General features: G+C 36.5%; 1 protein-coding gene across 3 annotated transcripts; it reads right to left on the bottom strand.

The window, feature by feature from the left end:
- Nucleotides 1-5,284: 5,284 nt before the first annotated feature.
- On the bottom strand, nt 5,285-29,979 carry LOC125157880 (DDB1- and CUL4-associated factor 12-like protein 2). 3 transcript variants are annotated; one of them, XM_047844960.1, is made up of 3 exons: nt 29,879-29,979; nt 29,553-29,707; nt 26,599-29,385 (listed from the first exon to the last, which is right to left on the bottom strand). In XM_047844960.1, exon 3 carries the CDS (start codon nt 29,013-29,015, stop codon nt 27,642-27,644), a length of 1,374 nt encoding a protein of 457 aa, XP_047700916.1. In that variant the 5' UTR covers nt 29,016-29,385; nt 29,553-29,707; nt 29,879-29,979; the 3' UTR covers nt 26,599-27,641. The 3 variants fall into 3 exon arrangements, 2 of the variants coding, with proteins under 2 accessions (XP_047700916.1, XP_047700915.1); XR_007149084.1 differs by lacking the exon at nt 26,599-29,385 and adding an exon at nt 5,285-5,382 and having other exon boundaries at nt 29,553-29,971; XM_047844959.1 differs by having other exon boundaries at nt 29,553-29,971.
- Nucleotides 29,980-72,089: the final 42,110 nt, after the last annotated feature.

The raw sequence follows: 72,089 nt of genomic DNA on the forward strand, positions 1-72,089 counted from the left end.
TGTTTGATGCCCCCTGTTCTGTGGTTTGGGACATTTAATTTGTTTATATCCTTTATATCACTGTGCTATGCAGAATTCTAAGAAAGACTTCAAGACTTCCATTCTCTGGTGTATATGTCCTGTATAATCCTCCTACCTTGAGTGGAGATAGGGCCTGTGAATATAATTGTATATCACTCCCATTATTAGGCACTAGTATTAGCTAAATTTGAGCTAATCAAAAATGATATCCTGGGTGGCCTGATCTAATCAGGAGAGCCTTTAAAAGGGACTGAGTCTTTCCTGAGGTCAGAGAGTTTTGAAGTGTAAGAGTGTGAGAAGGCCTATAGAAGATGACATATCTCAAAAAACCTAGAGTGGCCTCTAGTAACTAAAAGAGTAGCTGAAAGAGAGCTGAGGGTAGCTGGCTGGTAGCCAGCCTAGAAAACATCTCAATTCTGCAGCTGCAATGAGTTTACTTTTTCTAGCAACCTAAATGATCTTTAAAAAAAGATCCTGAGCTCCAGATTAAAACACAGTTAAACCAACACTTTGATTTCAGCCTGGTGAATCCCTGATCAGAGGACTCAGCTAAGTTATGATTGGACATCTGACTTACAGAACTGAGATGTAAGAAATGGATATGTAATAAGTTGTGAAGTTTGTGGTAATTTGTTACATAGCAATAGAAAACAAATACAAACGTGTAACCCACTGATTAATAATCGCTTATTTTTGTTTAATAATTATGTAGTTTTAATAATTGCTTAGTAATAGTTGCTATGAATTTCTTGAGGACAGGGACTATATTTTATTTTCCTTATTATGCTCATCCCCATAAGAATCTGTACTAAATGAATATTTATTAAACAAATGAATGACAGTCCCTAATTTCCTCTTGTTGCTTAGGGCCCCAAGATACAGCTAACCACATGGGTCCAATTACCCTAGATAATGTCCCACATCCTGAATATCTCCATCCTACTTTTTCCCCAATCTAGATTTATCTACTGGCAGGTTCTGGTTATTTAAAATCCATTCTCTGCTTTTCTATCAATACCTGCTATCCTTTCTCAGTGGGGTTCTAGAGAATTAAGCACAAAAATGTTCTAAGGCATTTCTTGAATGTAATAAAATAGCTTTACTTGTGCATCTAGAACAGTTCTACTTCTCTACCATCTTTGGGAAAATTGAGAAAAAAATTCTCAAATAATTTTTTTTATGTTCTGTGTTTTATATGAGGAACCCATTCACTCTAAACATGAATGGCTTTATGTATTATCTCTCCTAGTACCAAATATTTATTAAAAATCAATGATATTTGAAGACTTTATCTTCAGTGGAATGAACATATTTAGAATCATTTCAAATACCATACACATACAAAGTTACCCATTAACTATTTTGGATTAATGTTCAGAATTCTTCAAATAATTGCACATAGTCCATTTTGAGGACCAGCATAAAGTCCAAGACCTTTACATTTAAAATTAAATATCAAATTCAACAGCCCTTTTCGCTCTGTGAATGCTGATATTTGTACACATTTTTGCACAATTTTTACTTCTTTAAGATGTACAGGTAGACATGGTATGATGTATATTTCAAAATTGTCCTCCAGAAAGATGGCATACATTTAAATCACTCAGCATGTATATAGGCTGATCATTTTCTGCATTCTAGTCAAAAACATTCATCAACTTGTTTAGAGAATGACATCATCAAGATGATGAAAGAGGTGGGTCCTAACTACAGTTCCCCTCACAAGTAGACCAACTAGCAAACTACTCATAGACAAGGTATCATTGTGAAAGTCTCAGAACTTCAGGGTGTGGCTGAAGCAACCACTTGGACGAAAGAGACCAAGAAGGATCTCATTAGAAGGGTAAGAGGAGTTGTGTCACTTTGACCACATCACCCCCCTATCAAGCCATCACAGTACCACATTGAAAAGACTCCTTGGGCCTAAGATTTTTCTAGTAGAAAACAGAGACCTCAAGGTAGACATCCAGCTTCCTCACCATTGCAACACACTTCCTGGGAGGCCCACTTGGTTTTCAACTCACAGTGATCACTGGATGAATCTGTGGAGTTGGGCCACTGGGGATCAGGTAGAGAAAGGGGAAAGGGCTTATAGCAATAAGTGCTCGGATGGTGAACCATGTTACTGCAGGTGGTGGTCCCTGAGCAGAGGTCATATCCAGTGGCTCAGCCCATCTGCAGAGCCTACTTGGTGGCCTTATCTGGCCAGGGAGCTCAGAAGGCAATTCTGCCTAATTTGGGTCTCTAGCCGACATATCATACTGTCAATAGAGCCCCTCCTATAGCCCTACTTAGGCAGGGAATAAAGTTCACATACCTACCCAACTGCACAACGTCTGATCTAACCTGCTAGGACACCTGGCCATAGATGTCTGACAGCCATGGAGCACGTTCTATGACCCACCTGAACAGGGAAACAAGTCAGCAGCCCAGCCCAACTTTTGAGCATAGCCTTCAGTTCTGCTCAACCATAAATCCTAGACAGGGAACCAGAGCAGTTACAGAACCCATCCTGTACCGTGTCTCACAAGAAATGCCCAGCCTATGGCCTTGTCCAATTTCTGAACAATCTGTGTGTGGCCTTGCTCAGGCAGGAAGCCCAGTCAGTGATCCAGCCCAATCATGGGGTATAGCCTGTGGCCTCATCCAGTCAGGGATACTGAACAGTGATCCTACTCCACTGCAGAGCATAGCCTCCAGCCTGACCGAAATGTGGAGTATAGTTGGAGGCTCCATCTGACCAGAGAAATTGGCCAACAACTTTGTCCATCAGTAGAACACAACCAGCAAGCAGCCAGATTATGGAGCCCAAAATGTGGTCCTGCTCAACTTTAGGCACAGCCTGTGGCCCTGCCTAAATGCAGAGTCCAGCCAGTGATACCATCTGGTCAGGGAATATAGCCTGAGGCTCCACCCAGCTGGGATCAACTAAGAGCTCATCCTATAGCCTTGTCCAATCACAGAGTCCGACTAGCCACAGTGCCCTGCCTCAGAACACAGTCTGTGACCCTGCTCAACCAGAGGTGATTATGAAGCCCAGCTAGTGGCCCCATCTAAATCTGGAGCCCAGCCAGCAGGGCCGCCCCACCGTGGATCCCAGCCAGCAACATCCAGACCCCCAAATTCAGAGCAGAATCATTTGCCTTGGACAACTAGAGACCCTGACAGCAAACCCTGACAACCCACAAATACCAGCTGACCAGTCCATAATCCCAAACTAAATTGACTGGTGAAGATCTTTCCCTGCTGAAGGGAATCTAGAAAATTTGGAAGAGGAGAATGATTACTCAAATATGCAGTGAAAGGATACATGCATCATGAAGAATCAGATGAACATGACACCACCAAAGTGAAGTAATAAATCTCCAATAATTGATCCTAAAGAAGTAGAGATCTATGAACTACCTAAGAATTCAGTATAATCCTCCTAAAGAAGTTCAGTGAACTGTAAGAGCACACAGACAAAATGAATTTAGGAAAACAATGCATGAACAAATTAAGAAGATCAAATTGTTTGAAAAGAAATAGAAACCATAAACAAGTGAAAATCATAGAACTAAAGAACAGAATGAATGAAGAACTCGGTAGAGAGCTTCACTAGCAGACTCCACCAAGCAGAAGAGTCAATGGACTTAAAGACAAGTCATTTGAAATTATTTAGTCAAAGGAGCAAAAGAACAAAAAACAAAAGAGGGTGAAGAAAGTCTATGGGACTTATGAGATACCATCGAAGACAACAATATGCACATTCTGGGACTCCCAGAAGGAGAAGACAGTGAGAAAGGGACAGAAAATCTATTTAAAGAAATAATGACTGAAAACTTCAAAAAATGGGGAGAGAAATTGAAATCCAGATTCATTAGGTTTAAAAGTCCCCAATTAGGTTGAACCAAAAGGGGCTACAATGAGACACATTATAATTAAGATTTCAAAAATAAATGACAAAGAGAGAACACGTCACATCTGTTAGAATGGCTATTATCAAAATGACACAAGATGGCATGTGCTGGCAAGAATGTAGAGAAATGAACTCTTGTGCACTGTTGGTGGAAATGTAAGTTAGTAAAGCTACGACAGAAAACAGTATGGAGGTTTCTCAAAAAATTAAAAATAGAACTACCATATGTCTCTAATTCCACTTCTGAGTATATATATGAAGGAAACAAAAACAGGATCTCAAAAAGATATCTGCACCTTTATTTTCATTGCAGCATTATTTATAATAGCCAAGATATGGAAACAAGTGTCCATCAATGGAGGAAAACAAAATGTGATGTGATGTGTGTGTGTGTGTGTGTGTGTGTGTGTGTGTGTGTGTAATATTATTCAGCCATTAAAAATGAAGAAAATCCTAACATTTGCAACAATATGGATGGACTTTGAGGGCATTTTGCTATCTGAAATAAGTCAGACAAAAATTCTGTATAATTTCATTTATTTTTGTAATCTACAAAAGCCAGATTCATAAAAACAGAGATTATAATGATGATTACCAGGAGCTGGAGGTGGGGAAATGGAGAGATGTTGGTCAGAGGATGAATTAATTCTGGGGATCTAATGTACAGCATGATGAATAGAGTTACTAATAACATATTACATAAGTGAAAATTGCTAAGAGAGTAGATCTTAAAAATTTCATCAGACAAAAAATAGTAACTATATGTGATGATGGATGTGTTAACTAACCTTATTGTGGTAATCGTTCACAATGTATATGTGTATCAAATCATCATGTTGTACCCCTGAAACTTAAAAAAATGTATATGTCAATTATATCTCAATAAACCTGGAAAAAATAAAAAAATTAATTAAAAAAATAAAAATAAGAAAACAAAATATTCATCAATGTGTTTGGCCCCAAAACACTAGCTTATTATTTTATTTTTACTGATTTATTAATAAGGATGGATTTTTAAAATATTTTAATTATATGTAATTTTTTCTTTTGTTTATGCCATTATATAAACTATGGTAATTTTTCTATTTTAATGTTTATCTTTTTTTAATAGTTCCTTACTTATTGATAATATTTACTGTTAAATATTTTGCTTTATTAGTTTTCCATTCTGTGCAGCAATTCACCCCAAGATTGGTGCCTTAAAACAACACACATTTATTAACTCACAGTTTCCATAGAAAGTTCCAAGGAGCCTTAGCATGACTTACCTGGGACCTCAGATAAGAATCTCATAAAGCTGCAATCCAGTTATCAGCAAATCTGCATTCCTTTCTAGAATTTGGGTGTTCGTCTCAATAGCCTCACCTGATTGTTGGCCAAATTCTGTTCTTTGCAGTTGTAGGACTGATGTTCTCAGTTCCTTGAGACTGTCCACAGTCCTCTGTGAGTGTCCACTTGGTCCTCTGCAAAGGCAATTCATATCAGAGCAGCTTATTTTCTCAAGGCCAGCAGAATTGCTTGCTCTACAGTCTGTCAAGACTGAGCTTTGTATGTTATAACTAAATCATGGAAGTGTCAAGCCATCACCTTTGCTATAGAGCATAACCTAATCAAGAGAGCGACCTAGATTTTACTGGTTAAAAACAAGTCACAGATTCTATCCTCACTTAAGGGGAGAGGATTACACAAGGGTATGACAGATTGGAATTCACCTAATGATATATTTGCCGTATTTGCATTTTCACAGATTACCATTTTCTTTCTACAATTTTGTTTATTAGTATCTCCTGATTTTGCAAAAATTTTAAGCAATCAATATATAGTGTTTTCTTTGTTGGTGTTTTATCTTTCCATTGTATTCTGAACTTTCCAATCTTGAAATGATATATTGACCATATTTTTCATTAATTGCTTTCTCATTTTATTCTTATACTGAAATATTTTTACTAAACTCTTTAATAATAATAGCTAATGTTTGCATAGCATAAGTAGAGTTAAGCACTTTTTTACTGTTTCTTAAAGATTTTCACATGAGTGTAGATTCACATGAAGTTTTAAGTAATTTAGAGACATCTCAAGTGCACTTTACCCAGTTTGTCCCAATGGTAATATCTTGTATATTTATACTATAATATCATGACTGGAATATAGACATGGATAGAGTCAATATGCAGGAGGATCCCTCATGTTACCCTTTTGAGCTACACCCACTTCTCTTGTACCTACCTCCCTTTTCCTTAACTCCTAGCAACCACTAAATTGTTCTCCATTTCTATAATTTTGTCATTTCAAAAATATTACATATATTGAATTATACGAGACAAACTTTTGGGATAGGCTTTCTCACCCAGAATAATTCTCTGTATCTATAGTTCACTTACTTTTATTGACTATTCCATGTATTACAGTTTGTTTAAACATTTCACCTGCTTAAGGACACCTGTTGTTTGTTTGTTTGTTTGTTTTTCAGTTTGGGGCTATCACTGATAAAGCTAATATAAGCATTCATGTGCATGTTTTTGTATTAACATAAGTCTTCATTTTTCTGGGATAATTGTCTAGTAGTGCAACTGCTGGACCACATGGTGGTATATGTTTCATTTTGTTAAGAAACTGGCAAATTGCTTTCTAAAGTGACTGTACCATTTTATATTTCTTTTTTTTTTAATTTTTTTTCAACGTTTATTTATTTTTGGGACAGAGAGAGACAGAGCATGAACGGGGGAGGGGCAGAGAGAGAGGGAGACACAGAATCGAAACAGGCTCCAGGCTCTGAGCCATCAGCCCAGAGCCTGATGCGGGGCTCGAACTCATGGACCGCGAGATCGTGACCTGGCTGAAGTCGGACGCTTAACCGACTGCGCCACCCAGGCGCCCCTGTACCATTTTATATTTCTACCAGCAGAGTTATCCAGTGTTTTGTGCATCCTGGTCAGCATTTAATGTTGTCATTGGTTTTTATTTTTAGCCATTATGTTAGGTGTGCCATGATAGTCACTGTGTTTTTAATTTGCATTTACCTGATGGTTAATATTTTTGGACATCCTTTCAGGTGGTTATTTAACAACTGTATATTTTCAATGAAGTGGCTTTTTCTGCCTTTGTCTATATTCTAATCAGACTGTTTACTTTTTTACCTTTGGGCTTTGAGAGTTCCTAAAGTATATTAGATATGAGTCCATGTCAGATATGTAGTTTACACATATTTTCTCCCAATGTGCTAGTATGTCTTTTAGCCTCTTAACAAAATCTTTCACAGAGCAACTGTAAAATTTTTCATGAAAACCATTTTATCAGTTTTTAAAATTTTTTTTTAATGTTTATTTATTTTTGAGACAGAGGGAGACAGAGTGTGAGTGGGGGAGGGGCAGAGAGAGAGGGAGACACAGAATCGGAAACAGGCTCTAGGCTCTGAGCTGCCAGCACACAGCCCGATGCGGGGCTCGAACCCATGAACTGTGAGATCATGCCCTGAACTGAAGTCGGACGCTTAACCGACTGAGCCACCCAGGTGCCCCAATTTATCAGTTTTTTCATTTATGGAGTATGCTTTTGGGTACCAAGTCTAATAAATCTTTGCATAGCCCTGGACTTAAAAAGAATTTATTTTCTGTGTTTGCTAAATGTTTTCTGGTTTTTCATTTTACACAAGTCCATGATCTATTTTGAGTTAACTTTTGTGTAAGGTGTGAGATTTAGGTTGAGGTTTATTTTTGTGGGGTCTATGAATGTCCAATATCTCCAGCATCATGTTGAAAAGAATATCTTTCCTCCATTGAATTGCTTTGGCACCTCTGTCAAAAATCAGATGTGCAGATTTATTTTAGGATTCTTTATCCAGTTCATTCATATATGTGTCTATCCTTCCACCAGTATCATACAGACTTTAGCACTGTATCTATATGAGTCTTGAAATCAGGAACATTGATTCCACCCACTGTACTCTTCCTTTTCAAAATAGATTTAGCTATTATAATTCTTTTAATTTTCTATATAAATTTTAGAAAAATAACAGCAGCAAAAAAAAAAACTTACTGGGATTTTGTTAGGAATTGTATTAAACCTGCATTTCAATTTGGGAAGAATTGACATTTTCATTATGTTGGACCTTACCATCATTGGGCATAATATATATCTCCATTTTATTTAGATCTATGATTTCTTTTTTTTAAATGTTTATTTATTTTTGAGAAAGAGAGACAGACAGAGTGCAAACGGGGAGGGGCAGAGAGAGAGGGAAACACTGAGCCTGAAACAGGCTCCAGACTCTGAGTTGAGCTGTTGTGTTGACAGTGTTCCAACGCAGGGCTGGAACCCATGAACCATGAGATCATGATCTGAGCCGAAGTCAGACACTCAACTAACTGCACCACCCAGGCGCCCTGATTTCTTTCATACACAAGTTACACACATCTTTTGTTAGATTTACACCAAAGTATTTCACTTTTTTAAGAAATTGTAAATGATATTGTAATTTTAAATTTCATTGTCTATGTATTCATTGCTAGATGTAGAAGTAACAATTGATTTTTGCATGTTTTCATATATTGTGCAATCTTGCTGAAATTAATTATGTACTCTATGATTTTTTGTACATTCCTTGGGATTTTCTATATACAAAATCGTGTCATCTCCAAATAAAGACAATCTTATTTTTTCCCTTATGATTTATATACCTTTCTTTCTTTTTTTTTTTTTCCTGAAATTTATTGACAAATTGGTTTCCATACAACACCCAGTGCTCATCCCAAAAGGTGCCCTCCTCAATACCCATCACCCACCCTCTCCTCCCTCCCACCCCCCATCAACCCTCAGTTTGTTCTCAGTTTTTAACAGTCTCTTATGCTTTGGCTCTCTCCCATTCTAACCTCTTTTTTTTTTTTTCCTTCCCCTCCCCCATGGGTTCCTGTTAAGTTTCTCAGGATCCACATAAGAGTGAAACCATATGGTATCTGTCTTTCTCTGTATGGCTTATTTCACTTAGCATCACACTCTCCAGTTCCATCCACGTTGCTACAAAAAGCCATATTTCATTTTTTCTCATTGCCACGTAATATTCCATTGTGTATATAAACCACAATTTCTTTATCCATTCATCAGTTGATGGACATTTAGGCTCTTTCCATAATTTGGCTATTGTTGAGAGTGCTGCTATGAACATTGGGGTACAAGTGGCCCTATGCATCAGTGCTCCTGTATCCCTTGGATAAATTCCTAGCAGTGCTATTGCTGGGTCATAGGGTAGGTCTATTTTTAATTTTCTGAGGAACCTCCACACTGCTTTCCAGAGCGGCTGCACCAATTTGCATTCCCACCAACAGTGCAAGAGGGTTCCCGTTTCTCCACATCCTCTCCAGCATCTAGAGTCTCCTGATTTGTTCATTTTGGCCACTCTGACTGGTGTGAGGTGATACCTGAGTGTGGTTTTGATTTGTATTTCCCTGATAAGGAGCGACGCTGAACATCTTTTCATGTGCCTGTTGGCCATCCGGATGTCTTCTTTAGAGAAGTGTCTATTCATGTTTTCTGCCCATTTCTTCACTGGGTTATTTGTTTTTTGGGTGTGGAGTTTGGTGAGCTCTTTATAGATTTTGGATACTAGCCCTTTGTCCGATATGTCATTGGCAAATATCTTTTCCCATTCCGTTGGTTGCCTTTTAGTTTTGTTGGTTGTTTCCTTTGCTGTGCAGAAGCTTTTTATCTTCATAAGGTCCCAGTAATTCACTTTTGCTTTTAATTCCCTTGCCTTTGGGGATGTGTCGAGTAACAGATTGCTACGGCTGAGGTCAGAGAGGTCTTTTCCTGCTTTCTCCTCTAAGGTTTTGATGGTTTCCTGTCTCACATTTAGGTCCTTTATCCATTTTGAGTTTATTTTTGTGAATGGTGTGAGAAAGTGGTCTAGTTTCAACCTTCTGCATGTTGCTGTCCAGTTCTCCCAGCACCATTTGTTAAAGAGGCTGTCTTTTTTCCATTGGATGTTCTTTCCTGCTTTGTCAAAGATGAGTTGGCCATATGTTTGTGGGTCTAGTTCTGGGGTTTCTATTCTATTCCATTGGTCTATGTGTCTGTTTTGGTGCCAATACCATGCTGTCTTGATGATGACAGCTTTGTAGTAGAGGCTAACGTCTGGGATTGTGATGCCTCCTGCTTTGGTCTTCTTCTTCAAAATTCCTTTGGCTATTCGGGGCCTTTTGTGGTTCCATATGAATGTTAGGATTGCTTGTTCTAGTTTCGAGAAGAATGCTGGTGCAATTTTGATTGGGATTGCATTGAATGTGTAGATAGCTTTGGGTAGTATTGACATTTTGACAATATTTATTTTTCCAATCCATGAGCAGGGAATGTCTTTCCATTTCTTTAAATCTTCTTCAATTTCCTTCATAAGCTTTCTATAGTTTTCAGCATACAGATCCTTTACATCTTTGGTTAGATTTATTCCTAGGTATTTTATGCTTCTTGGTGCAATTGTGAATGGGATCAGTTTCCTTATTTGTCTTTCTGTTGCTTCATTGTTAGTGTATAAGAATGCAACTGATTTCTGTACATTGATTTTGTATCCTGCAACTTTGCTGAATTCCTGTATCAGTTCTAGCAGACTTTTGCTGGAGTCTATCGGATTTTCCATGTATAATATCATGTCATCTGCAAAAAGCGAAAGCTTGACTTCATCTTTGCCAATTTTGATGCCTTTGATTTCCTTTTGTTGTCTGATTGCTGATGCTAGAACTTCCAGCACTATGTTAAACAGCAGCGGTGAGAGTGGGCATCCTTGTCGTGTTCCTGATCTCAGGGAAAAAGCTTTCAGTTTTTCCCCGTTGAGGATGATGTTAGCTGTGGGCTTTTCATAAATGGCTTTTATGATCTTTAAGTATGTTCCTTCTATCCCGCCTTTCTTTCTTTTTAATTTTTTTTTTTTTTGCCTCATTTCATCATCTACAACTCTCCTCACTATGTTAAATGAGAATTGTGAGAGTGGACATCTTTGCATTTTCAATGATCTTAGGAGAAAAACATTCAGTTTTTCACCATTATGTATAATATTAGATGTATTCTTTTTGCATATAGTCTTAATTAAAATGAAGAAGTTTCCCTCTAGTCCTATTTTTATGGGATTATTTATCATGAATAGGTATTGAATTTTGTCAAATACTTTTTCTGCATCAATTGATATGATTATGTGATTTTTATCTTTAGGCTTTTAATATGATGAATTACATTAATTGAGTTTTGAATATTTAATCAGCCTTGCATCCCTGAAAAGACCTTAATTACAAGGTCATGTTGAATAATTCTTTTTACACATTGATGAATTCAGTTTGCTAATATTTTTAAGGCATTTACATCTATATTCATGAGGAATTATTTCCTGTTGTTTTCTATTCTGATATTTTGTCTGACTTTAGTATGAGGATAATATAAACTTCATAAAATGAATTGGGAATTGGTGTTAATTCTTCTTTAAATGTCCATAGATTTCTTAAGTGAAACCATCTGGACCTGGAGATTTTTTAGGGGAGTTTTTATTTTTAAAATATTTATTTATTTATTTATTTATTTATTTATTTATAATGCTTATTTATTTATTTTGAGAGAGAGAGTGTGTGTGTGTGGAGAGGGGCAGAGAGATGGGAGAGAGAGAATCCCAAGCAGACTCCAAGCTGTCAGTGCAGAGCCCAACATGGGGCTCGATTTCACAAACCATGAGATTATGGTCTGAGCTGAAATCAAGAGTCACTCAACCGACTAAGCCACCCATGCACCCTAGGGGAGTTTTTAAGTTAATGATTAAAATTCATTAATAAGTACAAGGCAATTAAATATTAGGTAACTTGTGGTGGTTTTTGTTTTTTCAAGGAATAGGTCTTTTTCACTTAATTTGTCAAATTTATCTATGTAGAGATGTTTGTGGTTTTCCCTTATTCTTTGCTAACTTTAGAGTCTGTATTGATCTCCTTTGTTTCATTCCTGATATTGACGATTTGTTCTTTGTTCTTTGTCAGTCTTGCTAAAGGTTTGCCAATTTTATTGAACTTTTCAAAGAATTAGATCTTTAGTTTCATTGATTTTTCTCTATTGTTTTCCTGTTTTCATTTCCTTTTTTTTATTATATCCTTCCTTGTATATTATTTGAGCCCATTTTACTCTTCTTTTCCTCGGTTTTTGAAATGAGAGCTTAGATTATTGATTTGAGACTTTTGTTCTTTTCTAATTTACACATTTAGGGATATAGATTTCCCTCAGAACAGCTTTAGCTGCTTCCTGCAAATTTTGATATTTTGTACTTTCATTTTCATTCATTTCAGCATGTCATTATTACCTTGAGACTCTTCTTTAACACATGCATTATTCAAATGTGTGTTCCTTAGTTTCCAAGTGTTTGGAGATTTCCCTATTGTCATTTTACTTATTTTAGCTTGATTCCATTATGTTCAAAGAATACACTCTGTATGACTTCAAATCTTTATATTTGCTGAGTTCTCTTTTTTTGTCCCAGGATATGGTCTATCTTGTTTATATTGTATGGAAACATATAAAGAATATGTATTCTGCTGTTAAGTAGTGTTCCATAAATGTCAATTGGATACTGTTGGTTGATGGTATTGCTGAGCTCTTCTGTGCCCTTGCTTATTTTCTATTTAGATGTTTAATCAATTTCCAAAATAAAGACATTAAAATATTACGGATTTGTCTATTTCTTCTTTCAAGTCTATCAGTTTTGCTCCTTTAATATTCAGCTCTTTGTTTGGTTCAAACATATTTAGAGTTTCTATCTCCCCTTAGGTGATTGACTCTTTTATATAATGTCCTTCTCTGTCTTTGGTAATATTCTTTGCTCTGAAGTTGACTTTATCTAATATTAATATAGCCATTCCTACTTTCCTTTGATTAAATTTTCTATTATATATTTTTTATATTCAACCTGCCTATATTATTATATTTGAAGCAAGTTTCTTGTAGACAGAATATAGTTGGATCAGTCTTTATAAACCCATTTTGCTAATCTCTGTGTTTTAATTGATGTATTTAGATCACATACATTTAATATATTTAGTGGTATGTTAGGGCTTAAGCCTACCATTTTATTCTTTTAAATCTTTGTTCTCTATTTTTTGTTTCACTCTTTTACTTTTCCTTCTTTCTTTGGTTTATTTGAACATGTTTTATAATTCCATTTTGATTTGCTTATAGTATTTCTAAATATCAAAATCTCAAAAAGACATGATCCCTGCCCTTGAGGGGGATCATAGTTGAGAAGTAGCAGTAGTTCATATCCTGTATGAACATTAGGATAACCTGTTGATGTATATATATGATAGATGATATATAAATATTATGGAGATTATATAGCTACATGTTATATAACTTATATTTTACCTATAAAATATCTACTATCTATATCTATTTATTTATCTATCTTCCTATATCCTGAATAGAGATTCTGCTTTTGTGGGACCAAGTTAGAATCCAGGGTCTGATGTTTAAAACCTCAATAATTTGATTCTTGTTGTTGTTTTCTTTGTAACAGCTTTATTGATATATAATTCTTATATCATAAAATTCACCACTTTAAAATGCACAATTCATTGTTTTATGGTATATTTACAGAGTTTTGTAACAGTTTCACCTACCTACATTCTATCTTTATGGATTTGTGGTTTTTTTAGTCCTTTCATATAAATAGAATCATATATTATGCAGTCCCTTAGGACTAGCTTCTTTCACTTAGTGTAATCGTTTCAAGGTTAATTCATGTTATAGCATATAGTATACTTTGTTTTTTAATTTTTTAAATGTTTTTTATTTATTTTTGAGACAGAGAGAGACAGAGCATGAATGGGGGAGGGCCAGAGAGAGAGGGAGACACAGAATCGGAAGCAGGCTCCAGGCTCTGAGCCGTCAGCACAGAGCCCCACCGGGGCTCGAACTCACTGACCATGAGATCGTGACCTGAGCCGAAGTCTGACGCTCAACCGACTGAGCCACCCAGGTGCCCCTATACTTTGTTTTTAAGTATTACTGAATAACATACCATTGTATGGGTAATTTGTTTATCCATTTTTTCAGTTGATAGGCATTTGGGTTGTTTTTACTTTATGGTTATTATTAATAATGTTGCTATAAACAATCTTGTACAGACTCTGTATGTATCCAAAGTTTGATTCTGATATCCTAACTAAAACCATGAACCAATAATCTAGAGCAGCATGATCTAACATGATATTCTGCAATGATGGAAATAGTATGTATCAGCAGTATCCAAAGTGGTGCTGCTGGACAGATGTAACTATTATGCACTTGAAATATGAGTAGTGTAACTGAGGAACTGTGATAAAATTTTAATTTTATTTCATTTTAATTATGTTAGCCACATGTCACTAGTGTCTGCTATACTGGACAAGCACAGAAAAGAACCTGGATTTAGAAAGGTAAGTATTAACAGTAAAATACAGATTGGCAAAGAATGAGGCTATAGGCAGGAAGACAAAATAGGAAATTATAAATCCCACTTTAAGAAGAGGAGGGTCAGAACTAGACCAATAGCAGTGGAGATAGCCTGAGGGGAAAGATTCAAGAGACAACTTAGTTCAACAGGAATAAGTTGCTGACTTAAGGGTAATGGAGAGGGAGGAGTCTAGGAAGCTGTAAGTCCTGCTATATGTCTTAATTTTTTTTTTCAACGTTTATTTATTTTTGGGACAGAGAGAGACAGAGCATGAATGGGGGAGGGGCAGAGAGAGAGGGAGACACAGAAGAATCGGAAACAGGCTCCAGGCTCTGAGCCATCAGCCCAGAGCCCGACGCGGGGCTCGAACTCACGGGCCGCAAGATCGTGACCTGGCTGAAGTCGGACGCTTAACCGACTGCGCCACCCAGGCGCCCCAGTCCTGCTATATGTCTAATCCTCACTTTATATTTGTACATAAGTTTAAGTTTGTCAATATTTAAAAACATAAAAGAGTTCCTTCAAAATTCTGCCGATATACAATTAGTTGAAATCTGAAACCCACTGACAGAATAACTGTATTCACTACAGATTGGAACACAGTAACAGTTACCATTACAATTTTAATGACTGCCATTTTTTAAATTTAACTAGAAGTTTCGATATTTGTTGTTGTATATAAAAATACACTTAACATACCATGCTTGTGCTATTATTATATTAAATAACCAAGGAAGAACCTATGACTTTTACTTCAGCAGGTAAATTTGTAATTTACAAAGGTCTTCCTATCACTATTGTCCAAAGACAAACATTCTTCAATTATGTATTTTCAAAGCACAGCAGGAACTCGGGCAGCAATTGCATACATAGTAGCTTCAGTAAATATAGTACTGAGTTCACAGTTCATATTTATTCTTTCAGGTTCCATCATTCTGTTATTTAATTGTTAATGGAAAGAGAATTAGGAAACAGTGCATAGTTGTTTTGACAGTGGCAGCTCTGATAATTAGTAGAAGTGTAGTCAACAATACACATTTTAGGGAAAAGCAATAAATACACAATCATCTCTTTCCTCACCTCAACCATGTTTTTTTTTTCAGAACTTACTCATCTTATAACTGAAAGTTTGTACCCTTTTACCAGCTTCTACCTATTTCCATATTTGTTTATCAGATTGTGCTTCAGCCATAGAATATATTTATAGTGCAGTGATAAAAACTAATGTAGATGTATAACATGTGTTCCATTTATATTTATTGAATGACTATGAGATGAAAGTTCTTTTAGTGGGTTTTAGAAAAGTGACATATCTCATTTCTTAACTCAAACTTTTAATCTTTGCTCTGCTTCTTAGCTATAGGACATGAGTGAACACATTCACTCTGGTTTAACTTTCATCATCTGTAAAACCACCTGGTTGCCAGCAAACAAGGATATTCAAACTAAAACAACAATAACATCATATTTTATCCATCAGATTGGCAAACATTATTTTATGAAAAAAATATCAAGTGTTGGTGAGAATATGAGGTAAAAGGAAATTTTAAACACTGCATAGGAGAATAAAAATTGACACAGTGTTAGTTTTCTACTGCTGCCTAAGAAATTACCACAAACTGAGCAGCTTAAAACAATCCCCATTTATTACCTCACACTTCTGAAGGCTGGAAGTGCAGGCATAACCTAACCAGGTTATTTTCTTAGAGACTTACTGGGATGAAATCAGTATCTTGGCCTGCTCTGTTACTGGCTGCAAACTCTGGGAAGAATCTGCTTCCAAGCTTGTTCATGTTATTGGAAGAATTCATTTCCTTGCAGTTGTAGGACTGAAGTTTCCATTTTCTTGCTGGCTGTTGACTAGAAGTCACTATCAGCTCCTAGAGGACACCCTCAGATCCTATTTGTGTCACTTATCCATCTTCACAGCCAGCAACAGAGATCTCTCTTGTGTCAAAAACCTCTCACACTTCAATTTTTTCTCTTCTTCCAGTTCCTTTTAAGAGTTCACCCAATTGGGGCGCCTGGGTGGCGCAGTCGGTTAAGCGTCCGACTTCAGCCAGGTCACGATCTCGCGGTCCGTGAGTTCGAGCCCCGCGTCGGGCTCTGGGCTGATGGCTCAGAGCCTGGAGCCTGTTTCCGTTTCTGTGTCTCCCTCTCTCTCTGCCCCTCGCCCGTTCATGCTCTGTCTCTCTCTGTCCCCAAAAATAAATAAACATTGAAAAAAAAAATTTAAAAAAAAAAATAAAAAAAAAGAGTTCACCCAATTAAGTCAGGTTATATCCCTATGTTAAAATCAACTCATTCGGGATTTTAATTGTATCTTCAAAATTCCTTAACAACATCATCCATAATATTGCTTGTATTGCAGGGAAAATGTGCATGTGTAGCTGGGGGCAAGGATGTTTGGGATCACCACACTTCCTCTTACCATAGCAAGCTTAAGGTTCTGTTTTGGTAGCATGAAGCAAATTGAAAATGCATACACTCTATGAAACAGCAAATCCACTTCTACATTTTGAAAAATACAGAGCAGTGGGGTTGGCTCAGTCAGAAGAGTATGAGACTCTTGATCTTGGTGTTATGAGTTCGAGCCCTATAGGGGGTGGAGAGATTACTAAAAAAATAAATAAATAAATAAACTTAAAAAAATAAGAGAGCAGTTACTACATGTGTGCATCACAAAATGTTTTCTAAATGTGTGTATTGTAACATAGTTTGAAATACAGAAAACTAGGTAAGAACACGATTATCCATTGATGTAATACATATATTGTGGTATATTCACAAAATCGATGATCCAGTGGTTAACATAACCTAAACAGATACATACACATATCATTAAAGATCTCAAATACATGTTAAATGAAAAAATAAAATTGCTGAAAAAGTTAACACTAAATTAATAAAAGTCATTCTATATATTATAGATGGAAACATGCACATGTACAAACTGACCCTAGATATAACTATGCATCTTATTACTTATGACCTTGGGCAAGTTATTTAACTACTCCTTTGTAAAATAGTCATCTGTAAAATGTGGATTACCGTAAGGATTAAATGAGCAAATCTTTGGAAAGTATTAATAACTGGCACATACTAAGTACTTAAGTATTTATTAAATAAATATAAATACATAGCAGTATAAAAATTGAATTGTACAGAAACTTGCTGAACTATTACAGTGAGTGTTTACCTGTGGGGAGGTGAGAAGAGAATTTATAATTATAGTGTTCAGTGAGGGCTTCTATTTCATCTATGACTTTACTTTTAGTTAATTCTAGATGTTAGAAACATGAATTTTTGTTACATTACATGTACATTTTATTATTTAAAAAATTAAAAGTCAGGAAGCACATTTAACATTACTGCTATAAAAGTATGTTGATCTTGGGGCACTTGGGTGGCTCAGTTGGTTAAGCGTCCGACTTCGGCTCAGGTCATGATCTCATGGTTTGTGGGTTCAAGCCCCGCGTCAGGCTCTGTGCTGACAGCTCAGAGCCTGGAGCCTGCTTTGGATTCTGTGTCTCATTCTCTCTCTGCCCCTCCCTACTTATGCCCTCGCTCTCTGTCTCTCAAAAATAAATAAATGTAAATAAAATTTTTTAAGTATGTTGATCTTTAAAGATCAGTGTTATATGATCTTTAATTGTCTTTATAGACCTATACAATTTTAGCATTCATTAATCCTACTTTTGGCCATATATTCTGTAGGTACATGTTAATAATAAGAGATGAACGAATTGTCATAATAATTTACCATTTTCTTTTTCTCTATAAGAACTGCCCTTAGGAAAAACTTAATTGGTAGAAAAGCTTCTAAAAGATAGTCATTCACCCCACCTGATTTCCTGTAAGCACTGCATAATACACTGTGTATCTTGATTTTTGACATTCACAATGCCAGAACTAACTGCTATTATCTGAGCAGCAACTCAAAATATTGAAGTAAGATGAAGGCTCAGTTGTTACATAGCTTTGAAGCTTTGAATTTTTTTTAAATGTTTAAATATTCCCAAAGAATAGTAGTGCCAAGTTATCATTCATTACTCAATACTCAGCCCAGCAAATTGGAAAAAACACAACAACAATAACAGATGCTGTGGGTGACTGCAGTGCTCTGCCATTAGTTTGACTTGTGTTTTTCATTTTGAGACTGGGTGAGTCACCCACAGAGAGTTATAAAGTAAAACAAAGAAGATTCAAGATTTTAATAAGACATCACCTTGAGGTCCTCATGTTGAAGATAGTTTATCTCTGTCTGTATGCAAGTGTTTATATATGTAAACACTCAAAGATAGAGACCCCAATAAACAGGCACAGTCATAAAATCTCTTTGCAAGTGAAGATGAAATACTGGCTGCTACATACATGTCACACAGTATCATTATTCTATTGAGATCCTGAAGGTCAAATATATGTCTCTATCTAATGTCCCTTCTCAGCAGAAGGCTCTGATCCTACTATGATGTCTCTGTCCCTTTGCTTATGGAAGTTGCCTTTTACAAAGGGAATTATTTAATCCATGATCTCAGTCTTTTACCTTATTCTGTATATAATATTTATTTGGTTTTCCAGAACAATATTATATTCTCAGGTTGCCAAATTCAAAACAGCTAGATGGGTTGGGAGAGATTATTAGTTATTCAATTGGTAGTTTTGTCCACATTAGTATAAATTACTGATTTGAATGATTCTTGGTGAACTGATTCATCTGTTTATAGCTACATCAACCAACTATTATATTGTGTGTCAATATTTTGACTAATTTCTGGATAAAACCTACTGAAAGCAAGACAAATGAACAAATTTAGGTATTGTATCTCTGTTTTATTTTGTATTCCCAATGATAAATATTTGTGATATTTAATTGAAGACTCATGCATTGATTATAGCCCTTCATAAGTAAAAGTGTGTAGATTTCAGAAGTCCTCTGATTAACAACAGGGAGGTATGTGCACTAAATATGCTCCCATGTATTGGTAGTACTCAAATCCTAATACTGAGAATAAAAGACTTTATGAATTATGTTTCTTCCTTTTCTTTGTCTATACACTCAATATAACTTCTCAAGTTCTGAGGGATTATTTTTCTCCTTGCCCCCTATAAATATGAAAACCAAGTCCCATTTTTGTCATAGTTTAATGTAATGTACGACTGCCCTTATTATCAGTAAAGGACAGCAGAGATGGGAACAGATTTAAGTATTATAGCAATGAGTAAGAATATATCTTGGCTTATTCCAAAGCTAAAATTCTCCTCTCCACTATAATTATAGTTGGGATGTGGGACTAGGGAAGATTAATGGACATTTAAACATTAAGGCTCAAACCAAAATTATGGTCATATAATAAGCAGAGAAATGTTTTGGGGGAAAATATGAGTGTGCCAGAAAATTGGATTTCTCTAGTGTAACAGGTTCTTCAAATCAGCTTCTAGCTATGAATATTATATATATAAATTATATCACATATTATTTAGAGATTATACATAAATATCATTATAACATAGTTTATATAACATGATTCTATATCATTAAAACCTATTATATATAATATATACAATATAACCATATATATAAAATATATACCTTATATATGGCAGGGAAGGTTGAAGAACAACATGGATTCCTGAAATTGGTAGGTGCTGGATCATGTACTGCATTGGGGTCAGGAACATTTGTATCATTATTCTGTAGACAGTGAGGTAGTGCCTATGTCATTCTCACACTACTTGCCCAAAATCAACTGTTTTGAGGAGATGAGAAGAAAAACACGGAAAACCACAATTCTGTCAGGTGTTAATAGGACAAAAGTTTCTAAGGTCAATTTTGAGACACACTGAATCGTTTATCCCTTCTTGGAGGGAATACAGTTGGTCACTATTACAATTGTTTTGGCAAAAAGCCTTCATGGACTTCCATATTACATAAAAATGAATTTTTCTCATCTCCAGCTTTTTTAGCTTCTGCTGCATTGAGCACCATTGATCATTCCTGTCTTCTCCTTCTCTTCCCCACTCCAACTAGGGCTTTCAAAAGGTATCTTCATTGTTTTTCCCCTTGTTTGCTTAAGAAATACATATTAGACTGTTCAAACATTATTTAAATATGTAAAATATGATGAAAGTCCCCTATTATATACTATGTCTTACAGACACACAGTTAACCCTTTTGTACATATTCTTATACATACCGTAAACTTGTTATCTTCGTCCTCCTATTTTTAAACAAAAATGGATTTGAAATTTGCTTATTTCATGTAACATTATCAAGGCTACTTCTCCACGTCAGTACATAAAGAATGAGCTCCAGAATTTTAACAATTGTATAGTATTCCACTATTTAGAGAAAGGTCCAACTAGACAAGCCCATCCATGGACAGCCCTCCAACTATGCTTGCGATTTCAAAAATCACTCCTTCTATTGATATATGTCAAAGTATATAGCATGGAATCTTTGTGGGAGACTCTCTGTGAATACTGCCTTCCATCAAAATGACAGCATTCTGATAGTTGTATCTTAGGCTTATGGTAACCCTGATCAACTTTATTTATCAGAGTGACCCTATCTATTTTCTATTTTCTAGAACATTGTCAAAATATCTGATCTGATATTCACGGCACTCTTTCTTATAGCATTAACATGCAGTTTTTCGATTTAAATAATATTGATGTCACTTCTAGAATATCCTTATAAGGAAGTGTCTGTTGTTTTGAACCACAAGCTCCACTGAATTGTTAAACTGATTAGTTTTGCATATGGCCAACATCATCTTTGATTTTGATTATTAGAGTTACCTACTAACTGATGCCCCTCCTTGTCTTCTCCCTACTACAGTTTATAGTATATTATCAACACAGCATCTAGCTTTCCTTCTAAAACATAAATCCCTTGTTCAAAACCCTCCTTGGCTTTTCATTTCATTCAAAGTAAAGTCCAAGATTCTCATACTTTCTTCCATATCTCTGCATGATATTGTCTTCCATTACCTCTCTGACTCTACCCCTTTCTTCATGCACTCTGCTCAAACAATACTGGTGTACTTTCTACTGCTCTAACACACACAAGGAATGGTCCCACCTCAGATCTCTGTACTTGATATTCCCTCCACTTGCACACTCTCTTCTCTGATATAGCTGCAAGACTCATTTTGTCACTTCCTTCAAATCTCAGCTGAAATGTTAACTTATTGAGCAGGTTTTCACTAACAACTTTATTTAAAATTGCATCTCATCCAGAATTCCTAATTCGTATTCTCTTTTGTAATAGAATAGAAAGGCCAGAAATAAACCCATACATATATGGTCAATTAATTTATGACAAAGGAACTAAGAATGTAAAATGGGGAAAAGACAGTTTTATCAGTAAATGGTGTTGAAAAAAGTGGACAGCACTTGCAAAAGAATGAAACTGGACCACTCACTATCTTACATCATACACAGCAATCTATTCAAATGGGTTAAAGAGTCTACAACAAACTAAAAGTCTTCTGCATTGCAAAGTGAAACCATCAACAAAATGAAAAGCCAGCCTATGGAATGGGAGAAAATATTTGCAAATCATTTATCTGATAAAGGGTTCATATCCAAAATATATAAAGAACTCATGGTACTCAACAGCAAAAATATGATTAAAAGTGGTCAGAGGATCTGAACATAATTTTCTCAAAGAAAACAGACACATGATGACCAAAATACACATGAAAAGATGCTCAACATAATAATCAGGTACATAAATGCAATCAAAACCGCAATGATGTATCACTTCACACCTGTTAGAATAGCTATTATCATAAAGGCAAGAAATAACCAGGGTCAGCAAGGATGTGGAGAAAAGTGAACCCTTCCTTATGCACTGTTGGTGGGAATGTAAATTGGTGCCGCCACTATGGAGAACAGTATGGAGGCTCCTCAAAGAATTAAAAATAGAATTACCATATGATTCAGCAATTCCACTGTGGATATTTATCCAAAGGAAATGAAAGCACTGACTCGAAAAGATATATGCACCCCCATGTTCATCACAGCATTATTTATAGTAGCCAAGACATGGAAACAACCTAAGTGTCCATCAAGAGATGAATGGATAAAGAAAATGTGGTATATATATGCACAATGGAATACCATTCAACCATAAAAAGGAGATCCCATTTACAACATGGATGGATATGCTAAGTGAAGTAAGTCAGACAGAGAAAGACACATACCATATGACTGCACTTATAGGTGGAATCTAAAAAAAATGTGCTCACAGATACAAAGAATAGACTGGTGGTTGCCAGAGGTACAGGGTATGGGAGGAGGGGTTGGTTAAATAGATGAAGGGAGTCAAAAGGTACAAACATCCAGTTATAAAACAAATAAGTCCTGGGGATGTAATTTATAGCATGATGAATATAGTTAATAATAATGTATTGTACATTTGAAAGTTGCTAAGAGAGTTAATCTTAGTTAACCTTAAAAGTTCTTATTATAAGAAAAAAATTTTAACTGTGTATTGATGAGTGTTAACTAGAGTTAGTAATCATTTCACAGTATATACAAAAATTGAATCATGTTGTATACCTGAAAATTAATATAATGTCAATTATATCTCAATAAAATACTAAAATTACATCTCCCACAGAATTCCTATCCCCTCTTCTCCTTTACCGTCATTTATTTTATTAGCATTGGTAACCATCTGATACACCATTGTTTTGCTATTTTGTATGTTTATTGTCTCTTTCCTTCTCAGTGGACCACAAACCTCATGAGGGCATGGCTTGCTTATCTTGTTCACCATAGTATTTCCAGCACCTGGAACAGTGCCCGGTATAGGGTAAGCATTCATGAAATATTTGCTGAATAAGTAAATAAGTAAAATAGAAAAGTATTGATGTTTCATACATTAATTTCAAAACAGAACACCTTACTACAATATTTCATTGTTTCAGTTGGCTCTTTTGAATGATTTTTTTTTACAGTCACATCATCTGCAAGTAATTATAACTGCTTTCTCTTCTCCAATATTTATACCTTTTATTTTTCTATCTTTTCTAATTGCTGTATCTAGAATTTTTATAATAATATTAAATACTGATGGTGGTTTTTAGAATCCTTGCTTCATTCCTTACTTTCATTGGAATTCCTCTGATACTGTATAATTTAAGAGGGCTCTGGTTAAGATTGGAAACAATAAGAAACACATACACACACACACACACACACACAACCATTAGAAGACTATATTACCTCATACTTTAAGAAAATTTTTATCAAGAATTTTAGTAGGGTTTTATTAAATTATTTATTGGAATATACTAGCACGAGCCTGTGTCTTCTCACTTGACCTGTTAATATGATACATTACAAAAATAGATTTCTTAACAGCCAACACTCTGCATCCCAGGAACTAGCTTCACTTTGCCATGGTTTGCATAGTTTCTTTTTAATACACTGATGGATTATATATGCAGTGTTTTTTAAGACAACTTGCATTTATCTATCTATATATGTAAAACAGGTCTCTTAATTTTGTGTAAATTTAGTCAGGTTTGTTATTAATGTTATGTTGGCCTCATACAGAAAAGAGTAAAATTTACTCTATACTCTGAATCGGCTCAAAATTAAATATTCCCTGACAATGTGAAGTAATTTATTTATGACACCACCAAGCCTAGCATGTCTATTATATGCTTATATGTTTAAATGCGTGATTTTCTTAGAGGAAAGAGCATATTAAAAAAATAGCTTTCACAATTTGTTAGGGTTAATGGTCCGTTCTTGTTTCTAATTTATTCTTGGAAAAAATTTAGTTATTTAGTCTTCTGATAATTTTCACTCAGATGTTACATTTACCTGCCTAGCAAATAAATCTGTGCCTGTGATTATTTCTTCTTTCTTTCTTCTAATTCTTTGTATCTGTGCTCTTGTGATTGTGATGCTGAGGAAAGGAGCATCTTCCACCGCACACTTCCTTTGTCCTTTGGCAGCCTGGGAAAACTGGCAGAGACCCGCACCTGTGGCATTGAGGGAGGAACTCAAACACGAGCTAGTAGCAGCTGGTGATGAGGTGATACTTCACCTCTCTGAGGCTGCCAGGGCTTCAGCATGGCTGCCAGAGATGCCTGTGCCAGGAAGCTGTTGGGAGTGCTGGAGATATCTCACACCAGTAGGCTAAATGGTCCAGAAATCACTGTGAGTCCTGCTTTGTAAATAAGGTCTGACTTTTCATTCTCCAAGAAGGTACCAGCAGTTGACCAATGAAACAGCTTAATTAGTGGACTGATGAGAAGTCCTAGGTAAGTATTTAGGGAGAATATCTGGGAGAAAAACTGCCCTTTGCTATGGGGGTTAAGACTCTAAAATGATCATAAATTATTATAATTTAATTCAGTATTAATTAAATATTTTGCTATCTCAGGCTTATGAGGTGATGGCATATGAGTAAAATAATCCTCTTCTATTTTATATTCTTCCCACCTCTATTTTTGTTCTCCATTTCTTTTTAGGATCCTTGATAGGTTTTTCTATTCTGCTTGCTTCCAAAAGGGAAAATTTCCCCACATTTCCTATCACTCACTTTCCCAGCAGTGAGAAATCTCATTCTGGGATAGATAGCCAGTTCTTCACTGGGTATGTTCTTCTGATGTCAAATAAGCACCTCAAATTCAACATGTCCCCAATCGAGTTGATCCACGTATATCCTCTGTGCTTATAGTCCCTAGATTTGTTTGTCACTATTCATTTACATTCAAGCCAGAGCCTTAGAGTCCACCTAAATTCTTTGCCTTTCTTCACCCTCCACATGAAATACCAAGTATGGTTCATTTTATTTTCACCTCATTTTTCTAGTAACTTCCTTCCTCTCCACTTACCTCAAATATTCTAGCTCAGGCTCTCATTATCTCCTTCTTGGATTTTCTTTACTGATACATGATGCATTGAATACAAGTGAAATAAGGGTACAATAAACCAAAGAACCCTACTAGGTACAGCTAAGAATCTAAGGAAGACAGTCCTTTGTAATCCATCTCCAGATATGTGAACCTGAACTGTAGGTGTTCTTGGTCTTTGGTTTGACAGTATTTTTATTGTTTGCCCTCATTTCCCCATATTCTTGATCTGTTTCAGAACCTACTTGGTACTCTGACCACAAATCTAACCCAGCCACAGTGGCTTAGAAAGGATCAGGATCAAGCAGATATGTGATTGTCAAAGAGCACAGAGTTTGATGACCCACAGCTGGCAAGGGTATGGTGAAGTAGGCATGCATGCATTATTTATGGGAGGTTAATCTGGTAGTACTTCTTTGGATGGTAATTTGGCAATGGCTATTAAATATAAAATTGATCCAGCAAGTCCATTTCTAGGAATTTATCCTGCAGATCTACTTACACATGTGCACAAAAATGTATGCACCTAAGTAATCACTGTAGAATAGCTTATAGTTACAGCAAATAAGAACCAATATACATGCTCATTAAAGGTATAATGAATAAAGTATGTGCCAATCCTACAGGGAAATACTATACAATTAAAATTAATTAGGTAGATAGGTATAAGAAAAAATCTCTAAGATTTTGCGATAAATGGCACATTTATATAAAAATTGCATACACACATACATATATGCTTCTATATGTATTGACTATACAAACACAAAATATACTGCTTGTGATCTATGGGCAGGAGATCAGGGATCCTAGGGTATGAGACCTACTTTTCACCTTACACTTTTTATACAGTTTGACTTGTTTGGTCATGTGCATGTATTACTTATCTCGAATAAAACAAAACTAAAGACCAAGTCTTGATAGACATAGTTTAAAATATTAGGAATATGTGCATATGTAAAATGGTATACACATGTGCCTTTTTTTCACATGGGAAGTAACACAAAGACATACACAAATACACAGCATATGTGAGTAGGTAGCTATAAACACAACATGTAGTTTTTTTTTGTAAATAAAGTTTTTTATATCATCTTAAAAACATAAGATACCAAACTGTCCCAACCTATAGCAAGTATATTTTGATAAGGCATTCAAGATGTTATTTCATCTTTTCACCCATGATACTAGCATAAGTTTGCTTTTCAAAAACAAATATACAGAGTAATGTGTGCACAGCTAATGTTTCAGTTTCATCTGGTCTCTTGGAAGATTTTGACTTTGATAAATATATTCCTAGAAGACAATTAAGAAAAAAATAGATATGTAAGCATTTAAAAACCTTAGCCTAGTACTTAATTGCTAAAATGCTAAACAAGTTTTATTTTTTCTGCAATCCATCACATACACAATCCCAATAAAAGGAATACCCATGTATATAATAAAAAAATTGTCAACAACATCTACATTGAGCACAACAGCGGGCCTTTCTGTGTAAATGGCTGCCTGGATAGTGTTACCTAAACTTTAAAGAAATGTTTACCCCCAAAAGAACTTCCCTGATTGTCCTGCCATGTATAGGCCAGTTTTGATTAGCTATGGAAATCTGTAGCATAAATGATACCCAGGAAAGCAGGCTGTGTTATAGCAGCTTTAAACAAGAAGGCTGAGGACCTGGGGCTAAATTTTACTGAATAAAACAAAATTACTAATCAAAATTGTGATTAATAGAATGAACACCATTCTAAGATTTCTTGACGAAGAAAACATATTTTTAAATATTTTATGTACCAAAAATATACAAGCAACAAACAACCAGGTTCCAAAATCCAAATGAAACAGGCCCCAAATGGTGGCAATCCAGATCTTAAAATGCATTTTCTAGAGCAGAGCTATATACCTGTTCTCTTATATATATGAAGGGTAGTTCCTCCAACCAGCCCCAAAGATACTTTTTAGCATATATTTTCCCAAAATACCATACATCTGAAACGTGTAGAAGACCTGAACATACTGTTGAAATATTGGTTAAAAAAAGTATTGAATTGTAGGGGGTACCACCTCTACAACAGCCCAAAGAAAGAGCATATGTCAATCACTCAGAGAACACAATTAAAGATTAGACAAAATTCTTTGTAAGAGGAGGCAAAAAACATGGTGGTGTTGGAAGAGGTACAGAAAAATCTTAAAGCCAACTTTCGATTGCCCAAAGATCACCTTTGATTTGTCTCTCTCTTTCTCTCTCTGCCTAAATACACTAAACACAGGTAAGCTGGGCACTTTCAACCTAGAAGACAAATGCCACAGTGAGTTAAAAAGCACAAAACACAGCGTGAAGAAGAAAGTGAGCGGGGACTGGAAGGTAAATCTGGGCACTTTGAGAACACATTGGCCATCCTTAGCTCCAGAGGCCTGCGTAGTTCCCATGCAGGCCTGAAGGGAGAGGCCCTCCAGCTACGAAGAGCTTCATCTCAGGCCAGTTGTAGCAGTGGGTGTAGAGCGCGTTGGGGAACTCCCCTATACCGCCAAAGTAGTTCACCCACAGGTCATCGTGGTTGAGCCAGCCTCTGCCACAGGTGAGCTTGAGCTTCCTTCCTGAGGGCCCAGGACAGGAGTCTGGGCTGGCCGACGCCATCTCCTCCAGAAACTTCTGGGCACGGATGTCATAGAAGAGCAGGGAGCCATGGCCCGTGCCCACGGTGATGATGTGCTGGTAGAAACTCAGCGAACGCACCCCTGTGCCGCCCTCTCGGGAGCACAGGGGCCTGATATTCTGCTGGCGTTGGCGCGGATCTAGGAAGGAGACATGGGACTGGGAACCCACTGCATACAGGGACAACTCTTCGCAGTAGGTCAGGCACACATTCTCCCGGCAGTAGGGCAGCCTGATGGACAGCAGCCTGGACAGAGTGCTCCGGGCTTTCCACAGGTGGAAGTAGCCGTCCAGGGACACGGCTCCCAGCTCCTGGTTCTTGCCACTAAAGGCCAAGGCCCGCACCTTGCGGTTACTGGGGCTGGTGCTGGACCTGGGGATGGTCTCCATGTCCCTCGGACGGATGTGGGCGTACACAGGAAGCCCCGCGTCATTGTGCCAGGCGATGCTGCCATTGAACATGTCGGGGTCCAGCCGCCATAGAGCCACAGTGCCGTCGCGGGAGCCGCTCACAACCACTGTATCGCTCATCCAGGCGATGGTGAAGATCCAGTCCTTATGGCCGTGGCGGTCGCCCAGGCACACGGGGTCCAGGGTGGGCAGCTGGTAGACGGCCAGGCTGTTGGGGTTCTCTCCCCCGGTGGCCAGAAGCGTCTTGGAGGGATTCAGCTCGATGGCGTGGATGCCGCAGCTCGGCTGGGCCCGGGCCAGCCAGGGCCCCCGGTCCCGCATCAGGGGGATGCGCGTGATTTGCCCCGAGTGCACGTCCACCACGAAGAGGGTGTTACATTTGGTGCCGCACACGACCTGCCTGGCGTTCAGCCACTGCGACGCGAACACCTTGTTGAGGGTGCCCAGGGCCAGCTCGCGCTCCCTCAAGAGTTCGGGCAGCTTCTGCACCGCGTAGCCGCGCAGTTCGCCCTTGGAGCCCGACAGCCCGGCGCCGCCCTGCGCGCCCACCTCGCGGTCCTTCAGGTAGTGCACCAGCGAGCGCCGCGTCGCCGGCCGCTTCTGCTTCTTAGGCAGCAGCGGCCCCTCTGCGTCCGCCGCCGAGCCCTGAGAGGACGAGCTCTCGGCTGGCGCTTTCCGCTTCCTGCTACCTGTTTGCTGCGGGGCCATGGTGGGCGGCGGGCGAGTGGCCGCGGCGGCGGCGGCACGGCGGCGGCGGCGGCGGCGGCGCGTGGCACCCGTGTTGGCCGTGGTGGCGGCAGGGACCGCGGCGCCTCCGCGTCAGCCGGGAGCGCGGGCTCTTAGGGGCCAGGGGGCAGGCTCGACCGCAGGGCTCGGAGCCTACCGAGTCTGGGACGCGGCGGCGGCGGCGGCGGCGAGGGAAGCGAGAGCGGCGGGCTGGGCGAAGAACGGGGACCGGAGGGAGCGGGGCGCGGGCGGAGCGCGAGAGGAGTGCGGCGACGAGGGCTCAGGCGGCGGTGGCCGGGATCTAGGCGAGGGCGGGAAGTGCGGCCGGCCGGCCGGGCGGCGGGAACGAAGTCTGAGTGGGACAAGGACGACGCAGGGGGAACCGAGTGTGAGGGGGTGGAGGCAGCGGGAGGAGCCGGCTGGGAGCAAACGGGGGGCGCAGGGTAGCACACGCCAAGCTGGGAGGGGTCGGGAGGGGGGCGGGAGGTGGAGAGTGGAGCCCGCGGTGGGGATACTCACCCAGGGCCAGCGCTCCTGGATCCCTGAGCCGAGCCGTCTCCGGAGGACACATCCTAGTGCGCCTGCCCAGGCCCTCTGCTATCCTACTCCAGTCGTTTCACTACCCTCAGGATAGCAAACAACTAGCCTTCTTAAAATCCCTACTTAAATAAAATCTGAAAGGTAAAATAAAGTAAAGTATGAAGCTAGAAGGAGCTCTAACAATTATATGTCGAAGGAACAAACGTGTGTTTAGTGCAATCCTGGGAGACTCTGCAGCAAAGAGAATGGAGATGTTTAGCAGAGGCAGGGAGACCCTCCCCCTTAGGTCTGTCCTTGCAGCTCACCTGCCCCAGCCCTTCCGCTGGGATTCTGTTACAAATTTTCAGTTTTTTTTTTTCTTTTTTCTCAAACTGAGGTCCCTCAGTTCCTGCACCAGAATCGCTGAGGGGGTGTGTTCCAAATGTAGTTGCCTAGGCGCCACTTCCTGCCGGGGGTGGAGTCAGGACCCTGTGATCCAAGGCAGCCTCTGGAACCTAGAGGACTGCGTTTAAGGTGGGGTTGGGTGCTGGGGTAAGACAAGTGTTCCTCCATGGTGTTGAGTTCTCTTGAGCCTCAGAGTGGAACAGTGGAATGGAGTGGAAGAGGTCCAGAAGAAGGATACTTCTTTCCCTGCTCCAGGGAGGAAAGGTTCAGTCCCCACTGTCAGTCCCAGGGTAGTCCCAGGTGCCTGAATTGTCTTGCATGGGAGGCACCCTGGGGCATTGGGGCAGGGATATACAGATTACTCTAGGCACAGATGGTGAAGAACTTTCCAGAACGGGGTAACCACAGAGAACAATGGTGGAGTGTGGGTGTTCAGACTATGGGTTTAGCAGTCTCACGATTTGGATGCTGTATATCTGGCTTTGCAGCTTCAGAGCAACCTATTTGGTTGGCAAGCCTGTATTTAGATGTACTCAATTACACAGTGACATGAGTGGCTGGTAGCTGACACCAACTCTGCAGACACCCCAGTCCTTCTCTCCAAAACCTTGTTTGCTGTGTGGGTGCATGTGGGAAGTTGAATTACCTTTTCTGACCGAGGGAGAGCTTAGAAGTTACTTTGTTATTGCTTTTCTCCCTCTTCTCCCAGCCCTTTTTGCACCCTCACCTCAAATGCACAAACTCCAGGTACAAAAACCACATGCCCTTTGCACCACCCCCATCGAGCTGCTGCATCCTAGTACCCACTGCTCACCCTTATTCCTCCCTATGTTTAATGCCCTATCCAGAAGCTGAGGGTGGTGGAGAGGGAGTGACTTGACAATGAAAAAAATGTTGACAACTTCATAATTAGAACTGATGTTACTAGAGAATAAATGACAAATTCCTTTAACATAATCTGCCATAGTGTGTTTTTTTTAATTACACCTCAGAAAAATGGATACTATATAGTATAAATTCATAACATACTTTTTACTGTTGTGGTAGAGCAAAATAGGCTGAACATTTTGGGAGATTGATAGATACACATAGGTACAGATTGCTAGATATATATTTTAATTGTGAAAATAATTCCTATAACAATTACTATTTATTGAGAGCCTTTTTGTGTCATTGGCTGGAGGACTGTGCTAAACACTTCAAATGTACATTCAACTTCACAAAAACTTTGTAAGGCAGATTCTACTTTTATAGCCATATTTTAAAATGAGGGCACTGAGGCCCAGAAGAACTAATGACTCTCCTATGGTCGCACAGTTAATAAATGGTAAAGTCATGTTGTGACTCTATGTCTGACTCCAAAGCTTTTACGACTAACAACTGCTCTATATTATTCAATAGATGCAATTTTTCTATTTCAATGTAAACTACCCTTATGATGGAAATTTTACAGACATTACAATCTCATGCACTTATGAAACATAGCCAGAATTCCTAAAATAAATGAATAAACCCTGAATCAACTTATATACAACACTCCATATGATACATAAAGGCAAAAATAGAACCTATGAGACATATTTTCTTTCACACAAATTCTTTTTAATTAATATTTATTAAAAATAATAACAAATGCCTACATTTTTATAAAAATAACACTCATATAGTCTTGGTATTATGTCTCTCCACTCCTTTGATAATATAATTACTCAATATTTATGTATGTTTGTAGTCACTGTTCAGATTTCTATTTTGTATTGATAAATGAGGTGTGATAATTTCATCTAGAATACAATACATGAAATACATTTCATTTATGTCTACACTTTCAAATTTCTCAGAGTTTTTTATTTAAAGATGTAAGATTTACAGACCAAAGTCAAATGGTATTGAGAGATTTAGAGTGCTGTATATCAGCTTGCAAATTTGAATCTTTATTTGTATCTGATTGCTTCCATTTTTAGGAAAACACAATGTCTGCTAACACCTAAAGTTATACACAGTACATTTATAATTAAAGTAATAGATGCAATGGCATAACAAAATTTCAGCTGTCTGCATAGCCTTCTGAGCATGAGGGTCTCCATTAGGTATTTTTGTTACCTATGAGGGCCAGTGTGTATGAGTGTAAACATCTTGTCAATCATTACTGATCTATTTCTGTATTCATCACTGCTTTTTGCTAGTAACATTCCCCTGGATAAATTTTTATTAGCCTCACCTATCTCCCTTATGCCAGAATCCCCTTCATTGGATGGAGTTCTATGTGAGTGGTTTCAGACCATTGTCTCATCCTGTTCTCTAGTTACTTCATATGTTTAAATGTTATTTTTTTAATCATATAGTAAAGTTCACAAGGAGTTACATAACATTTCCTGCTTCGTTCATACCACCATATAGTTCTAGGTTTGTGCTAAATGGTTTATAAAACTTGTGTTTGGGGAGCGTCTAGGTGGTTCTGTCAGTTGAGTGGCTAACTCTTGATTTCGGCTCAGGTCATGATGCCAGGGTTGTGGAACTGAGCCCTGCGTTGGGCTCCACATTGAGTGTGGAGCCTGCTTAAGATTCTCAATCTCTCTCTCTCTCCTCTCTCTGTACCTCTCCCCCATTCATGCTCTCTCTCTCTAAAATAAAAACAGAGAACAAAAAAAAAAACCTTGTGTTTGTCCTGTTGATAAACTAATAGAATAAAAGAGAGAAAGCAAAATGAAATATCAAAAAGAAGAAGATATTTTGAAATCAAATTACTTGAGTGGTGAAACTGATTTGTAATAATGCCACATAACTTGTTTGAAGTTATCCTGTAGATAATCTAGACAACTTCAAATTCTATCTATCATCTATCTATCATGTTTCTTTTCAGCGTTTTGGACAATTTAATCAACTGTGTCTGTCCAGCTTTCTAATCTATGAATGAAGAAAAGGATCTATTTATTCAGAAAACAAGTTAGATTACCAATTTAAAATTAGTTAAGGCAGAAGATGTACTTTACTATGGTAGCATGAATATAAGCTTGGTTAGTAAGTATGATGCAAATTGTTTTGAAAATATTACTATTTTTAGCATCAAAGGTAAAATAAAAAGTACTGAAAGATAAAGTAGAGGTAACGGTAGAACTTGTGGGTCAGTAATTAGTTTTTTTGAAGAAGTATTCAATTATGAAAGTTTATTTTATACATTCAATACAAAAATAGATCTTATGAATACAGACTTTATAGATTGGGGCAGATTCTCAAGTACAAAGGCATCTGTCTTCAGAAATGGGGTTATATAATTATTTCCAATATATTGTATAAAGAGGTAAAGCAAGGCTGTCCTTAATGTTTTTGACATCTTCTCTACATTTGTATTGATAGCCCTTGCATTATCGTTATCAACAAATATAAAACACCAAAAAATGAAATGTAGTTAATTAGGCTTATTTAAAAATAATATATGACAATGATACCCTGTTATTTATAATAGACATTAGGTAAAATGGTCTTGAATTATTAAATTGGATAAATTTTCACTTGATCTCTAATTATAACACATTCCTACCATTTCAAGCTGTGGCCTTGTCAAGTCCCCTAAGATAAGCAGCTGTGAACCTGGTTTACAGTCAGATGAGAGGCTTTCTCTAAACCTCATGATGCAGAAACTGGTAGAGATGACTCAGCAGGCTATGTTTCCCCTACAAAGGCACTACTAAAAGGCATATCGTGTCAGATGGTGGAATAAAGGAAAGATTTATCACATTATTTCATTTACTGGAAACAGAATCCTAGGGAAGGAGGTAATTTTGATTCTATGACCTCTTCTTTGCCCTACCCCTTTCCATCTTCTGCAGGAGGAAGGAATGTGTCAGAGCCCAAGCTGGAGCTTTGTTTAATAAGAGGTAGATTCAGCGCTGTTATTTGTTTTATGGGAGGCACAACAGTGTAGTGGCCACAACAGTGGACTTCAGAGCCATATAATTCAGTTTGAATTCTGGTTCTGTGGTTTGCTGGCCTTGGAACTGGATCAGTTGGTATACTCCCTTTGCATTTATTCCCTTATCTATAATCATGGGATGATAATAGCACCTGTGTCCTGGTGTTGTTTTGATGATTAAATTGCCAACAACATATAAACCCTAATGGCTTTTCCTCCTTTCCCTTATTTAGCTTTACAAGGACAACTTGGCTATGGTAATAAGGATCTTTGATTGCACACTGCAGTGTAATGCACACTTATTCACCATTACCAAAGTCTAGTACATGTAGAGATAAAATATTTGTAGAGCTAGCTTCTTGTCTACTCATATACAGCTCATCAATCTCTATTATCTTTCCAAGCTATAGATAAATATTTATATGGGAAAATGTATCATAGGAACAACTTTATGGTGTGCTAGCAGATTATCAAGGGATAGTTTGTTAGGTTTCATTCTGTGAACCAGCCAGACTGTGGTTTCTATTGTTAATAGATAGCAATATAAATATGCACCCCTGTACAAAGAATAGATCTTCATTCGGATTTTCCCACCTGTTAATAGTAGTTGAATTGGACAGAAGTGACTGAAGAAAAATATATAGATTATGCTCTAATATCAGTTAAGGTACATAAAAGTAGGCCTGAATGAGATTATGCCTATGATGTCCATTGATAAACAATTTTATTCCATGCTCTATAATGTCTTAACTGGATATAGATACCAAATTTTTATTTTTCTTAACTTAGATACCACTTACTCCTAGCTTCAACTCCACCATATATATCAATTTCTTCTAATTTTTTTATGTCCATCCCATACAACATGTCCAACGTTCTACTTGACATTTTGAATATCAAAACATAATTTCACATTCAGCATGTATACACTCAAGATCTTGATTTCGACCCCCACACACCTGATCTTTTTTGCTTCTTGTCTTAATGAATAGTACTACCATCCATCCAGGTGTGTAAACTAGAGTCCTAAAAACTATTCTTAGACATACAATGTTTTCCTATATTCAGGTCCAGCATCCATCTCATAACATTTTTGAAATTAACTCAATTCTCACTCTCTCCATTACTGCCACCTTTTCCTAAAGTGCTGTTCTGTCTTGACTAGGCAACTGAAATAGCTTCCTAACTGATTTTCCTGCAACCATTTTGGCTTTCCTCCATTCAGTTTTCCACACTGCAGCCAGAGTGATGTTTTCAAAATGCAAATATGGCCGTGTCACTGTATAGACTTAAGCAAACCAATGCTATTGTCTTAGGATACAGACCCAAATCCTTAATGCAAACTTTAAGGCATATGACCTATGTTCTCCAGCCACATTTCTATCTTCTCATTACTTTTTCTGCTCCAGACACACTGGCCCCTTTAAATTTCCTCATTATATTACATAACTTCATGTCTCAGATCCTTTTCTGCATGTTGTTCTCTGTGCCTGGAATGCTTTCTGCCTGCAGGTCTTCCCACCTTTTACCCTCCACAGGTAACTTACCTTGCTAACTCCTTACCTTTCAGATTTTAGTTAAGATGTCACTTTATTAGGGAAACCCTTTTGATTCCTCAGACTAGGTCAGGTCTATCTATCATACATGGAAATCTCCTCTACTTTAATGGCATTTACCAGAGGTGAAATTGCATGGTTATTTCTGTGACTCTTTGTTTAATATCCCTATATAACAAAAGATTGAACAAAAACTCCATGAGGGCAGAAGCAGTATCCACTGTGCTCACTATTGTATCTCCAGTGTCTAGCATGTCATAGAAACAATCAATATTTGTTGAATAATAATGGCTGAAATTTTAGAGACCCTAGATCTCTATTGAACTGGTATATCAGAACCCAACCCTTCATGCTATTTGATCAACCACCTCTAATTTAACACAGCTTGGAGGGAAGAACTTTTGCTACCTTCAAGTAATATCTCAAAGATTACCTCCTCTGTGATAACCTCTTTGACGCTGCCTGATAGGTTTAAGGGCATCTTCTTTTGTACAATAAGTACATACTTCCCTAATGGCACTTACCATTCTTCGTTGCAGGGGTTGATTTGTCTCATTCTAAAATAAGTGCAAGCCCTTTGAAGTAGAAATATTTTTAAAAACATATTTGGACTCCCAGAACCTAGCACAGAACCTGGCATATAGATGGCCCATACGCGTGTGCTGAATGAATGAACAAATGAATTTGGTTTTTATCCAAACCCTTGCTAATAAATTATAATAGCATTCTGAAGCCTGATTCATGTACTTTCAGTTTTATTCTTGAATTACCTCAGGCCACCAGAAGACTGGATCACAGGATTGTATTAGCTTAGTATTTGCTGAATCAATTTCACTCACTTGCACTTTAATGTTATGCTTTAGGCAGTTATCAAAGGTCATTAAAAAAATAACCAAACAGTTATATGTATATCTCTTCTACATTTATTGTAAATTTCTTATGAAGGGCACAGTTTATCATATTGCTCAGTGTCCCCTTTATACAATGTCACACAGAAAATTAATTTTGTAATTTAATGTTAAAATCTTTTATCTCTGTGGAATTTTATATATTCTCCTTTCTGACCATGAGAAATATATGAGTGCAGTCTATGAAGTCAGACAGTCCTTGATTTGAATCTTGGTTCCACTTGGGAGTTTAGTTTTGCGACACTGGAAAAGATAGTTTTTCCAACGTTAGTAACTTCACTGGTAAAATGAGGATAACACCTATTTTCCATGGTTGTAGTGAAGATAGATATCATGTCAAAGCACGTAGCAACGTTTCTGGCACATGTGTTCAGTATATGGTAAAAATAATTTACTTTTTTTTCTCTTGGCTACTAGGAAGCACAAAGACAAATGTGATATTTAATCATAGCAACTATATCAACTTTTCCACTTTCTCTCCTCCTTGATCCTGATTTAGATTTTTTGAATTTTCTTGTCTTTAAAATAAGTTTTAATTTTAATTCCAGTATACTAACATACAGTGTTATATTAGTTTTTAAGTGTACAATATACAATTCAACAATTCTATAGGTTGCTCAGTGCTCATCATGGTAAGTGTGCTCTTTAATCCCCATCACCTATTTCCCCCATTCCCCCACCTACCTCCCATCTGGTAAACATCAGTTTGTTCTCTATACTTAAGAGTCTACTTTTTGGTTTGTCTTTTTTTTTCTTTGTTTGATTTCATAGATTCCATATGTGAGTGAAATCATATGGTATTTGTCTTTCTCTGACTGACTTATTTCACTTAGTATTTTACTCTCTAGCTCTATCCATGTTGTTGCAAATGGCAAGATTGCATTCTTTTTATGGCTGAATAATATTCCATTGTATATGTATACCACATTTTATTTATCTATTCATCTATCTGCTGAACTTTATTCTTAAAAGCTACCCCAATTAAGTATGAGATAAAGGAATATAAAATATATAAATGGATTATTACCTATGAACTCTGAGCAACAAAAATCACCATTAGTTAGAAACTCTTAAGGTTATAATTATCATAGACTGACATACAGTAGGAAATGTTGAGATTTAAGGGACAGAGAAGAAAACCTCAATATTTCTACAACTTCCCCACTTTAAGTACCACAATGTCATAAATATCACCACTAGGGTTCCTCTCCTGGCAGGACTTGAAATGTAAATACATGACTATACATTAAGGTGTTATTGACTTGTTATCATCAATATTAATAGGATCAATATTAAAGAAAGGATTGCCTAGAAGTAAAGGGCATGAAGAAAAAAGCAATAAAAAGACATGAATAGACACTACTCCAAAGAAGACATCCGGATGGCCAACTGACACATGAAAAAATGCTCAACATCACTAATCATCAGGGAAACACAAATCAAAACCACAATGAGATACCCCCTTACACCTGTCAGAATGGCTAACATTAACAACTCAGGCAACAGCAGATATTGGTGAGGATGCGGAGAAAGAGGATCTCTTTTGCATTGTTGGTGGGAATGCAAGCTGGTGCAGCCACTCTGGAAAACAGTATGGAGGTTCCTCAAAAAACTAAAAATAGAACTACCCTATGACCCAGCAATTGTATACTAGGCATTTATCCATGGGATACAGGTGTGCTGTTTTGAAGGGACACATGCACCCCAATGTTTACAGCAGCACTATCAACAATAGCCAAAGTATGGAAAGAGCCCAAATGTCCATTGATGAATGGATAAAGAAGAAGAAGATGTAGTGTGTATGTGTGTGTGTGTGTGTGTATATATATATATATATATATATATATATATATATAATGGAGTATTATTCAGCAATCAAAAAGAATGAAATGTTGCCATTTGCAACTACGTGGATGGAACTGGAGGGTATTATGGTAAGTGAAATTAGTTAGAGAAAGACAAAAATCATATGACATCACTCATATGAGGATTTTAAGAGACAAAACAAATGAACATAAGGCAAGGGAAACAGAAATCATATAAAAACAGACAGGGGGACAAAACAGAAAAGACTCCTAAATATGGAGAACAAACTGAGGGTTACAGGAGGGGTTGTGGGAGGGGGGATGGGCTAAATGGGTAAGGGGCACTAAGGAATCTACTCCTGAAATCATTATTGCACTATATGCTAACTAATTTGGATGTAAATTTAAAAAAATAAAACAATAAAATTAAAAATAGAAAGAAAAGAAAAAAAGCATTAGAAGGGAAAGAAAATGTTTGAAATATTTTATGAAGAAAAAATCACATAAAATGAGAGAAGATCATAGAATATTGACTTTGCTTATCTTAATTTGCTTCAGGTTGACCTTATAATACCATTCTTTGGGATATAACTTAAAGATGAAACAATCACTTTACAATATGTTGTCTAACTAAAGAAACATATTGTACAATATGCATTGGAATTCATCACAGATATCTTTGTGGAAATAAAAAACAGAAAAGTGGGCAAGATGATAGGGAAATAAGGTAGATTGAAATGGGAATGATTAATTGTTGTATTTATTCCATGCATGTGATATGTGGAGAAGGGATTAGATATTGGGAAATACAAATATTAATGAGATATAAAGTCTTTCCCTTCAATGAATTGTTATTCTAGTATGATAAAGAGATACAATGGAAGGGCCAGGAGAGAAGGCCAAATTTTTTCATCAAACACTTATATGGATAACTACTATGTATCAGGAACGTTTCAAGGACCTGTGGGCACATTATATATATTTTACATTAAAATATGTCATGCATATATATTTGTATATATTTAAGTATATATACATTTTTTATTTAATTATAACAGCTTCCAGGTTTTGATAATCTATGTTGCACTATAGGCTTTACATATATTATCTCTTTTCTTCACAACAAATCTGCACAATAAAGGGCATTCTTTCCATTTTAGAGGTGAAAACATGGAGGTTTAGTGAGCTGAAACAAGTAATAAATGGTAGAGGTAAGAGTCCAACCCAGGCTGTATTCAACCTCATTTGGCTAATGATGTAACTGAGACATAGAGTTTTCCAAGTTTGCACAGTTAGTAAAGTAGCAAAGCTTTAATTATACCAAATACTGTGACTCTGGAGTCAGCATTCTTAAACAGTTGGCTATATTGTCTCAACTATGCTATATATTCTCAGTATATTTCCTAGAGGTTTGCAGATAGTTCTCTCTCTCCCAGTTTTTTTTTTTGATAAAGACTTGAAAGGAATAGTGATCATATTTATAGATAAAATTGAACTTGGAAGCAGGATGAATATTATACATAACAGGAATATGTATCAAAGTATCAATAAATTGGGGCAATTTTCCAAATTTAGCATGGTTACATTTAATGGGAGTATGTGCTGTATTTGCATATTTAAAATATTTCAGTATAAAAGGTGTTTTTTTTAAGTATAAGGGTAGTACACTTTATTAAGTATAAAAGTTGGTATAAAAGTGTGGCTTCACACTTAAAAACTCTAGGATTTTATTTAACTGTAAGCTCAAAGAGTGAATAAGAAAGTCCTCTGATTTTACACTGTAATAATAGAAGTGCAGTGTGTAGAATGAAGCAAGAGATAAGTTTACATTTTATAAGTAGATTAAATTATATGTGAAGTTCTGCATTCAAAATTGACCACTTTATTTTAAATAATTTTAGACCAACTAGAAGGGTGCTCTATCAAAGCATGGGTGGGGGGCTGCTTCCCCCAAGGGAACACTTCGAGAACTTTAGGGTGTGTTTTTGTCCTAAAGTTTCGTTGTACCCTACACATCGTAAGCATTTTATTTTATTATAAATTTATTTCATTGCATTTCTCATTTATATTAAAGTTCAAGTATATATAGTTTTTAATAGATTATGTATGTAGATAGGTTATATTATCTATAAATTTAATTTCAGTAAAAGGGATATTGCAAAATATGATCTTTAGATCTGATGAGCTTGATAAGAACAACACTGGAACATATTTAGGGTAGAGTGAGCAAGGTCGTGAGGTGACTTCAAACTGTATTATTTTGGAAACTGTGGGAGGAGTTGAGGTGGTGTGACAAAGAGAAGAGAAATATTCCTCTATGGTAGCATGAGAGTTATTTTAAATATTGATGGCTTGTCCTGCAGAACAGATACTAGAATTGTTTTATGTTATTCTAATAACTAAAATGAGGTGAACAAAGGAAATTCCAGAGAGCAGATTTCAGTGAAATATAAGGGAGATTTCTCCAACACAGCATTCTATGATAGAATGCCCACCTTCACACAGTTGAAAGTTGCAAGTCACCACATGTAGTCAAGTACTATCTGCTTGAGTGACTAGTACATGTGAGGTATTCAGTGAATATGTGTTGAATAAATAATTATATTTCATATAAGAGATTCAAACATTAGATGGGTCATTTGGATTAGGTAAACTCCTAGGTTCATTCATACTCTTAAAGTCTGTAATTAAGATTCTAATGGAAAAATACTAGTATGTTATATACTGCTGTAAACCATGTATTTAAGAATGTGAAGCCCACACATGTGACAATAAAAAGAAAAATAAAGGCATACCTGATCTATACCTAGAAATTTCAACTACCTATAGTGCCAATAGGTGATGACTATCAATCTGCACAAAATTACCAAAGTCTGTTCTAATAAAGCATAGATTATTAGCTCAATTTTGGTAAAAATTTTTTAAGTGGACAGAATGTATAAAACAAGGAAATACTTTTGTTCTGCTAAATTAAATGATGGAAGAAAGCATACATGTCAAGGGTTTTTATTTACTGAGTGGATGGTTTAGGGGGTAAGTTAAAAATTCAGAAATGAGAGTTAACTCATTTAACTCTCCTTATCAATAAATATTGATACTCGATCAATAGGTTCGCATTAAGTATCTGCTAAATGTCTAATGACATGCTAAGTTCTGTAGAGCATCTGCAAGAAATAATGGCTAATGCCTTTGAAAAGCTTCTACTTTGGTTAAGAAGATAGGATGAAAATAATACAACACGTAAAATAATTTTTTAAATTCCCAACTATAAAATTAAGTGCCAACATAAGGAGTCATAAGAGAGTTATAAAATGTCTCATAGGAGAGTAGAGAAAGAAATTACTCACTACAGGCTGTGGCATGGAGAGAATTCATGGAGGAGATATGACCTTCTTGAACCTTCAAGGTTATTTGAATAATATGAGCAGCACCTTGTAGAAAATAGCCTAATGGAAGCAGAGTAATTGTGTTATGGAAAAGTGGGAAATTGACTTGAACAACTAAGCTAAGGGTCATCCAATTCATTGAGGGCCTTGGAAGTCATGCAGAGAAGTACCAGCAAATAGGCAAATAACATAGGTTTTTGAGAAGATGAATGATACAATGGTTGTATCATTTGAAGGAAATTAGATTAGCCATGGTTTACTGGGTGGGCTTAATTAGGGAGAAAACAGACTGTAGAGACAAGTAGGCTGTAATAATCCAGTCACGGGGGAATAGTGTTTTAGAATGACATACTTTCTTTGGGAATAGAATTTGAGGTACAATGTCTAAATAATACTAACAAGACTTGTGTATTGTGTATTGCTTGGACATGGAGAAAGAGAATTAGTCAAGTGACTAAAAAATTCTGAACTTAAGAATTGAAAGAGCAAATAAAATTTAAAAAGACAAGGAAAATGAGGAGGGGGATTTCTAAATTGTTTCAGTAATGAACAAATGAATTTGAAAGGGCTCAGTAAAATCATCTTCATGACTTGCAAAATTCCTTGGAGATATATCTATCTTTTGATTTCCTCACAATAGCAGCCACAAGTACAAAACTATAGCATTCTTTGGCTTCTTATACTGGAAGATATAACAGATAAAGTAGACTTTCAAATTTGTTACTTAATAATGCTAAAAATCATATTAAGAATGCTAAACAGAGTATAGTGGTAGGTATTAGGGAAAGCAGGAAGCTACTCCAGCACCATCATTGTTCTCCTTCTTTAGAAACTTAGTAAAGGATAAAAAAATAGAGAGGGATGGAGGATAGAGAATTGAAAGAGGTACAGGATTGAGTGCTGGTTGTAATTGCATTTCATCCAGATGTTCTCATTAACCATATCTTTATCTTTGCAAGAAAAACTCTGTTCTGCTTTAAAAAACTGCCGTCAGCACCAGTGTTTTTTTTTAAGTTTATTTATTTATTTATTTATTTTGAAAGAGCGCAGGAGTGCATGTGTGCGCAAGTGAGGGAGAGGCAGAGAGAGAGGGAGAGAGAGAATCCCAAGCGGGCTCTGTGCTGTTGGCATGGAGCCTGACTTGGGGATCCAATCATGAGATCATGAGTTGAGCTGAAATGAAGAGTTGGCTGCTTAACTGACTGAGTCATCCAAGGTGCCCCAACATTGTTGCTTTTTGAAGGCAGATACCATTAGTTTGGGCAGTACCCAAGTGATAGAGGAAATAGAGGGAGTTGACATGATTTGGGAAAGCATTCTATATGCATGTGTGAAACTTAAAAGTAAGCAGCTTATTTTTCATATCCAAATGTCCTAGGAAATTACTAATGGGACTATAAAACATGAAGAATAAATAAGATAAAAATCAAGAAGTTTGAATATCTAGAATTTGGGTCCTGTCTACATTATGTAAAAACATCTATCTGGTTTAAAATTCTAAGAAAATTTCATTCTAACCAGTTTGATAATATATTTGATGAGAGTGGATCACAGTGCACTGCACATAGTAGGCATTCACTAAATGAAAGTAATGATAGTGATGATTTAATCAAAATTTAAGCTTTTCAACATGTTGAGTTGGTAAGTAGCTAAAGTCTTAACTCTGTTGTAAAAAACACTAGGCAACTACAACTCTCTGTTTTGTGCCCTTTAACCATTTCCTCCATCTCCCTGCTTCTGTAAACACTGTTCGACTCTCTGCTGCTATGTACTCTACTTTTTTAGATTCCACATATGTGAGATCATGTAGTTTTTTTCTTTCTGTGTCTGGTTTATTTCACAAGTTCATCCTTGTTGCAAATGACAGGATTGTCTTCTTTTTTAAGACAGAATAGTATTTCATTATACTTACATATCTCACAATTTCTTCATGCATCCATTGCTGGACGCTTGGTTGCTTTCATATGTTGGCTATTGTAAATAATGCTACAATGAATGTAGTAGTGATTATTTCACTATATATATTCATAGCATGTCATCAGGTTGTACATGTAAAATACGTATGCTTTTTATTTAAAAAGAAAAGACAAAAATAAAATAAAAAATAAAAAGCCTGGAATACCCTGCTTCCCTTTTGGACTGTGTATGGAGTCCTGGTTCACACAAAGGGAATTGGAGTAGAACTTTTAAGATCTTAAAATTTGGTTCAGTCTCCTTTCTGTTTGGACAAATTGTCATGTCCAAGAGTAGAAAGAATGAAAACAAGGTAATAGATGGAAACATGTCATGGGTGACAAGAGGGAGAGACCTAAAACTCTTTAAGCTTCGAAACAAAGGGAGCTTAATTTACATCTACAGAACCTTAGGCACGTAAATGAGCTGTTTTTGTTTTCTTGCATGCAATCTCTCTTGTTCCTGCTGGGTTCCAAAGACAAATCAAAATAAATTTACAGTAATAAAATTAAGAGCTTAACCATGCTGTTCTTGTATGTATTCATAAAGTTTTTTCCCACCTACTGCTACTTGCCATGGAGTTTCAAATACTCTTTATTTCCTTGGTAGGAAAGCTATTTTATCACAAAAGTACAAAATGTCATTTTGAAAGCTTAATAACTTTTTAAAAGCTACATTGTAGACCATAAAGAATACAACAATTTGTGGTTGTTAAAGAAATGTTACTGAATGCATTGAATTAACATATGCAAACAGCAACAACTATCCTTTCTTTTTTAACTTTCCAGTCAAATAAAAACATTTTTCGCAAGTTTTAGATGAAATCATGTTCTGAAATTTAAATCATATGCTTTCCTTGGCATGGGAAAGACTACTGACCTTCTTTAAGTACATAAAGCAGGGTGTCTCATGTTGTTTGAAGATATTTTGAGTTTACTTGTTAATGTGAGCCCTATGTGAACAAGGAGCCTTGCTTGAGCCTGTTTTGAAAGTGGAGGGAGTGCCAGATCCCAATTCTCCAGTGGAGAGCTGGCAGGTTGCCCTACTCAATATTCATCCACTGAGCAGAAAAATATTGATGTTCACAGAAGAAGAGAATTAAATATGCATTTTTAAAGTGTAAATAAAATGTGTCACTTTATAAGCATTTAAGGATTAGGAGGAATCAGACATTCCAACTTTTATTGACACATTGACACCAGCAATGGTAAAAAACAAGATAGAATGTCATAAGGTTTACTTGCTGTGTCTTGAAATTCTCATACTAATAAAAGTATTATTACTGGAAGCATATAAATATATAAGAATTATCTAATTTTACAACCTCTGCCAACAAAACAGAAATCTAAAGTTATTATATATAGAGAGGGAAACAGAAGACATTTATTGCTCTTTTTTAGCCTTGTGCTTTTATTATTGATTAATTTAGTCCTCTCTGAGTTATTGACTCATTGATTACAAAACTCAGGACATGAAGGTAGGAAATTTCACAGAGTGTTTTGTTTGCTTGACCTGATAAGCAGAGATTATTGGGACACTTTAAATGGCCACATACATATATTATTGTAACACTGAATTATATTTCCTGCAATGTGTAAATTGGTCCAAGATGTTACACTGAAGTTTAGCTATCCCCAAAACCTCTGACCTTGGCAATTAACAGTCTTCACAACACTGTATCACTAAACAAAACTGGGGCAGACAGTGACTCTCAACATACATTTATTATGCAGCATGAATGAGTGAAAATAATTTTGCTTTTTGTTTGGGAGCATCTGAAAGTGATGCTGTTAACAAATTGTTTTAAATTGACATGGAACTGTAAAAATGAAAAACTAGAATGATTAAAAAGTTCCAGAAAGTATTTCCCTTCTTCTATTTCATGAGTGATTAAAGTACCAAAGTAGATATAACCTCATTTTCTTTGTGCTCATCTTTCCATTAGATGCTCAATAAATATTTCTTGAATAAATGAATGAATGAATTTCCTATTAGCTTCTTAATGAAAGGAGCCATGATTTAAACATGTATCCTCAGAGCCCAGCAGAGTTTATGACACAAACCCTCAGCAAAGGTTTATTCCACATTTATTCGAAAATATAGAAGAAATGTATAAATTTATCCCAAGCTTATCATCAGGTTTCTCCCTATAAACCTCAAGCTCTGCAAGATACCTCTTATATTGAATTCTTAAGTATCTGAGGAATCCCATTTAGGGCTACCTATATATTTAAGAAAAACATCTATATGTGAAACACACAAATAGTGCCTATCCAAGGAAGTACATAATAGCAAAGTAACTTTTTAAGTTTATTCAGGTGTAATTGACAAATAAAATTGTAATATATTTAAAGTGTATAGTGTGATAATTTGATATATGTATACATTGAGAAAGAATTCCCACCATTGAGAAAATAACTCTTTTTTTGATGGTTTACATGGCTTAGGAAAGAGCAAACTTTTGAGGAACAGACGTATTTGTTTGAATTCTGGCTCTATCAAGTTATAAACTGTGCAATTTGAGGTAAGTTAGTAAACCTTTCTGAGTCTGTTTCTTCATATATAGAATGTGGTTAATAATATTCCTTTGTTAACTAAATAACAAATATAAAAATTCATTGGGGTATATATAACTGGATAGAACAGATATTCAGATACAATTGACTTATTCAAATTTATGATTTCCTAATGTTTTGTTTCTTACTATCCATAGTTTTGTGAATATTGCTAAGGTGCATTTAATTAAAATGCAGTTATTTGGTAAGTGATGTTTGGATTCTGACAAGAATGCTTAGGCATTTGTCTAGAGACAAATTATAAATTCTGTGTTTGTACCATGCCTTAGTATTAATATCCCTGTGTTTGGAGGCAAAAAGATCTACATTAGAATCTTGGCTTTTTCACTTTCTAGCTCTGACTTTGGAAAGTAATTTAACCTCTGAGTTTTACATCCCACACCTCTAAAATGAGACTAAATATACGTACTTCACCTGCTTCTAAGCTTGTTCTGAGAAACAAATGAGGTAATGGGCATGAAAATACTTTGTAAAGTGCCAAGCACCATGAATCTCCTAAGTATATATTATCATTGCTTTCCTTGTGTTATATTTGGCTTGATAGTTATGTTCACTCATTTGTTAGAACCTGTTATTTAGTGCTTAAGAAAATTGATGGAGAATAATGACAGAAATTGCTTAAGAGACACATCACATATCATCTAAATAATGGACTTTTATTTCAGTCTCTAACATAGATGTGATACATAACCTTGAAAAAAATAAATTACTTTTTCATTTTCTAGTTCTCAAAATGAAAGTAAGAACAACTCTAATTAGTGTAGGTTAATATAAGGATTTCAAAGCTAATAACACATAGCGAGATACTAGATTAAGAGGAACACTGTTATTGCAAATGTATCAGGGTGTTTCTTAGTGTCAATAAGAATTTTTCATTATCCAATCTGTTTCTTTGGCTAAGAAAGGCATTGAGTCAGATTTTCCTCTGCTGCTAAACTACTATGTTAACATTTTACTAAATGGAACTGTAGTAGTTCCAAAATGCAATATAAGTAGCTCATTCACAGAGAGTATCTTTTCCATTGTAAAAATCTGGCTTATTCATTCATGATAAGAACATCCCAAGAATGAACCCTTAACATTTACTATAAGATATTTCTCCAAATGTATAACCATTTACATTTAGAATTGACATTTAGAGTTGTCATATATAATGTGTTGAAACTTCAGTTATATGTTAAAAATCAAAGAACTAATTAAAATAAGCTGACAGAGAGCCCTCATTCATACAAAAATCTGAAATGATGTTTTATTGCCAAGTGATGAGCTTTCTGATAGTAGCTGGGTAAAGGGTGAGGGCGGGTGTGGAGGCCATGAAGAGGTGGAACACTGTTGGTAATACAGACATTTAATCAAGAATCTATTGCAAATAATAATTGAAAAATAAATCTTTATCTATTGTAATCAGACTCTATATGTAGATCTCGGATTTGTATGGGTGACAGAAAGATTGAAATCACTAGAAGCTTTCAGCCATGAAGGAGTTGTGCACTGTAAACACGCAAATCAAGATCTTTCATCCATGACAGAATGGCTTGTTACTTTGCACAAAGGACAATAAACTGGCTCATAAGCAAAGTGAGTAATTTTTTAAAACACTCTACTGCATGTATAACAATCCTTGTAACATATCTGTCAAGCACATCATTTGTAAATACAAAGGAAATTCAAAAATAAATCTTAAAGCCAAAAAATCAGGGAGAAAAACTTGAGTGGAAATCAAATGGATCCAAGAAATAGGTAATCACAAAATCTGACAAATTACTTTTCACAAATTACCTTCTTGCTGATGTACATCCAAAATGGAAAATATTACTGAAAGATGGTTGTATTTATTTACTGGGAGGGTGAAGAAACCAGGGGCTAGAATATATATTTAAAAAAATTTTTCCATCTTCCTGATGAAGCTTTAATGAAAATAAATATGTAAGTCATAGACATACATCTATTTTCTGTAGATACAAATGACCCCTAGTTAATTGTACAAAAACATGTTTGCTAAAGTTAAGAGAATGCTCCCATAACACAATTTTGAATGTAGATATAACTTTAATTTTCCAGTAAAAGGAAGCTAATGTTCTTTTTCCTTTGATAAGATGGTGCAAAAGATTCTTTAGTCAAGTGTAAAACGACAACAAAAATAATAGAAACCAGAAGTGTTTTGAAATGGAATCAAAGATTAGGATAAAACAAAACCAAAAACGACTTGCACTCCTAAAGAATCAATTAACTTTCATTTGAATTCCATCAAGGCATAATAAAGGCTGTTTCCCAAAAGTTATTCCATATTTGAGGAATTTACTTATGCTTGAAATAAATTATACTTTTAATAGATCAATATATTCATTTTTTTAAAGCGTGAATGAAAGTAAAATTACTATGAAAGTTTTCCCACATTTAGCCTAAAATTAAAATTTAACAAAGTCTCATTAATGTATATTTTGGTGGTTAGGCTGAAGGATGAAGAGTTGACATATACTTCACTTCCTCGAATTTTAGTATACCTCACTTACTTGAATTCTCTCCTTAACAAAACTAGAGTGTGTTTTTTCACCACACTCCTCTCTCTCTCTCTCTCTCTCTCTCTCTCTGTCTCTCTCTCTCTCTCCTTCTAATCCTCTCTCGCTCCCTCTAGCACACTTGCAGACACACATATACACACATATACATGGACATAGGCATACATACACACACACACTATGCTTTCAAGGAAAACAGTCACTGTGAGAATATTTTCAATCTACATAATGATCCTTTTTTGTCAGTATACAAAAGAGTTACAAGATATTCAATTTTTAAAATTTGTTACAGAATAACTTTAGGAAGCTATTCTGAAATGGTATATAAGAAAATAAAAATCATTATAAATGAAAACATAGAAATTTAGCTGTCAATAGAGCTTTTTGTGAAAGATGACTGACTTATGAAATAAAAATGCACATTTAAGTCACTTTAAAATATGCTGAACTTAGTAAAACTTCAATTAATAAAAATGGTTGAGGGGCACCTGACTGGCTCATTCAGAAGAACGTATATTCTCTTGATCTTGGGGTTGTGAGTTCGAGCCCCACGTTGGGTGTAGAAATTGCTTTAAAAAAATGAAATCTTAAGGGGTACCTCGGTGGCTCAGTCGGTTAAGTGTCTGACTCTTGGTTTCGGTTCAGGTCATGATCCTCCGGTTTGTGGGTTCGAGCCCTGAGTGGCGCTCTGCACTGACAGCGTGGAGCCTGCTTGTGATTCTCTCTCCCTCTCTCTCTCTCTCAAAACAAATACAAGTTTAAAACAAATACTTACTTTAAAAATCTTTTACAAATAAAGAAAACATTAAAAAATTAAAATAAAAATGGTGGAACAAAGAGGTATTAATGGAAACCTGGGGTTTTATTTGCTGTTGTTTTTTGTTTTTGTTTTTGTTTTGATTGATCAAATCTTAAGAAAGTTCTCTTGTTTCAATATCAGATGTTGAAGACATTTTTTATTTGCTTTTCTTTTCTTTTTTATTTATATTTTTAACCTGAGAAGATGAAATTTATTTTTTTCTAACTTTATTTACGTATAATTGGCAAATAAAATTGTAATATATTGAAAGTGTACAACATGATGATTTAATATATGTGTACATTGGGAAAAGAATCAATAATAAGGAAAACTTTAAAATTTACAAATATCTGGAGATTAAACAACAAGCTCCTGAACAATTAATGTGGCAGAGAAGAAATATTTGAAATATTTTCAGACAAATTGGAAACACATTATACCAAAACTTATGGGATGCAGAAAAAGCAGTTCTGAGAGGGATGTCTATAGTGATAAATGCCTATATTAGGAAAAAGTAAGATCTCGAATAAATAATATAACTTCATACCTCAAAGAACTAGAAAAAGAACAAATTAAACTCAAAGTTAGTAGGAGGAAGGAAATAACAAAGATCAGAAGTAAAATGAGACTAAAAAGACAACAGAAAAGAGCAACAAAACTTAAACCTGTTTTTTTTAAAGATAAACAAAATTGACAAACCTTTGGCTAGACTCTAAAAAAGACAGAAGACTCAAAGAAATAAAATCAGAAGTGAATGAGGAGACATTACAACTGATACCACAAAAATACTAAGGACAAGGAACTACTATAAACAATTACATGCCAACAAATTGGATAACCTAGAAGAAATGGAAAACTTCCTAGAAACATACAATCTACCAAGACTGAAGAAATAGAAAATATGAACAGATCAATTATAAGTAAGGAGATTACATGACTAATCTTAAATCTCCCAACAAGGAAAAGTCCAGTACCAGATGGTTTTACTGGTGGATTCTACTACACATTTAGTGAAGGCCTTTCTGAATTGAACAGTCTATATGCTTTTCTTTTTTTAATTTTTATATTTTTTTTATTAAATTTTTTTAATGTTGGGGCGCCTGGGTGGCTCAGTCGGTTAAGCGTCCAACTTCAGCTCAGGTCATGATCTCACGGTCCGTGAGTTCGAGCCCCGCATTGGGCTGTGTGCTGACAGCTCAGAGCCTGGAGCCTGTTTCAGATTCTGTGTCTCCCTCTGTCTCTGCCCCTCCCCTGTTCATGCTCTGTCTCTCCCAGTCTCAAAAATAAATAAACGTTAAAAAAAATATTTAAAAAATAAAATTTTTTAATGTTTATTTATTTTTGATGGAGAGACAGAGACGAGCATAGGCGGGGGAGGGGCAGAGAGAGAGAAAGACACAGAATCCGAAGCAGGCTCCAGGCTCTGAGCTGTCAGCACAGAGCCTGACGCCGGATTTGAACACACAGACCACAAGACCATGACCTGAGCTGAAGTTGGGCGCTGAACCGACTGAGCCACCCAGGCGCCCCTATTTGCTTTTCTTTATAAGGTATTACAGCCATAAAATAATCAGGCCATTAATGTAAACTGTGGAGAGCCTGGAAATTACTGTTTTACATACTTGTTCTCATAGCAGAATAGTATGGATAGATAAAATATACTTCATAGAATTTTAGCTAGAAAGAATTCTAGCTTTAAGGACCTGAAAGTGGGTCTTTAAAACAGATTCCTGATATTATCTCATTTCCTTTACATTAAGAAAAGAAGGGAATTTTCTGCTCCCTAAAGAATATAATCTAACCTTGTGAACTTTGGATGTTTATTACTACTAGATTGTTTTGATAGGAGAAAAGAATAAATAGAAAACATTTTCTCAGAATAGTTTATCAAAACTCATACCATAATACAGGAAAACTGAGGATATTATTATTATTTTAATACTGAAGGTATTATTACATTATAAACTATTATGTTAAGCAAACTCAATAATCTATGACTTGTGAAATGTGACCACCTGCTCACTGGGTTTTTTATGTAACAGTTTTATTTTATTTATAAGCCATACACTGTAAACTTCTATTTTAAAAAATCATATCCTCTGCATTTTAGAAATTAGTTACTTGTACCTGCAAGCATAGCAAGTTTAAAAAAAATCTTTGTTATTTAAATCGCAAAACAAATTAATATCTTCCCAAGATGGTAATAGTTCTGTTTAGTTCATTTTTGTCTGCATAACTATGGATCACACAAATGTGTATAAAATGTTGCTTTGATTTATGAACCACATTACAGATCTAAAGGTTTCAATTCATTAGCAGTGAATATAACGACTTTGGAAGCATTGAGGTGTCTCATGTCATATGTAGCTATCTAATGTCCAAAAGCCCTGCAGTAAAAGTCTAATATCCACTGGGTAGAAAATTTATACCAAGGCAAAACTTTTTACGAATAAAAATGTCTTTGAAGTTGTTTTGTGAAATGAACAAAAGCCATCATCTGCCTGACATGCAGGGTAGTACTGATTGTGGTTTTTTTCCTTAGAGTGTGAAATTCACATCACTTTGCTTTCAGCTTTAATCTGTTGTATTGTTTAAATAATAGGAGTGCTACAACATAAGATTGGGATCAGATGCAAGGTCACATAGCCATTCCTATATCCTTATACAAGAAACAGATTTTTTGGACAATTTTGCTTAGGGTAGGAATGATTTTCACATTTCAAATTAATAGACAGATTTTCAATTCTTACTCTAAAAGCTCTTAACCAGTACTTGATATTATTTAATTTATAAAAATTTAATATTCTCCATTAATACCAGGAAATAGGAAATCACATAATTTGGACTCTGTGTATACATGGCATTTCTAAAACATCATAAATTAGAAAGGTTTTGGTGAAATTGGTTGCATGATAGTCATGACAACAATTTTTTTAAGTTTATTTATTTATCTTGATAGCACAATGAGAGGGAGAGAGAGAGAATCCCAAGCAGGCTCCACACCAGTAATGTGGAGCCCTACATGGGGCTCGAACTCATGAACTGTGAGATGATGTCCAGAGCCAAAATCAAGAGTCAGATGCTTAACTGACTGAGCCACTCAGGGGCCCCTCATAACAACAAATTCTTAAAAAGGAGTTGGACAGTCAAATCAATTTTAAGAGTACCTATACCACAATCTACTCATGTATGCTAGTACTTGATTGCCTAAAGATAGATAATAACAACACATTTATGGAATGCTTATTATGTGCCAGGCACTGATAAAAGCATTTTATATTATTATCCCCCCATATTATAGATGAAAGATATGAAGCTAAAAGAGATAATTTCACTTGCCTAAAATCACTTGACCTGTATTTGGTGAAAACAAAGGTATTTAGACTCTAAAGCCAACATTTTAACCTCTAGACTTTATTGCCTCTAATGGCAATCCACTGGGATTGAGGGAAGCCATACAAAACTACTTCAGTTTTCAAGTTTTTCTGCTGATATGGGGGCATCAGATCTTACCTAGGCTCTGAAAATCACAAACAGCTCTCCTTTGAACAAGTCATCTCATCCCTCTGACCCTCAATTTCTGCATTTAGAAAATAAGACTCTGGGGACACCTGTGTGACTCAGTTGGTTAAGCATTCAACTCTTGATTTTGGCTCGGGTCATGATCTCACAGTTTGTGAAATAGAGTCCCACCTCAGACTGTGCTGACAGTGTGGAGCCTGCTTGGGATTCTCTATGTCCCTCTCCCTATGCCCCTCCCTAGCTCACGCTCTATCTCCTCTATCTCTGTCTATCAAAACAAATAAACATTAAAAAAAAAAAAAGAAAAAAGAAGAGTCTGAATGACATGGTATCTAAACTTCCTTCAGTTTGAAATGTTATGTTTATGTGAAGTAGGAATCAATGCATTGACTACTTACAGTGTAGAGAACGGAGAAAAAAAAGACCATTGATTTTTATATTCATTTTGACTGATGCCACGCAAATGGACATGAAATGAGCTTATAAACATAGTCTTTGAATGTTATTATTTCTGTTTAGAAAACGTCCTTTCTCAATTCTTTATTTGGCTCATTCATATTTATGCTTCAAGACTTCTATCAATGTGTACCTCATTCAGGGAGACTTCTCTTTTCTTCAGGAAGCATTCTTTTTTCACTGCTGTATCATATACTAGGAGAGATGACCTTCATTTTAATTATATCTATGCTTTACACCTTTCTTCTTGTTGCTCTATGCAGCTCGACATCTTTTATTGCCTGGCTGCCTCTACTCATCTTTTGTTAGCTTAAGTAATATCTCACAGTCTCTCTCCTTTCCTACCTGGTTGAATGTCTCTCTTTAGAGTTCCAATGCCATCCTACCCCTACCTCTTTCAGAATGCTCAACAGATAGTATTAAAATGAGGTATATATACTTGGCTTTCTCAATCTTGTGATCTGAGAAGACAGGGGTCATATTTTATTCATTTTTATGAACCTTGAGACATTGCCTTGAGTGGAATGTGATCAATCTATATTTGATAAACTGAATTTAAGTGGTGATTCAATGCAGAGGTACCTCAGGGTGGTTCTTTACCACACCCCAAAGAGAGGGAAGTCACATCTTACTTATTTTTGACCTTATAGAAAATTATGAGAATTAGTGAGACAAACTACTAGTGTGAGGTGTTAAGACTAGATGATACACAAAGATGCAGTGCATAAGTCAGCTACCATAATCCTTAGTAAACATCTGAGCACTGACAGCCTTTCCAGTAAGTTATACCTCACAAAGGTGGATTTATTTTTTAGGGTACAAACACTAAAATGGTTATAGTGAACTTAGTGGGTGAATCTTATACATAAGTCAATTTTTTAAAATAAATGCTTATTCAAATAGAAATTAGCATAGTATGCTGGCTGTTAAACTTTCCCCACTGGTGCTCTCAGTAGCTATGATCTGGGGCTTAAGAGAAAGATAAATCCACTAAAGAGGCTGCTGATAAATTAATGAGAAACATGGGCATAGCTCATTACAAACTCCTAAGTGGAGACTAACATAAGGAAGAGAATCCAAACTTGAAATCCTTAGAGCCATATAGTAAACTATGTTTACACAGCACAGTAGACCAATTCCTTGGCTGCTGTGAAGCATAACTCTTCTCTCCCTTGCTCCCTCACTCCCTTCCTTCTATCATTTGACAAACACAGGCACTTTGACAGACCCTAAAAAGAAGATTGGGATTCAAAGCTTAATACATCGTCTCTAAATCTTCTCAAACTTATGAAACATATAGACACTCAAAAATATAGTTCACTTTGACCAAGGCTAACAGGCTCAACAAAAATAACTTTATCATTAGTATAGACATAGATTTACTTGTTTACATGCTGCCAATCCAGAATTAATACGTGTCATCTTCATTAAGTCACTCCAAATTGGTGTGAATATAAACATTTCATATCAATTCACTTGGGGGGTTATTTGTCTTTTGTGGAAAATAATTGTATATTAAGGTTTTTACTTTAATGAAAAACATCCCATTATTATAGACTATGAGGGAAAAGGGTGGATACTTTTTGACTTTGTTTTCATATTTACATGTTTCCTTAGATTTGGGTTTAGGAAATGATATTGCATTTTTAAATGACACCTCTGATTATATCATTACTCTGATATAGGCAATGTTATTCAGTAAAACATAATACTCCAAAGAATTGTCAGATTAGGTATTTCAAAAATGATAAATTAGCAACATGAGAATTTAAGGACATAATGGTGGATTGGGCAGAAAGCCTTTAAGTATGACCCCATGATGTAAGAAAATATGCATATGATGTATTATGAGAACACTAGAATTGTACATATTTTTTAAAAAATTGCATTTAGATTGTTAATTGTACTCATCACTACAGCACCAGAACATCATAGAATCTCCATGAGATAAAGTAGAATATTCATTTTGCAATATACATTACCATTTGTGGTATATCAGTGACATCAATAATTATTACCTTAGGCTACAGCAACAGCAATGAAGGAAAAAATAAGTTTGTGTGGTTCATTTCATAACAGAAGACATAGAGTCCTTGGAATTGAGATGTCACACTTGAACACATTCTGTGTTCAGCAAATAATTTCTGAATGCCACTGATACTAGATCACTTTTAAAAAGCTGCTTCCCCTTACTTTGAAAGATGGGTTATGTTGAATTTCATTACTTTTCTCCTTACCTCATTCTTCTTTTGTTTTAAAATAAGTGATGAGGGTTTCGGTGAAGATTAAGTACTAGCAGGCAGTAATGCAATGGTGCAAACAGGGTTTTAATTGGAACCTCAAATCCTGTGGAAAAATAAGAAATTAAATCATTAATAAAATTCATTTCCCAGAAGACACTAAGTTGATATATATTATGTTAAGAAGCCTTATTTATTTTCTCCTATAAGATTCATATAGACATATTTGTGAAATCTAAAATTCACTAGCCAAGCCATATTAAGGTTATGTAATGAAATTACAGCCCTTCTAAAGTTCCAAATATGAAGGAGTAAATAAGAAATCCATCCTTTTACAAAACTTTAGCATTTTTATGTCAACATTAATCCTCATGTTTCCCTACAATGTTACAGTACATTCATTACTTAATGCAATCCTGGAAATACTACAGAAGTATTTCAACATGACTCAAGAAAAACCATGGCACAGTGTTAAACAATTCAAGCTGCCACATGGCTGAAAGTTTAGAATGAAATGTCATTTTTTCTGAAGACTTGCAAAGATTATAATTACAAATACCCCCATTAAAGAAAATCATATGAACAATTTTCTGGTGAGTCGTAGGTTATACCAGGTATGTGACTAAAGCACGTTATACAAATAAAAATGCAGAAGACACATGAGGGGTAGAATTATGATCTTATCAAAAAAGCACTTCACTATGCATTTGATCCACTAACAATTATTAAGAAATTCTGGACCCAGTTTTGCTTAAAAGCACTGTAAAAAGAGTTTATATTGAAGAGTTTAAATCTCGTTGGGGGAAGCAACTGTAAATGTTACGACTACAAATCAATCTGTATATATTGGAGGTAATGATTCTAAGGTAATGATTAACCATTCAAATGGCATGTTATTACACTTTATAATTACTTTGAGTGATCTATTTTAAATTTTTTTAAATATTTATTTATTTTTAAGAGAGAGAGAGAGAGCGGGGAGGGGCAGAGAGAAAAGGAGACACAGAATCCGAAGCAGGCTCTAGGCCCTGAGCTGTCAGCACAGAGCCGGACAGGAGGCTCAAACCTACAAACCGAGAGATCATGACCTGAGCTGAAGTCAGTCATTCAAGCAACTGAGCCACCCAGGCGCCCCTTGGGTGATCTATTTTAGAGAATAGGACTTTGTTTTTGTAAAGGATGTGTTTCTCTCTTTTTGAGTACTAAGATGAGTATGTATGTATAAGATACATGCTACATCCCATAATATGTTCTATAAAAACATGCACATGCCACTTCTATGTGTCACCTTTTACTCTTTGGTAGTAAATATAAACAATTAAAAATGATATGTAGTATAAACACCTAACATTTTTACTTTCCCTTGCGCCATTGATTTCAATAAGCTTATTTGCTTGATAAACCTTCATACAGATAAATCTAAAGTCTGTACTATTGGCATTTAAAAGGTCATACATTTTTTTCAAGTGTGTTCTATCAATTGTAACCTGCCACGCTACTGTATTTATTCTGTCATATGCTGATGAGGGGGTGTATCCCAAAGATTACCATCATGATTGCAATTTTCCTCTGCTTCTGTCTGCTGTTTCTAATGTATTATCTTCATATCCCAACCGTTCTTGGCATTTTGTTAAACACATTCAAGTCCATTCTTTCAACATACATTTGTTGATCACTGCAAACATTCGACTGAGTGCCATGCAAAATAAAATGAAATAAAAAATGAATCAGACATGAATTCTGCCTTCAAGATGCTTATAGTCTAGAAAGGGAGATGACAGCTCTCCTAAAAAGAAGGTAAAATATGAGTATCATAAGAGCATAGTGAGCAAAAATCTAAACTAATTCAGAGGAAAAAAGTTTGCTTCCAACTGTAAGGATCAAGGAAAATTCTGAGGAATATATGGCACTTCTGAAGGTCTTAAATTGATTTGGACAATTGGAGATAAAATAATATATTTGACAGACAGAAAACTGCATGGGAAAAAGGTTTAAGGGGAAAGCACGGGACAGATTTGGAAACTAGTGGGTAGCTTTATTTAGCTGAATTACATGGTACTTGGATTAAGGTAGTAGAGGTAAGGCTTGAAGGATAGATGATTTTCAGACAATGGATAGACTTAAATAGAAGCCTAAGGAAATGGAACTTGTATCTCTAGACAGTAAGACTCACTAAAGTTTTTGTGATCCAGGGTGTGACGTGATAGAATTTTGTTTTACAAAGATTAATCAGGCAGAAACATGAATAATGAATTTAAGAGTGGGAAGTAGATGATAGGCATGGGTGCAGTTAGGAAGCTATTTGTGGTTATCTATCTGAGAGATATTAAGGACGTGAATTAAGACTGAAGCAATGAAAATGAAAAAAAGATGGGACAAATGTGACAAATACTTCTCTAGATATATCATAACTGACTATGCTTCTGAAATGTTGAGCCTGGAGAACTGGGACGATGGTGATATTAGCAATAGTGATGGGAGTATAAAAGAATGAACTAGTAGGTATTATATAAGAGGACAAGAAATAAATTTGGTTTATTTTAAATTTGTAGTGCTGGCAGGAAGTGGCCCTGAAGGCATATGGAAAGGTATAACTGGTATCCAGAGAGTTCTAGACTGCATAAATAGATGTGGGAAGCATCTTCATTCATTCATTCAATTAACATTTAATGAGCACCTAAGATATACTAGATATTAGAGGTGTAAGGGTAAATAATATACAGCCCCCTGTCTCAGGGAGCTAATTGTCTAATAAGGGAGAAAGTCTTAGTAATGGAAAATTATGATTAAATATGTCAAGTTCAATCATTGAGGTTTGAATTAATATAATCATAGATATGGGACATCTAATACATCTTGAAAAAGAGGATACATCTGAGAAAAAGTGACACCTGACCTGAGTTTTAAAGGATAAGAAAATATTCACCAAGTAAAGGGCAGTATTTTAAGTGAAAGAAACAACAGGATCAATGATGGCATAAACACTTTGGTGTGTGTGAAAATATTACAAGTTTTTGCTGTAGCAACAGGAAAGATTTAGGAGGAAATAGTACAAATGTGGTTCAGGGTAGATTGTTTATGTTCTTGAACATTAAAATAAGGCACTTGGATTTATTTACTAATCAATGGAGAGTTAGTGAATGTTTTGAGGTACAAGGGTGGTTTAATTATATCTGTGCTTTTTTTTAAAGACTATTTATTTATTTTGAGAAAGAGAAAGTGGGGAGGGGCAGAAAGGGAGAGAGAGAGGATTGCAAACAGGCTCTGCACCATCAGTGTAGAGCCCTACGTGGGGCTTGAGCTCATAAACTGTGAGACCATGACCTGAGCTGAAGTCGGACACTTAACCAACTGAGCCACCTAGGCGCTCCTAATTGTATCGTGCTTTAAGAAAATTAATTTAGTATAGGAGTGCAAGATCAATTAGAATGAGAAAAAACCTGTAGTTATGATGACCACTGGGTGTCATATGTAAATGATGAATCACTGAATCCTATACCTGAAACTAATATTACACTGTATGTTGACAAATTGGAATTTAAATAAAAACTTGGAAGAAAGATTGAAAAAAGGAAAAACCTGTAGATGGAGGGGACAGTTAGGCTGCATCAATATTCCAGATGAAAATAATGAGGGATAAGTAATAGAAACAGGAAACAGATACAAGACATATTATAGAGGCAAGATTGATTAGAATTGACTGTTTTGATGTGGTAGGAAACCATAATTATACTGTTTATAACTGCATTCTCAAACTATTTTGAAATTACTTATCTCAATGTTGGTTACACAACACATCAGACAAAAAATTGATGTGAATCAACCTCTCTTACTAAGCTAATGCTATTTTAGATCTAAAATCACTCCTTACCTTAGTTCTTATCCACATGTACATAGCTGTGATAGCATCGTAATTCACTTAGAATTCATGAAAAAATATTCATAAGTACAATGCTTTTTTTAATTTTTCCTTTACGTTTACTGTAGAACTAGGAGTGTTGGCTTTAAACAAACACATGTTTGGAGCAGCAGCTCCATAGGGTCCAAGTGGAACTCAGTTTCAATTTAGTTTAAGATTCATTATTACTTGACCTATGAATTTAAAAAGCTGACAAGGACACATAATCCATGTTTTTTTCTCATGTTTATGCATACTTATTTTGAAAGGCAATTTACCATTTAAAATGGTAAAGTAGTGTATATAATCTTTAGATAGATGTAGAGACAGGTAGAGAGATATAGACATAACTAGATAATTAGATCTATAGAGAAAGACATTTTATTCAGGTGGATTTCATCATAGCTGAAGCACACTTTCAGTTTTGACTTATTTTAATCATTTGGGGTAGGATTTTTTCTAAACTCTGTTTAATGCTCTTGTGCTTGCTTTATAGAGAAAACATTGCACATAAATTTGACACTTCCCTAATGGCCCTAAGTCATCTGTTTTAGCATCAATTATTATAGTATTTATGAGAGCTAAAGTGGCTATTGAAAAATATACAGATGGTTAGTGAAGCTGTCTTCCACTTAATGGACTAGATTTTTAAGTAATTTGATTTCATTTTAGATTGTTTTTGTCTCCTTTCCTATCAAGTTGTTAACTGTCACTTATTGCCAAATTGGTATAGCAGGTTCTGATAGTTTCTTCATTCCCTCTAAATTTGGTGCTTATAATATACTGGAAATTGGAGAATGTCATACGAAACTTATTACATTTGTCTAAAATAAAAGTAAATATGGTCTATGTAAGGGCAATAAGAATTGGTTACATGCAAAGCACAAGAATCATAATAATGGGATTCTGGTTCATGTATATTATTGGGCCTACACCTAGAGTTCATAGTGTGGCTTCACTGTTTCTGTGTTGTTCTGGAAGTTATGCCTCTGTTTTTATATACTAACCCCAATAGTGATGTAATGATAAAAATGTCAAGTTTGAGGATGAGGGATCAAGTACAGAATTTAATACAATTTAGTAGCCAGTTGATCTAGGCACTAGAGTCATAAGCCTTGGGGAAGCCTATAAAATGATTATGAAGACAAAACAGACACATATGCATACACACACATGTATTTTCCAGCTTCCTAATCAAAGGCCTATAAAGGGAGAAATTTAAAGGAAGTACGTCTTAGGACAACACCAGTTTTTCTACAGAGCTTACTCTTGGCCTTCATATATCTTAATGTTCCAAAACATAAATGAGAGGGTTAGGCTGGATGGGCTTTAAGGTTACTTCCATCTCTAACATTCTAAGAGTCTGTGATTATGAAAGGACATAAAAACACCCAATCTCTGAGCCAGAAACACATTTTGAATTATAGGGTTTGATATTTTGATTTGAATTTTGGAAATTTTAAGCTGAATGACTAAAACCTCAGAGGACATAGGACCTGTCAGAATCTGGCTTGAGAATAGATCAGTAAAAATTAACCTGTCAAATAAGCTTGTTCATTACTTTAATTTTTTTGTAGAGGTAGTAACTAGATTATTTGTGTCTAGTTACTTGTGTCTTTTAGTATAACAGATGAAGAACTTGGGCCAGTTGATCACCAGTTTAAAAAAAATTCATTTTGGCCAGCAAGTAGAGCTATTTGGTCAAATGTCTTAATTGCATTAGTAAAGTCCTTAGGAGATCAGACTATCTTAATTTCCTAAACTAACATACCATATATTGAAAATAACACTGGGAGAACAAATAGAAAAAAAGTTGGAGGCCTTTACATTTTTCATCATTACGTGGACTAAGAAAGTGTCTAAAATAACACTAAAACTATTTGACCAACAAATTTTGAAATTATATAGTCTCTTCTTCCTGGGCAGAACTAAAATAAAGATAATATATAATAATTTAATCTCCAATAACTGGAAAATCATCACAAATAACAGGTAGTATTTACTGAACACTTACTATGTATTGGAATTGTTCTGTTTCTTTTTTGTTTGTTTTTTTTTTTTTTAATTTTTTTTTCAATGTTTATTTATTTTTGGGACAGAGAGAGACAAAGCATGAACGGGGGAGGGGCAGAGAGAGAGGGAGACACAGAGTCGGAAACAGGCTCCAGGCTCTGAGCCATCAGCCCAGAGCCCGAAGCGGGGCTCGAACTCACAGACCGCGAGATCATGACCTGGCTGAAGTCGGACGCTTAACCGACTGCGCCACCCAGGCGCCCCAGGAATTGTTCTGTTTCAAATTCACCTCTTCTTTTAATTATGTCAAAGGCTTAGTGAGGTAGGCACTATTATTATCCTGAATTTAGAAGTAAGGCAATGGAGACATACCAAGATAAATAAATTGCCCAAGATCAAATAGCTAGTAAGTGGTGAAGTCAACATTTGAACTCTTCGGTCTATTGAGCTGAAGATAAAATTGAGCTGAAGTACGCTATTGTGTTTTGATAATAAAAATCCTGTTTGAACAAAATAAATAAAATAAAATAAATTGCAAATAAAATGGAAAAGTATTTACCCTATTTAAAACAAAAGTAAGCTGTCTTTTTTTTCAATATATGAAATTTATTGTCAAATTAGTTTCCATACAACACCCAGTGCTCATCCCAAAAGGTGCCCTCCTCAATACCCATCACCACCCTCCCCGCCCTCCCACCCCCCATCAACCCTAAGTTTGTTCTCAGTTTTTAACAGTCTCTTATGCTTTGGCTCTCTCCCACTCTAACCTCTTTTTTTTTTCCTTCCCCTCCCCCATGGGTTTCTGTTAAGTTTCTCAAGATCCACATAAGAGTGAAACCATATGGTATCTGTCTTTCTCTGTATGGCTTATTTCACTTAGCAGCAGACTCTCCAGTTCCATCCACGTTGCTACAAAGGGCCATATTTATTTCTTTCTCATTGCCACGTAGTATTCCATTGTGTATATAAACCACAATTTCTTTATCCATTCATAAGTTGATGGACATTTAGGCTCTTTCCACAATTTGGCTATTGAGAGTGCGGCTATAAACATTGCGCTACAAGTGCCCCTATGCATCAGTACTCCTGTATCCCTTGGGTAAATTCCTAGCAGTGCTATTGCTGGGTCATAGGGTAGATCTATTTTTAATTTTCTGAGGAACCTCCACACTGCTTCCAGAGAGGCTGCACCAATTTGCATTCCCACCAACAGTGCAAGAGGGTTCCCGTTTCTCCACATCCTCTCCAGCATCTATAGTCTCCTGATTTGTTCATTTTTGCCACTCTGACTGGTGTGAGGTGATATCTGAGTGCGGTTTTGATTTGTATTTCCCTGATGAGGAGCGACGTTGAGCATCTTTTCATGTGCTTGTTGGCCATCTGGATGTCTTCTCTAGAGAAGTGTCTATTCATGTTTTCTGCCCATTTCTTCACTGGATTATTTTTTTTTCGGGTGTGGAGTTTGGTGAGCTCTTTATAGATTTGGGATACTAGGCCTTTGTCTGATATATAATTTGCAAATATCTTTTCCCATTCCGTTGGTTGCCTTTTAGTTTTGTTCGTTGTTTCCTTTGCTGTGCAGAAGCTTTTTATCTTCATAAAGTCCCAGTAATTCATTTTTGCTTTTAATTCCCTTGCCTTTGGGGATGTGTCAAGTAAGAGATTACTATGGCTGAGGTCAGAGAGGTCTTTTCCTGCTTTATCCGCTAGGGTTTTGATGGTTTCCTGTCTCACATTCAGGTCCTTTATCCATTTTGAGTTTATTTTTGTGAATGGTGTGAGAAAGTGGTCTAGTTTCAACCTTCTGCATGTTTCTGTCCAGTTCTCCCAGCATCATTTGTTAAAGAGGCTGTCTTTTTTCCATTGGATGTTCTTTCCTGCTTTGTCAAAGATTAGTTGGCCAGACGTTTGTGGGTCTAGTTCTGGGGTTTCTATTCTATTCCATTGGTCTATGTGTCTGTTTTTGTGCCAATACCATGCTGTCTTGATGAGGACAGCTTTGTAGTAGAGGCTAAAGTCTGGGATTGTGATGCCTCCTGCTTTGGTCTTCTTCTTCAAAATTCCTTTGGCTATTCGGGGCCTTTTGTGGTTCCATATGAATGTTAGGATTGCTTGTTCTAGTTTCGAGAAGAATGCTGGTGCAATTTTGATTGGGATTGCATTGAATGTGTAGATAGCTTTGGGTAGTATTGACATTTTGACAATATTTATTCTTCCAATCCATGAGCAGGGAATGTCTTTCCATTTCTTTATATCTTCTTCAACTACCTTCATAAGCTTTCTATAGTTTTCAGCATACAGATCGTTTACATCTTTGGTTAGATTTATTCCTAGGTATTTTATGCTTCTTGGTGCAATTGTGAATGGGATCAGTTTCTTTATTTGTCTTTCTGTTGCTTCATTGTTAGTGTATAAGAATGCAACTGATTTCTGTACATTGATTTTGTATCCTGCAACTTTACTGAATTCATGTATGAGTTCTAGCAGACTTTTGGTGGAGTCTATCGGATTTTCCATGTGTAATATCATGTCATCTGCAAAAAGCGAAAGCTTGACTTCATCTTTGCCAATTTTGATGCCTTTGATTTCCTTTTGTTGTCTGATTGCTGATGCTAGAACTTCCAACACTATGTTAAACAACAGTGGTGAGAGTGGGCATCCCTGTCGTGTTCCTGATCTCAGGGAAAAAGCTCTCAGTTTTTCCCCGTTGAGGATGATGTTAGCTGTGGGCTTTTGATAAATGACTTTTATGATGTGTAAGTATGTTCCTTCTATCCCGACTTTCTCAAGGGTTTTTATTAAGAAAGGGTGCTGGCTTTTGTCAAAGGCCTTTTCTACATCGATTGACAGGATCATATGGTTCTTCTCTCTTTTTTTATTAATGTGATGTATCACGTTGATTGATTTGCGGATGTTGAACCAGCCCTGCATCCCAGGAATGAATCCCACTTGATCATGGTGAATAATTCTTTTTATATGCTGTTGAATTCTATTTGCTAGCATCTTATTGAGAATTTTTGCATCCATATTCATCAGGGATATTGGCCTGTAGTTCTCTTTTTTTACTGGGTCTCTGTCTGGTTTAGGAATCAAAGTAATACTGGCTTCATAGAATGAGTCTGGAAGTTTTCCTTCCCTTTCTATTTCTTGGAATAGCTTGAGAAGGATAGGTATTATCTCTGCTTTAAACGTCTGGTAGAACTCCCCTGGGAAGCCATCTGGTCCTGGACTCTTATTTGTTGGGAGATTTTTGATAACCGATTCAATTTCTTCGCTGGTTATGGATCTGTTCAAGCTTTCTCTTTCCTCCTGATTGAGTTTTGTAAGCGTGTGGGTGTTTGGAATTTGTCCATTTCTTCCAGGTTGTCCAATTTGTTGGGATATAATTTTTCATAGTATTCCCTGATAATTGTTTGTATCTCTGAGGGATTGGTTGTAATAATTCCATTTTCATTCATGATTTTATCTATTTGGGTCATCTCCCTTTTCTTCTTGAGAAGCCTGGCTAGAGGTTTGTCAATTTTGTTTATTGTTTCAAAAAACCAACTCCTGGTTTCGTTGATCTGCTCTACCGTTTTTTTAGATTCTATATTGTTTATTTCTGCTCTGATCTTTATTATTTCTCTTCTTCTGCTGGGTTTAGGCTGCCTTTGCTGTTCTGCTTCTAGTTCCTTTAGGTGTGCTGTTAGATTTTCTATTTGGGATTTTTCTTGTTTCTTGAGATAGGACTGGATTCGATGTATTTTCCTCTCAGGACTGCCTTCGCTGCATCCCAAAGCATCTGGATTGTTGTATTTTCATTTTCGTTTGTTTCCATGTATTTTTTAATTTCTTCTGTAATTGCCTGGTTGACCCACTCATTCTTTAGTAAGGTGTTCTTTAACCTCCATGCTTTTGGAAGTTTTCCAGACTTTTTCCTGTGGTTGATTTCAAGCTTCATAGCATTGTGGTCTGAAAGTATGGATGGTATAATTTCAATTCTTGTATACTTATGAAGGGCTGTTTTGTGACCCAGTATATGATCTGTCTTGGAGAATGTTCCATGTGCACTTGAGAAGAAAGTATATTCTGTTGCTTTGGGATGCAGAGTTCTAAATATATCTGTCAAGTCCATCTGATCCAATGTATCATTCAGGGCCCTTGTTTCTTTATTGACTGTGTGTCTAGATGATCTATCCATTTCTGTAAGTGGAGTGTTAAAGTCCCCTGCAATTACCACATTCTTATCAATAAGGTTGCTTATGTTTATGAGTAATTGTTTTATATATTTGGGGGTTCCCGTATTCGGCGCATAGACATTGATAATTGTTAGCTCTTCCTGATGGATAGACCCTGTAACTATTATATAATGCCCTTATTCATCTCTTGTTACAGCCTTTAATTCAAAGTCTAGTTTGTCTGATATAAGTATGGCTACTCCAGCTTTCTTTTGGCTTCCAGTCGCATGATAAATAGTTCTCCATCCCCTCACTCTCAATCTAAAGGTGTCCTCAGGTCTAAAATGAGTCTCTTGTAGACAGCAAATAGATGGGTCTTGTTTTTTTATCCATTCTGATACCCTATGTCTTTTGGTTGGCGCATTTAATCCATTTACATTCAGTGTTATTATAGAAAGATATGGGTTTAGAGTCATCGTGATGTCTGTATGTTTTATGCTTGTAGTGATGTCTCTGGTACTTTGTCTCACAGGATCCCCCTTAGGATCTCTTGTAGGGCTGGTTTAGTGGTGACGAATTCCTTCAGTGTTTGTTCGTTTGGGAAGACCTTTATCTCTCTTTCTATTCTAAATGACAGACTTGCTGGATAAAGGATTCTCGGCTGCATATTTTTTCTGTTTAGCACACTGAAAATCTCGTGCCAATCCTTTCTGGCCTGTCAAGTTTCAAAAGAGAGATCAGTCACGAGTCTTATAGGTCTCCCTTTATATGTGAGGGCAGGTTTATCCCTTGCTGCTTTCAGAATTTTCTCTTTATCCTTGTATTTTGCCAGTTTTACTATGATATGTCATGCAGAAGATCGATTCAAGTTCCGTCTGAAGGGAGTTCTCTGTGCCTCTTGGATTTCAATGCCTTTTTCCTTCCCCAGTTCAGGGAAGTTCTCAGCTACAATTTCTTCAAGTACCCCTTCAGCACCTTTCCCTCTCTCTTCCTCCTCTGGGATACCAATTATGCGTATATTATTTCTCTTTAGTGTATCACTTAGTTCTCTAATTTTCCCCTCATACTCCTGGATTTTTTTATCTCTCTTTCTCTCAGCTTCCTCTTTTTCCATCACTTTATCTTCTAGTTCACCTATTCTCTCCTCTGCCTCTTCAAGCCGAGCCGTGGTGGTTTCCATTTTGTTTTGCATTTCATTTAAAGCATTTTTCAGCTCCTCGTGACTGTTCCTTAGTCCCTTGATCTCTGTAGCAAGAGATTCTCTGCTGTCCTCTATACTGTTTTCAAGCCCAGCGATTAATTTTATGACTATTATTCTAAATTCACTTTCTGTTATATTATTTAAATCCTTTTGATCAGCTCATTAGCTGTTGTTATTTCAGGGAGATTCTTCTGAGAGGAATTCTTCTGCTTGGTCATTTTGGATAGTCCCTGGCGTGGTGAGGACCTGCAGGGCACTTCCCCTGTGCTTTGGTGTATAACTGGAGTTGGTGGGCGGGGCCGCAGTCAGACCTGATGTCTGCCCCCAGCCCACCGCTGGGGCCACAGTCAGACTGGTGTGTGCCTTCTCTTCCCCTCTCCTAGGGGCGGGATTCACTGTGGGGTGGCCTGGCCTGTGTGGCCTACTTGCACACTGCCAGGCTTGTGGTGCTGGGGATCTGGCGTATTAGCTGGGGTGGGTAGGCAAGGTGCACGGGGGCAGGGGGGGGCAGGCTTAGCTCGCTTCTCCGTAGGTGATCCACTTCAGGAGGGGCCCTGTGGCACCAGGAGGGAGTCAGACCCGCTGCCAGAGGGGTGGCTCCACAGAAGCACAGAGTTGGGTGTTTGCACAGAGGGAGCAAGTTCCCTGGCAGGAACTGGTTCCTTTTGGGATTTTGGCTGGGGGATGGGCGAGGGAGATGGCGCTGGTGAGCACCTTTGTTCCCCAACAAACTGAGTTCTGTCGTCCCGGGGCTCAGCAACTCTCCCTCCCTTTGTCCTTCAGCCTTCCCGCTTTCCGAGCAGAGTTGTTAACTTATGACCTCCCAGATGCTAAGTCCCGCTTGCTGTCAGAACACTCTGTCCAGCCCCTCTGCTTTTGCAAGCCAGACTCGGGGGCTCTGCTTGGCCGGCAGGCCGCCCCTCCACTCCGGCTCCCTCCCGCCAGTCCGTGGAGTGCGCACCGCCTCACCGCCCTTCCTACCCTCTTCCGTGGGCCTCTCGTCTGCGCTTGGCTCTGGAGACTCCGTTCTGCTAATCCTCTGGCGGTTTTCAGGTTATTTAGGCAGGTGTAGGTGGAATCTAAGTGATCAGCAGGATGCGCGGTGAGCCCGGCGTCCTCCTATGCCACCATCTTCCGACCTCTCCAAAAGTAAGTTGTCTTAAATGCATTATTTATTTGCAAGTAAACAATTAGGTCAATCATAGCTGAGTCTTATCTGTTTCTTTAAGATTTTTATAATATTTACATATAAAACTTTTTTTAAAGCTTTTATTTAAATCCCAGTTACTTAACATACAGTGTGATATTAGTTTCAGGTGTACAGTATAATGATTCAACACTTCCATAAAACACCCATTTCTCATCACAACAAATGCACTCCTTAATTCCCATCATCTATTTCACCCATATTCCCCCACCCCCTTCCCTCTGGTAACCATCAGTTTGTTTTCTCTATAGTTAACAGTCTGTTTCTTGGTATGCCTCTCTCTCCCTCTCTCTTTTTTCCCCTTTGCACATTTGTTTTGTTTCTTTTTTTTTAATTTGAAATTTATTGTCAAATTGGTTGCCATGCAACACCCAGTGCTCATCCCAACAGGTGCCCTCCTCAATACCCATCACCTACCCTCCACTCCCCCCACCCACCATCAACCCCATCAACCCTTAGTTTATTCTAAGTCTTTAAGAGTCTCTTATGTTTTGGCTTCCTCCCTCTCTAACCATTTTTTTTTCTTCTCCTCCCCCATGGTCTTCTGTAAGTTTCTCAGGATCCACATAGGAGTGAAAACATATGGTATATGTCTTTCTCTGTATGGCTTATTTCACTTAGTATAACACCCTCCAGTTCCATCCATGTTGCTACAAAAGGCCAGATTTCATTCTTATTGCCACGTAGTATTCCATTGTGTATATAAACCACAATTTCTTTATCCATTCATCAGTTGATGGACATTTAGACTCTTTCCATAATTTGGCTATTGTTAAAAGTGCTGCTATAAAGATTGGGGTACAAGTGTCCCTATGTATCAGCACTCCTGTATCCCTTGGGTAAATTCCTAGCAGTGCTACTGCTGGGTCATAGGGTAGATCTATTTTTAATTTTTTGAGGAACCTCCACACTGTTTTCCAGAGTGGCTGCACTAGTTTTCATTCCCACCAACAGTGCAAGAGGGTTCCTATTTCTCCACATCCTCGGCAGCATCTATAGTCTCCCGATTTGTTCATTTTAGCCACTCTGGTGTGAGGTGGTATCTGAGTGTGGTTTTGATTTGTATTTTCCTGATGAGGAGCGACGTTGAGCATCTTTTCATGTGCTTGTTGGCCATCTGGATGTCTTCTCTAGAGAAGTGTCTATTCATGTCTTCTGCCCATTTCTTCACTAGATTATTTGTTTTTTGGGTGTGGAGTTTGGTGAGTTCTTTATAGATTTGGGATACTAGGCCTTTGTCCGATATGTCATTTGCAAATATCTTTTCCCATTCTGTCAGTTGCCTTTTAGTTTTGTGGATTGTTACCTTTGCAGCGCAGAAGCTTTTTATCTTCATGAGGTCCCAGTAGTTCATTTTTGCTTTTAATTCACTTGCCTTTGGGGATGTGTCGAGTAAGAGATTGCTACGGCTGAGGTCAGAGAGGTCTTTTCCTGCTTTCTCCGCTAGGGTTTTGATGGTTTCCTGTCTCACATTCAGGTCCTTTATCCATTTTGAGTTTATTTTTGTGAATGGTGTGAGAAAGTGGTCTAGTTTCAACCTTCTGCATGTTTCTGTCCAGTTCTCCCAGCACCATTTGTTAAAGAGGCTGTCTTTTTTCCATTGGATGTTCTTTCCTGCTTTGTCAAAGATGAGTTGGCCATACGTTTGTGGGTCTAGTTCTGGGGTTTCTATTCTATTCCATTGGTCTATGTGTCTGTTTTTGTGCCAATACCATGCTGTCTTGATGAGGACAGCTTTGTAGTAGAGGGTAAAGTCTGGGATTGTGATGCCTCCTGCTTTGGTCTTCTTCAAAATTACTTTGGCTATTCGGGGCCTTTTGTGGTTCCATATGAATTTTAGGATTGCTTGTTCTAGTTTCGAGAAGAATGCTGTGCAATTTTGATTGGGATTGCATTGAATGTGCAGATTGCTTTGGGTAATATTGACATTTACCAATATTTGTTCTTCCAACCCATGAGCACAGAATGTTTTTCCATTTCTTTATATCTTCTTCAACTACCTTCATAAGCTTTCTATAGTTTTCAGCATACAGATCTTTTACCTTTTTGGTTAGGTTTATTTTTAGGTATTTTATGCTTCTTGGTGCAATTGTGAATGGGATCACTTTCTTTATTTGTCTTTCTGTTGCTTCATTATTAGTGCAACCGATTTCTGTACATTGATTTTGTAACCTGCGACTTTGCTGAATTCATGTATGAGTTCTAGCAGACTTTTGGTGGAGTCTCTCGGATTTTCCATGTATAATATCATGTCATCTGCATAAAGTGAAAGCTTAACTTCATCTTTGCCAATTTTGATGCCTTTGATTTCCTTTTGTTTGATTGCTGATGCTAGAACTTCCAACACTATGTTCAACAACAGTGGTGAGAGTGGACCTCCCTGTCGTGTTCCTGGTCTCAGGGAGAAAGCTTTCAGTTTTTCCCCATTGAGGTTGATATTAGCTGTGGGCTTCTCATATATGGCTTTTATCATGTTTAATTATGTTCCTTCTATCCCGACTTTCTTGAGGGATTTTATTAAGAAAGGATGCTGAATTTTGTCAAATGCTTTTTCTGCATCGATTGACAGGATCATATGGTTCTTTTCTTTTATTTTATTAATGTGATGTATCACTTTAATTGATTTGCAAATGTTGAACCAACCCTACATCCCAGGAATGAATCCCACTTGATCATGGTGAATAAATCTTTTTTATGCCGTTGAATTCGATTTGCTAGTATCTTATTGAGAATTTTTGCATCCATATTCATCAGGGATATTGGCCTGTATTTCTCTTTTTTTGTCAGGTCTCCGTCTGGTTTAGTCATCAAAGTAATGCTGGCTTCATAGAATGAGTCTGGAAGTTTTCTTTCCCTTTCAAATTTTTGGAAAAGCTTGAGAAGGGTAGGTATTATCTCTGTTTTAAATGTCTGGTAGAATTCCCCAGGGAAGTCATCTGGTCCTGGACTTTTATTTATGGGGACATTTTTGATAACTGATTCAATTTCTTCACTGGTTATGGGTCTGTTCAAGTTTTCTATTTCTTCCTGTTTGAGTTTTGGTAAATTCCACATATGAGTGACATCACATGGTAATTATCTTTCTTTGACTGACTTATTTTGCTTAGCAAATACTCTCTAGCTCCATTCACATCATGGCAAATGGTAAGATTTCATTCTTTTTTAAGGCTGTGTAATATTCCATCGTATGGAATATGAGAACATATTTGCCAATTACACATCTGATAAGGGTTAGTATCTAAAATATACTTAAACCTTCTAATCAAAACAATTTGTTATATGTTTTGTAAGCTTAAAGTTATATGTATAAAGCTATTCTATCTATACATGTATATATGTACATATATTTTATTTCAAATTGCTATAATTCAGTCTTTTCTACTAATTCAAATAAGTGTTAGATTGAATTATTCAACCTAAGTAGAGTTGTAGTATGCACTGTCCTTCACTTAAATGGCTCCTTTTCTTTTCTGAGAATAATTTTTTCTTCAACTTTATTGAGGTAAAATTGCATATGATAAAATACATTCACTTTACGTACACCGTTAGTGTTTTAACAAATGTGATTATTGGTAATGTTTCAGCACCAATGGAATATAATCAGTAAGCAATTTTTACTATTAAATAAAATTGTGTGTCTATTATTCAGATGTCAGTGAAAGCTAACTATCAATCACATAATAATCATCAAAAATTTTAAGCATCTCTTGTCTCTATAACAGATACAATTGTTCAAATTTTTTATTGCTATTTTCTGGGGTAAGAGTGAATGCAGGATGCTTCCAGAAGAGGAGAAGGGGCACTAATGTATCCCAAGAGTCTCAAGCTATCTGGCACATAGTAGGCTTTCAACAAGTATTTATTGGATGAATAAATGGAATGAGATAGTGATAATAAAAGTGAATGTGAGAAAGTAGTGTGGAAACAAATATAGACACCTTACCAAAGAGATATATTCCAGGTATTTGAGAATAAAATCCAGTGAATAGAGATGAATGATGAAGACTTCCCCTAAAAGTTACC

The sequence above is a fragment of the Prionailurus viverrinus genome, chromosome X (genome assembly GCF_022837055.1).
Source record: "Prionailurus viverrinus isolate Anna chromosome X, UM_Priviv_1.0, whole genome shotgun sequence".
In the NCBI taxonomy this organism is placed as follows: Eukaryota; Metazoa; Chordata; class Mammalia; order Carnivora; family Felidae; genus Prionailurus; species Prionailurus viverrinus.

Excerpts from the sequence above, each read along its gene's own strand:
- LOC125157880 (XM_047844960.1), bottom strand. The coding sequence starts at position 29,015 with ATGGCCCCGCAGCAAACAGGTAGCAGGAAGCGGAAAGCGCCAGCCGAG.